Raw genomic sequence first — 72,089 nt, 5'->3', positions numbered from 1 at the left:
CTGTAAAAAAAAACCCGCCAACCCATACAATATGGTGAAAAAAACAAATAAGAATTCCATACCGCATCGGTCGTCGCACGGGTTAACAAAGGCCGCGGCGGATGTTGGGGTCCCTGGACATCCGTCGACAAGTGGGCTACAAGTGGACCAGCCAACAAAAAGACAAAAATATAGTGCAGATGAAAACCGTGCCATAATGGCCTGTTACTACAACTCAGAGCCAGAAAAAAGAGGCTATTTAAAGCGAATGTATGAATTATGGAAACAACAATATCTAGATTCAAATGTTAGTGAACAACGACTAGCAGATCAAAGGCGATTTATTATACGGAATAAAGTGTTTAGTGAAGTTGAACATGAGGAAATTCAGGCAAATTGCAAAACCCAAAAAACAATATCACAAGCGGAAATAACTGATATTCAAGACACAACTAAAGACATTATAGTAGAACTCCCAGAAGAAGCTCTCGGGGAGGAAATAACATCACCACCACTAGAACCAGTTATCACTGAACCAACTGATGAACTAACTCAAAAATAAAAAGAATTGAAGGATAAAATCATGGAGCATTTTCTGCTTAATGAGGAAAGGCAATGTTTACCATCACTAAAAACTGTGCCTAAGAAAATTTTGGCCCCTATCATGAAAATGGTTAATGCAGTGTTTTCAACAATTGAACCGGGATCCATCTTGGAAACAAACCAGTTAATGTACAGCGCAGCTGTAAAAGTCACTAATGAACTAGGCATTACAATTAAAGTACCTAGTCACACAACAGAAAAGGCATCAAAGCCAAAGTGGAAAATCCGTTTAGAACAAAAAATCAAAAAATTAAGGGCAGATGCTAGTAACTTAAAGAACATGCATGAGCAACGGATTAAAAACAACAAAACCATAGATCGGCTAATCAGAAGATATAGATTGGATACAAGAAACATCAATGAAGCTGTAGAGATTGTAAAACAGCAGATAACAGCAACAGCTAGAAAAATTGAAAGATATGAGGCACAAATCATCCAATATAAACAAAATCAGCAATTTCGATCAGACCAACGCCGTTTTTCTCAAAGTCTTAATGTGAATGGTGACACCAAAAGTGAAAAACCAGAAAAACAGGCCACAGTTGAATTCTGGAAAGAATTGTGGGAAAATGCAAAGGACTACAACAAGGAAGCAAAGTGGATACATGACTTTGAGAAAAGTATTGGCAACAAACAAATGCAAGTATTAGAAATAACAACTGAGATGGTCAAAAATCGAGTAAAAAAGGTAAAGAATTGGACATCACCTGGAAAGAACCAATTACATGGTTTCTGGCTCAAATATCTGACCAGTTTACATGCAATATTGGTCAGGCAACTGAATGAAATTTTACAAAAGGGCCAAATTGATGAATGGTTGACAACTGGAAAAACATACTTGATTCAGAAAGATGCAACTAAAGGAACAACACCTGAAAACTACAGCCCAATAACATGCTTGCCAACAACCTTCAAATTACTCACAGGCATTATTGCAGATAACATGATGGATTATTTGGAAACAAACAACATCTTGCCAGTAGAGCAAAAAGGCAACAAAAGAAGGAGCAGGGGCACAAAAGATCAGCTTCTAATTGATAAAATGATATTAGAAAATTGTAAGAACAGAAAAACGAACTTGAATATGGTCTGGATTGATTACAAAATGGCATTTGACTCACTGCCACATAATTGGATCATAAAATGCTTAGAAACAACTGGCATTAGCAAAAATATTACATCCTTTACTGAAAAGGCGATGAAACAATGGAGAACTGAGTTGGCAGTAGGGAATGAGATCTACGGAATGGTTAATATCAAGCGAGGAATTTTCCAGGGTGATTCACTTTCACCTCTTCTCTTCATCATCGCAATGATCCCACTATCAGTAATCTTTAAAAAAATGAAATTAGGCTACCAAACAGCCAAAGAAGCTGAAAAAATTTCTCATTTACTATATATGGATGATTTGAAACTCTATGGAAAGTCAGAAATAGAAATCCAATCATTGACAAACACAGTCCGAGTATTCAGCACCGATATTTCAATGCAGTTTGGCATGGAAAAATGTGCCACTGTATCCATAAAAAGGGGCAAAATCACTGCATGTGAGGGAATTGAAATGCCCAATGGCCAATTAATTAAATGCAAAGAAAATGAAGCCTACAAATACTTAGGCATTCTGCAGTTGGATAACATCAAGCATGGAGAAGTAAAAACTATTGTCAGGCGAGAGTACACCAACAGAGTTAGGAAAATTTTGAAATCTAAATTGAATGGTGGAAATACAATCAAGGCCATAAATACCTGGGCAATACTAGTTATAAGATACACAGTTGGTATAGTTAACTGGACACAAGCTGATTTGGACCTTTTGGACCGAAAAACCAGGAAACTAATGACAATGCACTACAGTTTACATCCACGTGGTGATACTGATAGACTGAACCTGCCACGAAAATCAGGTGGCAGAGGATTATTACAAGTGAAGCAAACAGTTGAAGAAGAAAAACATGCACTGGCTGATTATTTAAAAGAAAGTCAAGAATATCTATTAATCGAAGTAAAGAACAAAAATCTACTGAAGGCCCAACAGACGAAACAAGAATACAGAAAAGATGTGATAAAATCAAGAATGGAGAGTTGGCAGAACAAAGCACTGCATGGCCAATTTCTGGAAAAAATAAAAGATAAAGTGGACAGTGAACAAACTTGGTTATGGTTAAAAACAGGTACATTGAAGAAAGAAACAGAGTCACTAATCCTGGCTGTGCAAGAACAAGCTATCCGCACAAATGCCATCAAGGCCAAAATCAAAAAATCCTCTGATGATGCCAAATGCAGACTTTGCAAAGAAGCTGATGAAACTGTTGATCATATACTCAGCTGCTGTAAAAAAATCGCGCAGACTGATTATAAATTGTGGCACAATTCAGTAGCACAAATGATCCATTGGAATTTGTGCAAAAATTATAATATTAAAACAGCAACAAACTGGTGGGAACATCAGCCTGAAAAAGTCACCAAAAATCAGATGGTCAAGATCTTGTGGGATTTCCGTATACAAACCGACAAAATACTGGCGCATAATATACCAGACATCACACTGGTTGAGAAAAATAAGGTCACAATCATAGACATCGCAATACCAGGTGATAGCAGGGTCGCCGAGAAGGAACATGAAAAAATCACAAGATACCAGGACTTAAAAATCGAAATTCAACGACTATGGCACAAACCAGCAGTGATAATTCCAGTGGTAATTGGCACACTGGGTGCTATACCAAAAGCACTGGAATTACATTTAAAACAGTTAAAAATTGACAAAATCACCATCAGTCAAATGCAAAAAGCCGCACTGCTTGGATCTGCACGCATATTACGAAAATATGTTACGACGTCCTAGGCCCCTGGGTGGGGCCCGACTAGTAACCAATGCCAAATCCGGCGAAACAACTGGCCGCTGTGATACAATTGTATAATAATAATGAAATGATAAGAGTTTTAGTTAATGATATATATATGTACTGGCTTAATATAAGGAATTTGGATATAAATTGCAAACAATGATTCGGGAAAAAAAGGTTTAGAAATTTAAATAATTAATTCTTATTTTGAATATGTTCTAAAGATATAATGTTATTGGATATATGAAAGTAGATAACAAAAAAATTAACTAAGTTTTATAATTAGTAAGTAGTAACTTAGTAACTTATAGATGGTTGTGTTAAATAAATAATTGATAAGGGCAATAAGGTATGTTGGTTTGATGAGAAGAAAATAGATATAACAGTAAAGGATTTTTTGTTAACCGATATTAATTATAACAACTAACAATGGAATGATAAGGATAGGGGATACAGTTAATGATACATATATGTACCACAATAACAAAAGAAACATGGACACAAATTGTAAACAGTGATTTGAGGGGAGAAAAGGGCTTAGATTTTTTGTCAACTAATTTTTGTTTAGAATATGTTATAAAGGTTTAAGGCTATTGGATGACTCTATAATAATTAATGAAATGCCATTAGGTGGTTGTGTTTTTTAATTATGGATTATTCTAGGCAAAAGGATATTAAAACAATTTCAGTTAAATGAGAACTATGATATGTTGAAAGTAAGACTCATTAAGAACTTTGACATTTGATTTGAATGTAAGTAATGACTGTGGAAGAGATGGATGAAAGCTAATTGTAACCAATTGACACAAGATGTAATGTAAGATGATTATTTTTTTTGTGTGTTGTTTGTTTAGTAAAAATAAAACAAATGTTTAAAAAAACTGAAAAATTAATATGGGGAGCTTCAGATTTAAGAGTCTATGGACTGAGTCGAAAGCCACAGAAATTACCTGCCATGGCTGGACATTTAAGATCCTCTTTCCAAGCCTCATCATATTCGGTCGAACTCTGGAACCATACATTGCATGTAAAGCGTGTGCCAGAGCATAAACAGCATTGTAGATATTGTAACTTAGTCCTGTCATCCTCCTTTCAAAAGTGTAATTGGACAGATTCTGCACATTCTCCTTTCCTGTGCATTGTTTTTCCCCCTTTGGAGGGATCTTTCCTGATTTATGGATCTTGCAGCCAAAGACATTTTCCCACCATTGAAGGAGAAAGCGATCTCCTTTGGGATTCAAGGGGTCTAAAGACAGGAGGAAATGGTGGAATTCAGAGACATCCCCGGAGTGGCCTCTAAAATGCAAGACCCCATTATAAAACTTTATAATTTTCAATGTGTCTTCGGAATCACCCAAGCCAAGTTTCCAATGGGAAGTGAAGATACAAACTTTCTTAAATGATACTTTTCTGAATTTTTCAAAAAAATAAAATGCCCCTATTACAGTGCTAACAATAATTGTGTCTGCAAACAGAATAAACACTTCTGTTTTAAACAAAATAGGGAAATTGCGAGAAAACTTCTTCTGAGCGATAGACAAGTTATCTGATTTCAGCAGTAGAGTGAAGGCCGGGCAGATCTCCTTCTCCTGGAGCATCGGCGTCAGAGTTGACACAAAACGTTCTCCTCTGTCATCTTCAGGGGCCAAAAGCTCAACCCAGTTCCACTGGAAATGCAGGAGCAGCTGGACTAATCCCACATATTGAGGAGATTCCTTGGGATTAATCCGGAAGAAGGAAGGATAAACTTTTCTCTCTCCCTGAGAAAACTCAAAGCCAACGCCGACCTGGTGAAAAAGAGATTCTTTTTTTCAAAGACAAAGTAAAAGTTTTATGCAGACTTTAGTAGTAACCATTGTGTGGTTGATGGCCCTCGCAGTCAGGTTGATACTCTTTGACTGGCAAATTTTCTCTTCTTCCCTCCTTAGCCATTTTTATTGGTTGTCAGAAGACAAGAGAAGAAATCAACAGCCTGATACAAAGAATAAATGGCACTAAAATGATGGCTACCCTTTAATAAAGAATAAACTAAGAGTCAGAAGCTTCTTATATGCCCCTCCCCCAAAGAAACTTATTTTAGTTTCATCTTTGGCTTTTCTGGGTGCTTTTGATTTTTGTCTATTCCATACTGTATCCAAGAGATCTCTCTTACCTGTGGGATCTTAAAGATGCTGAAGATGGAGGCCATCAGCCTTGAGGACTTGGCACTGAGATCACCAATGACGGACAGCAGAGTGTCCTTACTGTCACATTTGTAACCTGGAACCTTTTGACCTTGTGAGGAGAGCATGGAGAGGCTGTTTAAGTAAATAATGTTCTCCTTCTGGAAATGGCCATAGATGTGGAAGCCAAGGGTGATGTTGGGGAGTAGAAGAAAATCCTTATTGACCTGGGAGACAGCAAACATCAATGCAAGGAACTGTTGGTAGTTACAGGTGGTGTATCTGTAGTGAGAAAAACATTGGGGAACATTACAGGAAAGCTTGTGCATGGCTGTACAATTTGCTTCACTGTTTGGGGGGGGGACTTTGGGGGGAAGAAAGTCCTAAATTTCATTGGGTTTGTCTTTTTTCAAAGGATTTCCCTTGGCTTAACTTGGGTGATTTTGCGAGAAAGGAGACAAGTCTTTCCATAGATATCGTGGATTGTTTTATAGTCTGTATTCTCCCTGCCATATTCACTTTGCTGCACTGGCTGCAATCCTTTCCAACTGCTCCCCTTTCACTGTAATTATTTAAGGTCTCTCTTGGAGCAGCTTCTACAGGTGGAGTAAAGATTGCTGAGCACAGGACTACAGTGGGAGTCACCTCATAGAGGCACTGAAGGACATTATACATGAGCAATGTGGATTCCAACACTGAGGGGGATTTCTTTAACTCCTGAACACTTGAAGAGTGTGGAGATTTTATTTGAATGTTCTACCAAAAGTTATTGGTCAGATTAATATTATAGTTTGACTTCTTCACTAGGCCAGCACAGCTTCCCTCTTCATTTTTGCTATTTATCATCTTCCTGTTGAAGTGATTGAGAATTCCAGCCTATTTTAACAGCTTGCTAATTTGTTGAGAAAAGCACAAAATGTGCACTACACCAAGACAGTACAAATACTAGAAGAAGTATTTCTGAAAGGAATCCCATAATTTAAAGCCAAATAAACAATTATCTGCATGTTTCCCATCCAGATGAAACTTACGCATTATATACAGGAAGATGTAATGTTTTAAAGTCAAAGAGAGGAGAGTTGTGAACGGTTCCCAAGGGCAAATTCCCACCAATAATGAGATCACCAGGCCTGTAGTATCTTCCATCTAAATGGATATAATCCCTGAACAAACAAATTGCTTGCAGCCTCTTCGCTGTAGTTGGAGCCAGGAGCCAGAAGAGCATCAGCATCAGAAGCAGCATGATTCCTGCCTGTCATTCTTGTCACCTTCCCTCCTAGAACAGAAATCAAGGTTTATGCAGAAACTGATTTGAAGGTTGCTCCTGAAATCTCACTGGAACGTTAGCAGATCAGACACCACCTGTGCCACCTGGATGGCACCAGGACAAATTTACAACAACCATGCTTCCTCTTACCTGTGTTTGTGCCATGACCATGGAGGAAATAAAGGCATGTGAGTCTCTTCAAACCCAGGAGTTATCTCTTTGCAATACAGGCTAAGATAACACGTTCTGTCCCACCCCCAGCTGGTGAACTCAGACATATTTTTAAAGCAGGTTTATCATGGAAGGTCTCTGTGTGTAGAAATCCACAGGGGATACGTAAAGAATTACTGTTCTTCTGATAATTGCAAGGAAAGGCCATTGTCCCATCCCCTTGGCAACAGCTTCTCTTCATACAGCAGAATGGAAAACATATTTGTATCTCTTTGTGTAATTCACAGAGCAGACGGAGTCCTGGGGAAGCTGTGCAGTTGACCTACATGAAAGTGACCCCTGCATACAAGATGGATTTTGGCTTGTTCCCTAGTCTGGTCAGATAATTTGAGTGCTACTTGGGAAGATTGGCACAAGGCAGAAATATAATTTGAGGAAGTATCTCAGAATATTAACTGCAATTTTTTGGCAAGAGTTGCAAATTTTTGTTGCTGTAGCCTGAGGGTAGCAGTTGTCATCCAGGTGTCTCTTTTGGTCTTTTGGGGTGCTGCTCCCCAAATTGCCAGGTCTGAAACTCTTTTCTTGAAGATTCATTCACAGGATCAGTTGGGATCAGGCATGTGTTGTGTACCAACCTCCCTGCTACACAGCAACCTCCATGTCTGAGCGTCTGGAGGGCATTTCACAGTTGACGGTGGGGTTCCCCAGACTTATGGTCTTGAGAGATGTCCATTTGATATCCCTGGGGCTGGCCTTAGAGGCATTTCAACATGGCCACCATTATTGTTGACTCAACTCAAAACAGACCACTTCCAAGGTGATCTGAGGAGGAGTTATCCTTGTCCCCTTTGTCCTGCCCAGATCATGGCCTGATGACTTTGAGATTCTTTTATGCTGCCCCTTTCTGCAGGGAGGCTGGATCTATTTGACCAGTTCACTCTTAGTGACTGATGGGGTTCCAAAGGGAATTTGGGATTATACCCCAGGCTCTGCTGCATGGTTTTTCTGAGGCCTTGGCCACTACCTGGAATAGGAAAGCTACGAGGCCTTGGATGGGATCACTCACATGCAACCTCTCTTGGTCCATGGTTCCCAACGTGCCCCATGATTCAATTGAGGGAGCAGAAAAGGATCAAGAGACATCCAGGGCTCTTCTGAAGGAACGTGAGGGAAGAATGTGATTGATCATGTGGTGGAGGCAGAGATGTCAAACTCCATTTCACTGAGCGTCAGATCTGGGTTCTTGTTGCCCTTGGGGTGCTGGGGTGTGCATTGCCAGAGTGGGCATGGCAAGCTTGACATCCCTTATATCGGGGGAAGGGGGCAATTTTAAATGTCTCATCCAATCTATTTAAACTCACTAGGAGTTTATCCATACCTCTTTGATTTATTTTATATCTTCAATAATAATCAATGATGTTCAGGGACTCTTTTAACTGAAGTCCTTAATTAATAATCAAATCCCTAGTGGTCTTAGAGTAGATCTTTTGTTAATCAACTCTTGTTCTTGTGGTCTTTTCCATGGCTTTTGATATGATTGACCATGTATACATTTCATTCAGTTCTAGGACTGAAGGGTAGAAGAGTAGAGCTTTGTGCTGGTTCATCTCCTTCCTGTGTGGCCAGTCCCAAATGATGTCAAAGGTGAATGAGGGGTCCACCCAGCAGCTACCAGTTTAAGGTGCCACAGGATTCTCTCTGTTCCTGTTTAACATCTACATGTTACCATAGAATGAGATATACATGCATGCAGATGTTTCTCTGTTGTACATCTGTACCCCAGGTGAACTAACAGGTACTATGGATGTTCCTTCACGGGGCCTGGATGCTGTGGGGATATGAATGGGGAACAAGAGGCTTAACTGAATCTTGGTAGGATGGAGTGGGTGGGTGTGGGCCCCTCTATCTGAGTGTTTATCAATTTTGGACTTTAAGGGGTTTTAATGCCTCAAACTGAATTGGTGTGTAATCTGAGGGTCCTTCTGGACTCTCAATGCTTCCTTGAGGAACAGGTGACAATTGTGACTAAGTGATTCCTTGCATAACTTCTTATAGTGTGCAAGTGGAACCTTTTCCTGGATCATGAGTCCCTTGCTCAGTCACTCATGCCTTGGGTATCTCTTGTTTGAATTAATGGAATGTGGTCTCCCTTTGAAGAGCATTTGGAAGCTACAGCTGGTGCTGAATGCAGACAGGGGCAAAATTAGCTACCTCTAGAATGGCACATATAATATCCCTGTTACACAAGCTGCATTGGTTTCTGGTTTGCATCCGTGTCCAATTCAAGATTTGGGTTATCACAGTAAAAGTTCTACATAGCATTGGACCAGGATAGCTAAATTGCCAGGTTGCCATGATAGGAAAAGATGCTGAGACCCTAGAAAGAGTCCAGAGAAGAGTCATAAAGATGATAAAAGGCCATTGATTCTTATGATGTATACTTAAGGGAAATAGTATGTCTGCAATAAAGGATTAGGGTTGAAATGATAGCAAAAAGGTAAAGGTTTCATTTCAGTTGTGTCTGGCTCTAGGGCATGATGTTCCTCTCTGGCTTTTGGCCAAGAGAACAAGTGTTGTCTGAAAACTATTTCCATAGTGACGTGGCCAGCATGGTCACATGCCAAAGATACATATTAGCAATCTTCCAACATTTGAGAGGCTGTCCCAGAGAAGCAGGGGTCAATTTATTTTCAAAGCATTGGAGGGAAAGAGAAGTAATGGTTGGAAACTTATCAATGAGATACCCAACCTAGAATGGGGGAGAAACTTCCTGATAGAGAGAATAATTAATCAACGGAATAGGTTGCCTTTAGAAGTTATGGGTGCTCCATCACTGGGGGTTTCTAAGAGATTGGACAGCCATGGGTTCAGAATGTATAAGGACTCCTGCCTTGGAAAGTGGTTGGAGTATGACACCTCCAAGGTCCCTTCCAGCCCTATGATTGCATCTGAGGAAGCATCTCACCCAATGTTTTTGGCCCATTCCTTTCAATTCGGCAGAAGGGCCATACTGCAGGCCCTTGTGGTCAGCGTTTCAGCTGGCAGGGTCTAGAAGGGCAATCTTTTCTATCATGGAATATCCCGCCACCAGAGATGAGATCTGTCCCCTCCCATTGTGATTCATGTGGCCTGTCCCTCTTTCCCTGGGCAGGAGGTGTCATTACTCCATAAGGCAGAATCAAGTTCAGATGCTTCCTCCAATCTCAGGTCAGCTGAGGACACCGATAGACAGTTGCCTTTCTCCAAGTAGTCCTTCTTAGGGATGCCCCCAATTGCCACCTTCTCCCCTTGTCCTCTTCTCTTGCTGTCCGCATCCCCCTAAAGGCAAAGAGCTTTGGTTTTCCATGATCCCAGCTCTTGATGCCTAGACCTCTACTTTCTGCACCTCAAATGCTATACAGGTAGTCCTCAACATTCGACCACAGTTGAGCCTGAAATTTATGTTGTTAAGTGAGACATGTGTTAAGTGACTTTGGCCCCATTTTACAACCTTTCTTGCTGTAGTTGTTAAATGAATCACTGCCATTGTTAATGACATGGTTGTTAATTGAATCTGGCTTCCCCATTGACTTGGCTTGTTGGAAGGTTGCAAAAGGGGATCATGTGACTCCAGGACACTAGAACCGTCATAAATATGAGTCAGTTGCCAAGTGCCCGAATTTTCATCTCCTGCCCATGGGAGTTCTACAGCAGTCATAAGTGGGGAAAACGGTCATAAGTCACATTTTTCAGGGCCTTTGTAACTTTGAACGAGGATGGCCTATATAATATAATCACATAACGGTTTTAAACTCCTTCTGTGTTTCATTTTTATATTTATTGTATAGTTTTTGATTTTTGTTTAATTAGATCAATAGACCAATTTTAAATAGCACATTTTCTCCTTTTGATGTAAGATGTTCTGGACTCAGAAAATAAAATAAATAAATGAAATCAGTGTTGTTGCCCCCCACCTGAAATCCCACCTTCCCTGGAGCTCCGGAGTTTTCTGCAATGCTGCACAAAGAGCAAGAGGGAAGCAGAACGAATCACTTTGTCACACGGCCACATGGTGCAATTTAATGAGATGCAGAGTTTTCACAAATCCAAAATGGCCTGCCATGCGTGAATCATGGGCCCGTTGTAGAACCAAAGTTCTAATGGCAGCAGGAACATACAATTTAGCTCCTATCCAAGGTAGACCATCTTTCATGGTACACTCATCGGAATGCTGTTTAAACTACTCATCGGAATCAAGGCCTCCTTAAGTTTGGGGACGAGATCCTTTGTGACCTCAAAATTAGAACTGCTCTGGCTTCTGGTGACCACCCGAGCAGCGAGATTCTTCGCTGGGATGACTGGGTGAACCATGCTAAGCTTTGAGTTGTTGTATTGAGGGAGTCTGGAAAGAGCATCTGCCATAAAGTTCTTCCCCCCTGGGATATACTTTAAAGTGAAATTGAATCTGTTAAAGTCTTGTGCCCATCTCATCTATTTGGGGGATAATTTTCAGGGAGTTTTTAATGCCTCCAAGTTATTATGATCAGTCCACACCTCAAAAGGGTGTTTAACCCCCTCCAAGAAATGTCGCCTGGTCATTAAAGCCCACCTGACTGCAAAAGCCTCTTTTTCCCATATAGCCCATCATCTCTCTGTCTCAGTTAGCTTCCGAGAGGTGTAAGCGCAAGGTTGTAGTTTTCCATCAGCATTTGCTTGAAGTTATACTGCCCCCACTGCAACTTCACTTGCATCTGCCTGGACCACAAACGGCGAATCCATGTCTGGGTGTTTCAAAACTGGTTCAGCTGCAAACAGTCGTTTTAGTTTTTCAAATGCGGCTTGACACTCCATAGTCCAATTTAAGGGCTTTCCTGGTCTAGGTTTGGACTCCCCCTTTGATTTCAGGAGGTTCGTAATAGGGAGGGCGATGCTGGCGAACGAGGGAATAAATTGACGATAACAATTCGCAAATTCCAAAAAACTTTGCGGGTGCGGGGAGGTGCCCATTCAGTGACAGCTTGGACCTTTGCTGGTCCATCTCAATGCCATCATGGGAGATGCGATACCCAAGGTAGTCAATTTTCTCTTGATGAAATTCACACTTAGACAATTTTGCATACAGTTCCGCTACCCTGAGTTTTTTAAGCACTGAGTGGACTAGTTTTACGTGTTCTTCACATGTTTCCATGTAAATAAGGATGTCATCAAGATAGACCATCACACCTTTGTAGAGGTGGTCATGCAAAACGTCATTAATTAATTGCATGAAAACATCTGGCTCCCCCTGTGGGCCAAATGGCAGTATACGGAATTGAAAACAACCAAGGGGGCAGTTGAATGCAGTTTTTCACTCATCACTCTCCTTAATTCTGACTCTGTAATAGGCCTCTTGCAGGTCTAATTTCGTGAAAAGTTTTCCTTTACCCAAGTGGGCCAGCATGTCCTTCATTAATGGCAACGGGTAGAGATTCTGAATACAGATAGCGTTCAGATTTTTATAATTCACCCCTAAGCGGAAGGAGCCATCTTTCTTTTCTCTGAACATAACTGGGGCAGCCACCTGGGGCCTAGCAGGCTCAATGAAACCTCTCTGCAAATTTTTGGCAATAAACTTTCTTAACTCATCCATTTCACAAGGGGGTCATTGAATAAATCTGAGGTTTCAGACGTTTTACTCCAGGAAGAATATCAATGCTGCAATCAGTGGCACAGTGTGAGGGTAATTTATCAGATGACTTTTCACTGAAAACATCTTTCAGGTCCCAATATTCTTTTGGGATTTTCTCCTCCCTCTCAATTTTTTCTTGTCCCCTGGCTGCTAGGTTGGGGTCAGCATTACTCCACTTGGGAGCCTCCCCCTCTCCTTCAGGGGGTGTAGCAGATCAGATGTGTATCCACCCTTTCCTCCAATTGATGTGTGGATTCCATTTGCGCAACCAGGGTAAGCCTAATATAAGAGGCCGGTCCATCTCTGGAGCCACAATCAAACTTATTGACTCTTGGTGAGTTCCCATCCACATGTCTATTGGCTCAGTCACAAAATGGGCCGGGCTCCCTCCAGCTATTGAGCCATTCAACTGGCAAAAAGCAATTGGGACCTTCAAAGTTTTTAGTCTTAGACCCAATTTTTCCACTACTTTGGGGCTAATGATGCAACGTGTGCAACCAGAATCTAAAAGAGCCAGCATCTTTTCTTGTGCTCCAGTAGAGGGTACCTTAAGTTCCACTGGGATAGTCATGGGCCCCGATCGGGAGCTTACTAGACGATCGTCATCAGTTTTGGTTTCACTTTTCTCCGATGAGGAGGGTGATTCCTCCTCCCCTGGGGCAGGGTGGATTTGTGGACGAGCCTCCAAAGCCTTCATGGTGGTCTCCCTCCTCCTCCCAGACAGTTTCTCTGGCCTCCTCTCCCCACTAATAGAGGGCCTTGGGCTCAGTTTGGGGATGAGAAATCTGGGCTTGCTTGCAGAGCCACTTTTCCTTCCATTTGGAGCTCCGGGGGGGGGGGGAGGTAGCCTTCTCTCTCCCACTATGTTCGCTATAATTGTCATGGACTAAATCACTTCGCCTCTCTGCAGCCAGTTCATAGCAGTGCTGCAATTTGGAGGGGGGGCTCCTGTTTACACAGCTCTTGTTTCCCTGGGTAAGGGTTTTAATTTAGCTTTTTAGCTTTTGTTAGTCGCTCTTTGAGTGAATCATCAAAGTATTTACTCAGAGCAGCCATAAATCTTTTATAGACTCTCAGTAGAGGGGGGGGGGTCAGCATCATGCAGGGCCTCCATCCAAATGGCTGCCTTATTTCCCAATGCCATAGTATTTTTTCTTACCTTGGCTTCTTCAATAAAAAATACATCTCGGAATTGTTGCATGTAATTCCACAGCTGCCTGAGGGAGAACTATAAATCTTTTGATTGTCTCCCGGACTTCACACTCTGGGGTGAGGCTTTAGCCATCAGCATCTGTGGGGGCCCCTCCTCCTCTTGGAATGTTTTTGGCTGTTGTCAGTGGGGTCACAGCTAAGTCATTTTGATCGGTTCCACCTTCAGTCTCCTCAGCTTCTCTCAGGCAGAGCAAACTCTCTACAGACCTCTCCTCTGTTTCATAGAGATCAGCTTCTTTTCCAGGGTCACGACTGGAATGTTTCCTTTTCCAAGCCTTTGCAAAATGTTTCATGAGGCTCTCCTCATCCTCCCCCTGGTCGCTGGCTTTTTGGGACATGTTCCAGAGGGGGTGTAGGAATTGGGTGCACTCTCCTCGGAAGTTATCAGCTCCGGGATGAGTGTCTGAGACCTTGCTTAATGTCAGGACTGCTTCACTCAGTAACCAAGAAAGAAACCACTCAACTCCATTTTGCAGAATTAAGAGTACTTTTACTGGTCATGAGTAGATAGTAGCTAGGCAAAGCAAGGTCTGAGGCAAAAGCATGCGTAATCATAGATATCAATATGTGACCCAACCCCCTCCCCTGGTAACCTCACCCCATAGTCCAATCAGTACACATCACAGGTGTCATGTAGGAGACATCTTCAAAAAGCATCATCAGGCTGGTATGCCGGACAGTTGGTCTGGGCGGCAAATCCTTTATCTGCAACATGCACGGTAGATGGTGAGAACGCCTCCCTTTTACAGTCACTCCTGTGCTGACAATTCCCCACCCACATACAATGCCCCCCTCCCAGTTTCAATGGCAGCCGACAGCAAGCAGCAAAACAGAGGCTGACAATACACACACACACACACACACACACATACACATACATACAATTATTATGATTATTAAACATTCATTGAGTATAGCTATTTTTACATTTTTTTATATGAAGCATACTAAATTTAAAATAAATTTATATTATGACGTTTCATTACATCATTCTGAAATCATCCAAGGATATTACATCTTTATATTCTATTCTATATAGAATTGTTTATCTTTTATAAAAAGCTTTTCAGAATCGTCTCCATAGTCCTCACTTACAATTTATATAAAATTTCATATTATCAATCTAGTATATATAAATTCATTATTATCAGTGTTAACCATTTATTTGACTATAACAATTATTACTTTGTCTTATACATAATATTCAAAGTTCAACTAAGTTTAACTTAATTTTATGGTGACATTTCATTTCATTATCCTATATTCTTCCAGTAGTAGTGCAGTTCAATATCTCTTGCCATTTGTAGAATCTGTATTCTAAGAGTTTTCTTGATAAGTCTTATCTGGACTTCTCTTGGCAACTTGTTGTTCATTGCAAGTCTTATAAAGACTCAAAACCCTCCATCTGTTCCTTCCATCAGCTTGCCTTTAGTTATCATTGGTGCTTCTGCCAAAATTACTCTCATTGTTTCTGCCAAATTTTCTCCCCTTTCTTCATCTTTGTTTTGAAGTCTGAGATAGAGTTCCAGTTCATCGATCTCTCCTTTCAATATTTCACACCTATCATTTCCCTCCACTCTCAGTTTGTTGTCTGTGTCAACAATTTTCTTGTCACTTTGTTCATATTTCTCTGCAGTTTTTTGTCCTCAGGTTTCATCATTGTTTTGTAAATATTCTCAACTCTTCCCTCCATTCTTTCTGTATTTTGTTCTATAAGCTCAAGTCTCTTGTAATTCTCTCTGTGATTATTAGAACTTTTTTGAATTTCTAGCATAATTTTATAATGTTAATTCCTTTTCTTCTTCATATTGCACCATTTTTCCAGGTTGTAAACAATGCCACTAAGACATCCAAGGCTTTTTGCTAGGTTTCAAACAAATTCAGTGTAATCTTTCAAGTCAAAGCTTTCTCTTTACTCCAAAAGAGCACCTGTATAAACAAAACATGCTTTCCCGCTGTCCCTTTCAGTAAACAAAGCCAATAGCCTTGTAATATCAGATGTTACCAAGCCTCCAGACTCTAGATGGCAGGGTTACTTCTTTTTCCTCTGCTTTTACCTCTCTCTTTAAGCTCCGAACTCAATAGGAGAAAAAAGCTTAAAAGTTACGATCCAGCCAAACCTTGAGAGGAAAGAGATTTTTAATCCACAATGGTGGGGGGAAAACAGTTTTCAGTTTAATGGGAGTAGGTAATATATAAATTGAGGCCAACAGAGCCAGCCTCTCAATCTTAATTCTTGTTCCAGCTCATCTTCCCCTGCAAATTTAGACTCCAACAGGGACATGACACATTGTTCTTTGCAGATAAAAGAAGAGTAGGGAACAATCTGTATTACATTATTACTTTTGAATATGTTTGCATGCATCATTTTCTCCTTTCTGAAATGGATAAATATCAGTACATCTCTTTGTCCTCTAAGGGGATGCAGTTCTCACAAAACATCATGTTTGCCTAGAAGCTATGAGATATGACATGGCATAAAGGATGGTTAAAACAAGGTGCATACTGAAATTATTTTCTATTCCCAACCACGAGACTCCACCCCATTGAGGAGAATCGGATAGGAAGTTGAGAATTTAATTTCTACCATAAAAGAAAGGAATAGAAGCTGGAAATTCCACAAAGTGTCAGAAGAATAGAGAAACAAATATATACACACAGGAACATTGAAATGGAACCTAAACTTTTAAAATACTAAAATATCCAATTAAAAAACAAAGTTAGAAAATATCCCTCTTGGAATAACAAAGTTATCTAACACAAGGTTTTATTTCTACATAGAGCACTGGGCCTCAATGTGGACAATGCGGACAATGGAAAGACATAAAATGGCTGCATGGTTGTTGCTAATAGTGTATTAGTTCAGTTTATGTAGCTGCCCACGTCAAACAAGCAACTCTTATTTGTAACCAATTATAGCACTTGATAAGCATTGTTCAATGGACATGTTCCTTTTTCTCTGTCATCATGTTTTAGAAGTGCTTACTTTTCTTGCATCATTTAGAGTATTTTGTTCCTTATCAAATTTTCCCTACAGTTAAGATGGGGCCTTAGTATGATAATGTAGCATTTGGGGGAAAAGATACAAGCCAAGAGACCAGCCCCAGAGGCCAAGATGGAGAAGATCTCCACAGCCACCATGGACTTCCCTTTGGTGCTCAGGTAGGTGGGGAGGAAGCTGATCCAAACACTGCAAAAGACCAGCATGCTAAAAGTAATGAACTTGGCTTCGTTAAAGTTGTCGGGCAATTTTCTAGCCAGAAATGCTATCATGAAACTGACAAGTGCCAGAAAACCCAGGTAGGTGAGGACAGTGTAAAACATTGAAGCTGAGCCTTCATTGCATTCCAAGATGATCTCTCCTACCAAGGAGTGGAAGTCCAAGTTGGGAAATGGGGGCAAGGTTCCCAGCCAGGTGGCACAAAGAACTGCTTGGACCAGGGGACAGGCTAAGACAATGGAGTTCGTCAGTGGTTTTCCTAAGAGTTTCCTTGTCTTGTTCCCTGGCTTAGTGGCCATGAAGGCCAGAACCACCATAACAGTTTTGGCTAATACAGAGGAAACTGCAAGGGAAAAGAGAATAGCAAAGGCAGTTTGTCGGATGAGACAGGTAAACTTCCTGGGTTGACCAATGAAAAGGAAGGAGCAGAGGAAGCAGAGCAGGAGGGAGACCAGGAGGATGTAGGTGAGATCTCGGTTGTTGGCCTTGACAATCGGTGTATCACGATGCTTATGAAAAATTGCTAGAACTGCCAATGTCATCAAAGAGAGAGAAAGAGTAAGAGATGCTAAAGTGTATCCCAGGGTGTCTTCATAGGAAAGGAAGTGGATCTTCTTGGCAATGCAGTGGTCCTTCTCCTTATTGGGATATTGGTCTTCTGGGCAGGGGTCACAGCGAGCTGCATCTGCAATCAAGAATCTTTGTCTAAGGATTTCATAGTGATTTGCCATAGGTATGATGACTGTCTCAGTGGTCCCATGGGTGTCCCATTTCTACTGAAATAGTGATGGAATAACCCTCATTGCACTTAAAGGGCATTCAGATGGGCAACATCTTCCTCATTCATGGTGACTCTGAGGATCGGTTTGCCAAACACAAGCACACGTTCAGCTCCAAATCACCATTTGCGGAGGAAAGACAGACCCTCTCCTTTTGCTGGACACTCCATGACTACTGTGGCTTTAAGCATGAGTGAAATTCCAACTGCCCCCCCCCTCATTTTTACTGGGATTCCCCAGAAGACTCATGTATCTGTCAGCCAGGAGTCCTGCTATTTTGTGTTTCTGTATATTATCTTGTGGTGAGTTGTGGGAAGATCACAAAGAGAGAGAGAGAGAGAGAGAGAGAGAGAGAGAGAGAGAGAGAGAGAGAGAGAGAGAGAGAGAGAGAGAGAGGGCACTGGATACTGAGTGTACTGAGTGTTATGAGAGGGAACAATCTCTTCTGATCAAAAATGATTGCCATAGAAGTTGATTCCAGAAGTGAGAATAGGAGAAATCTCCAGAGCTACAATAGGACTAAGAGCTCTGCTCAACTCTTCTGCTTTGAACTTCAGTTTCACTCATTCTGACTTTTTTCAGGGAGGGAGGACAGACGTGGATGGATGGACCTCCTCTTTCCTGAGAGGTTGAAAATTCTGACAGAAGCACATACTAAATAATAAAAAAATAAAGCCTGAATCTTACCCATACTTCTTTTTCAGGAAATGATTGCTAGTTGGTTTTGGCATATTGATGTCACAGTTGGAGTGGAAAGATTACTAGGGAACCCATAAATTGCGCTCTGAAACCTACCCTGCATTAAATTGCTGAGGAGAAGGAATGGTGGCCTTTGATCCATAAAGTGAAGTTTTCTCCTGAAAACTATAACCTTTTCAAGCATGTTAATCCTATTAAAATGTCTCAATCTCTCCGCCTCTGTCTCTGTCACTCTCTTTTTCTATTTAAATTTCTGCCTCTCTCTCCCCTCCTATTTTCCTCCCTCTCTTTGTGTCTCTCTTCTCCCTGTCCCTCTCCCGCATCTTTGTCTCTGACTCTCTATTTCTCTCTTTCTCCTCACTCTCCCTCTTTCTCTCTTCCTCCCCCTCTTTCTCTCTTCCTCCCCCTCTGTCTCTCTATCTCTGTCTCTCTCTCATTCTCTCTCTCTTCTCCCTCACCCTCTTCCTCCACTTCTCCTTCTCCCTCTGTCTCTCTCTGTCTCTATTTCTATCTGTTTCTCTCTATTTCTAGTGCTCTTCTCCCTCTTCCTCTCCCACATCTCTTACACACACACACACACGTGTGTGTGTGTGTGTGTGTGTGTGTGTGTATCCACCCTCTGCCCCTGTCTGTCTCTAAAATCTTGACCTACTGAATGACTCCCTTGATCCTGGAAGATCTGCATTTGAAATTTACTTTACCTGTCTGATTTGAGATGGTTCCTTCTGGACAAGTGTCACATTGGTAGCAGCAAACCTGCTTGCCCTCTGGAATTCTTCTCCTCTCTCCTGCCTGGCACCTCTTCATACCACACCTGGCAAATGGCACTTTCTACAAGAGAAGAAGAGAAATGCTTGAAGTAGTCTAAGCATTCTTTCTACTTCTCTATTTCCACCATCATCAGAGTGTCTTAAAAGAAACTGGTTCACCAGAGTCTACCAGAAACACATCCTGGAGGATTAAGCCAGTGGCCTTCCTGAGCCCCCAATAGATACTGGAGATTGGAACATGGACATTAGTATGCAAAGGAAATCTTGTGACACTGAGCTAAAGTTTTTATAAAATAAAGAATAATGAAGATCCAACTGAACAGGAATGGTCCATGCAAACCACTGCTGAGTACTCTAACTGCCTCCTGAGATTCAAGCAGAAGTTTTTTTCCAAATCTCAACACTTTGTGCCATAAACCAGTCTTCAGTTGTGTTATATACAATCACTTTTTTTTACCAAATGGGTGCCATGTTTTTTGATTCAATGGAACAGTTTTCCAGTTAGAAAAATATTCTGCATCCTCAATAGAGCTTTCCCTAAATTTACAACATTTCTTTCCAGTTTACCTTTGTAGCCCAGATGATTTTATCAGAATTAATGGTGAAATCCTGGCCTGGAGGAGCATCAGGATCTATACGCCCAACTTTCATGGGGACAAATGATTGATTGGGGAGGAAAACCCAGTTGAGAAGATCATAACGAGCAGATCCCAGTCCAGCTTCTGAGAAGGAGACTTCCTCTCCAGCACTGTTGTTGAACTGGACATTCCTCAGATAGGGAAGAAGCTGAAAGAAAAGAGACCTTCAGCAATTGGAGCTCTTGGCCAAAAGCCACAAATGAGACAGCTTGGTTTTTATCACTCTCTGATGGCCAACATACTAGGAGATATGTGTAAATCTTTAGCTAGAGGTTTCTTGAGATTTGAATCTCATGAGTAACACCAAATGTTTGACTCCTTCCCCACATTACAAACCTTTCTCTAGCATTGGGCATTTGTATCATGGCTTCTTCAATTCCATGTTATAAGAATGATACCCACATGCAAAAATTTTAATGCAGTCCATGTTTCATTATATGGTTTTGCTTCTGTAATAATTGGTCATACAGGTAGAACAATCAATCAATGGAACTGAGGCTGTGGAGGCTTCCCCGCTGGAAGAATTCAAGAAGAGACTGGACTGCCATCTATCAGAAATGGTGTAGGGTCCCCTGCTTGGATGGGAGGGGGATTTGGACTAGATAACCTACAAGGTTCCTTCCAACTCTCTTATTCTGTTGAGGATGCTGAACCATAGAAACATAAACCAAGGTTTAAATGGATTGAGTTGAGTGTCTTTTTAGAGATTGGATCAGGCTACATAGTGAAACTGAGGTGCTTCTGCAAATATGCTCACTATAACTTTTAAAGCATCTTATAAAAAGGCACTCAAATTGTCATTTTGTTCTGGGTTGACACCTCCTCCATGGAATGGCCACCCCTAAGCTCAGGAAACTTGTAGAAAAACTTTTCGTCTTATGAAAAACTGGTTTGGTTTACTTATCTTCTTGCCTCAAATATGACTTTCCCCCAAACTCCCAAACCATTAATTTCATGAATATGAGGTTTTTTTATAATTGATATTTCTAATTGTTGTTTCAATCTGTTTTGAGATTCACTGATATGGTACCATAAAGATTGTCAACATTCTGACTGATGAACCCAACCAAAAAAGGCACTGCTGGAAGGATCCAATCTCTTAATGCAAAACTTTATTGAGTACCATTTCAGCACTGATTAGGGCAAAACAAGATCTAGCTATTTCACGTGCAAAGCCACATAATTAAAGTATATGAGTCTCCCTCCCCCTATTAGTAGTGCAGATCACGTTGTCCAATTGAACATCATTGTATTGCTATGAGGAAAAGTCTTTGGTTTTGGTAAACACCTGCCAAAGTGTCCTTGGCTCTCACACCCGGGTTTCCTGATTTTACACATTCCATATCACCCTTACCTCCCCCCTGGGCTCATTGGCAAGCTGAGAAGCAATAATGTTTGCAGGAGCAAAAGCACAACCTTTACAAAGATATTTAATCAGTATTTCAAAAAATGCATATGGCATGTTTCCTCTCTAAGTATTTGTAGACTAGATAAAATATCACAGAGATTACCTGCCATGACTTGATTTTGGAGAGCCTCTTTCCGAATGTCATGCTGGTTGGCCTTACTCTGGATCCATGCATTGCATGTAAAGCATGTGCCACAGCATACATGGCACTGCAGATACTGTAACTTTCACCAGACATGCTTGTTTCAAACACATAAGATGGCAGATTCTGTAAATTCTCCTGTCCTGTACATGGTTTCCCCTCCTTTGGAGGGATCTCTCCTGGTCTATGGATCTTGCAGTCAAAGAGCCTTTCCCACCACGGAGGGAGAAAGGAATACCCTTGTGGGTTCAAAGGGTCTAAAGAAAGGAGGAAATGGCTGAATTCTGAGACATTGTCAGTGTGGTCCCTAAAATGCAAAGCTCCATGGAAGTGCCTTCTAAATTGACCTACATCTTGAGATCCCATCACACTAAGTTCCCAAGAGGAAGGTAGGATCCAGACTTTCTGAAGCGATGTCTTTGTGAAGTGTTCATAAACACACAAACACTGAAGTACAGTTGTAAAACTGTAGGTATCTCCAAACACAATAATTACTTCAAGTTTAAACCAGGTATGGAAAAGCAGAGCCAATCTGGACACTACATTAACAGAGTCTTCAGATTTCAACCTTTCAGTGAAGGCCAGGCAGATCTCCTTCTCCTTGAGCATTGGTACCAGAAATGAGATGAAACGTTCTCCGTTGTCATCTTCAGGGGCCAGAAGCCCAACCCAGTTCCACTGGAAATACAGGAGCAGCTGGACTAAACCCAGGTACTGGGGAAATTCACTTGCATTAATCCGGAAGAAGGAAGGATAAACTCTTCTGTCTCCCTGAGAGAACTCAAAGCCAACACCAAGCTGAAGAAAGGGAGGGTTTTTTTTCAAACTTTTTTGAATAATTTTAGGAGTCCTCAATGTCTGATTGATTGCCCCACCAGTCAGGCTGATTTCATTTTGTCTGGCAAGCTTTAACTTCTTCCCTTCTTGGGAAGAGCCACCAATTAACATATTTTGGCTGGTTGTGACAGGTCAGAAGCCAAGGGAAGAAACTATTTATCTTATATGAAGAGTAAACTGCACTGAAATGTTGACTATTTCTTTTAGGAAGAATAAGTTAGAAAGGAATTCCCGTTGACAAGTACAGCATTCAGAAATAGACATTATACATGTATTTGGGTTTATATAAAAATAATAGAATGGAATGGAATAGAATAGAATAGAATAGAATAGAATAATAACTTTATTGTCACTATTGTCACTAATTGGCCTACATTGAAATTTTGTTGCATACAGCTCTTAAAGGGTCACCACCTCCAATTTTACACTACATAAACATGACAACTTAAATAGATCAATCAATCAATACAAAATTATGCATATACAGTACCAACATATATTATATGACACAGAGAAACAAGATTACAAGAAACAACACAGTCTAGTTTATGGTGATGTTTATAGTGAGAAAAACTAACTTTGAGAGTTTACCAGAGGGATGGTGTATGGAAGAAAGCTGTTACAGGATCTGTTAGTCCTGCTAAAAACACTTCCAAATCTCCTTCCAGAGGGGAGCAACAGAAACAGACCATAAAGTGGGTATGTGGGGTCTCTAACAATTATTCGAGCTCTAAGCATGTAGCTCTTATAAGCAGTATCCTGAATTAAGGGAAGTGAGCTTCCTACAATCTTCCCGGTTGTCCTCACTACTCTCTGTAGGGACTTTCTATCTGAGGCACTGCTGCCACCAAACCAAATAGTGATGCAGTTTGTTAAAACACTCTCAGTTGTGCCTCTGTAGAAAGTAAACATTCTGTAAATATTCTTGACATATAAATTATAAAAATGCATTAAACTTTCACATGGATTCTCTATTTCACATATTCCGGATCTGTCCTCCAAACATATGCCTGCATGTTGGTGCCTGCTTGTGCTTGTGTTATTTGTCTAGTATAGACAGCATCCATTAAAGACCCCTTACCTGTGGGACCTTGAAGGTGCTGAAGATGGAGGCCATCTGCCTTGAGGATTTGGGGTTGTTACCTCCAACAACAGAGATCAGAGTGTCTTGCCTGTCACATTTATAACCCGGAGCCTCTTTGCCCCGTGTGGAGAGCAGGGAGAGGCTGGTTAAAGAGACCCTCTCCTCAATCTGATGATTGTCATAGATGTGTAATCCAAGTGTGATATTTGGAAGCAGAACCTGATCATTGTTTACCTCTCTGACGGCAAATACCAAGGCCAGAGAATGTTGGTAGTTCCTTGGTATGATGCTATAGTGAGAAAAACATTGAGGAAAATTACAAGAAAGCTTTTTGGATTGTGGTGGAGTTGTCCTTGGTCTTTCTTTGGATTTCTTTGGACAGCAACTTCCAAGTTTGGCTACAGTGGCTGTAATCCTTCCCAACTACCAGGTGACGAAAGGAGGAGGGATGGAAGTGATCTGTGATATGGACAGACAGGTTTTTCTCCTTTTTCACAAAGCCATCCAAGTTTAATCAAGGAACATCCTTTTAAAAAATGCAGACCCAATGAAAAGCCTAGAGATTTCAACTAAAGTAGGACATGGTTAGAATGCAGTATTGCAGGCTAACTCCCTGCCCACAGCAAGCAGTTCAATCCTGAGCTGCTCAAGGTTGACTTAGCCTTCCATCCTTCTGAGGTCGGTAAATGAGGACCGAGATGTTGGGGGGATGATAGGCTGACTCTGTAAACCACTTAGAGAGGGCTGTGAATCACTGTGAAGTGGTATATAAGCCTATTGCTATTGCAAACATCAGTAGAACATGAATTCCTGAGTCTTTGAATCCCACACAAAGCAAAAAAAAACAACAACAAACCCTATATACTGAATTTCTCCTTCATATGAAACTTACTAAACTCTGAAAGTACGCCATGGGCCCTTTTGGAAGTCTGGGATGTTGGAGTCAGCAATGGTGGCCAGGAGAAAATTCCCACCAATCATGAGATCACCAGGGCTATAGTATTCTTCCTGATAATGGAAATAATGCCTCAACAGATCTACGGTTTCCATCCTTGCTGCAGATGTTGGAGGCAGGAGCCAGAATTGCAACAGCAGGAGAAGCAGCCCTGGCATTCTTCTCACCTGCCCTCTCTGCACAAATCAAAGTTTGTGCAGAAGCTGAATTGCAGGTAGGAGTATTAGTGCCATAGAAACAGACTGTGCCACCTGCGTGCTTCGGGGCAAATTTAGATCAATCATATTTCTTCTTACCTGAGTTGCTGAGAGAAAACTAAGGCCAGCTGAGTCTCACAAAACCCAGGGGTTTCCTCTTTGCAAGACAAACTAAGGTGACGTGTCTTGCTCCCACCTGGAGAACTCAGAACATACAGTATTTTTAAAGCACTTTTTATCTTGGAAGAGTTTCTGGTAAAATCCACAAGGGTTAAATTAAGAATTACGGTTCTTCTGATAATTGCAAAGAAAAGAAATTGTCCTACCTAGGCAGGGGGTTGGACTAGAAGTCCTCCAAGGTCCCTTTCAACTCTGCTATTGTATTGTACCCACTTAGCTTCTCTTTGCATACCAGGAGGAGAAAAATATACTTGTGTCTCTTCTGGTTAATCCACAGAGAAGATGCACCTGAGAGTCAAAGTGAAGTTGGAAATTGGACCCACCTACCTGAAACTGAGCCCTTGCAAGATGATGGAGTTTGGCCCGTTCCTTCATTTTGGGGGGAAATATGGCTGCCTATGCAGCATGGTGGCACATAAGAATGTGAGCCATCATTCCGTTTTTTTGAAGGAATGACTGACTTACTTATTGACTGATTTATTTATATTGCAGGAGCTGAAGTTATAAACTAATTTTTCCAATAGACCTTAAAAGTAGACAGTTAGATCTGTACAGATGTTTGGCTAATTTGAACTCTACACCAGGGGTGTCAATCTCACGGCATAATCACATGACATATCGTGACTTCCCCCCCTTTGCTAAACCAGGGGTGGGCATGCCCAGCACATGACTATACATAGAGCCGCAGTGGTGCAGTAGTTAGAATGCAGTACTGCAGGCTACTTCTGCAGTTTGGCAGATCAAATCTAACCTGGCTCAAAATTGACTCAGTCTTCCACCCTTCCAAGGTCGGCAGAATGAGGACCCAGAATGTTGGGGGTAAGAGGCTGACTCTGTAAATCGCTTAGAGAGGGCTGTAAAGCACTATGACGCATTTTCTTTGGAGCTTCAGGGCTGCCACATTTAGTGCTCTGAGAAAACAGTAGTGGGATTGCCCAAAGTGGCATGTGGAGCCATGTTGCCTGGAACATGCAGTGTCACCCATTCCTATTTTGGGTTTCTGGCATACATACATGCATGGTGATCAGCTGACCTTCGTGTGTGCGGCAGTGCAGCTGATTAGTACGCATGCATGCATGCCAGAAACCATAAGAACAGCTGGCCGGTGTGTGCCAGAAATTGGAAGTTCATTTCCTGGTGCGCGCATGCCTTCTGGGCCACTCCTCTTCTGGGTTGTGACCCTGATGAGAGTGTGTGCGCCCATGTTCCCTTTTTGGTGCCGAAAAGGTTCACCACCACTGTGTCAGGCTAATTAAACTCTATAGCAGGGGTGTCAAACCCATGGAGTCATGTTATCCTCATGTGACATATCATGACTTTTTCCCCTTTGCTAAACTGAGGGAGGGTGTGACCAACACATGATGCATACGAGCCACAGATTGACACACCTCCTCTACAGGAAGGTTGTATAACAACTATCTGAGATCAGAAAAGTGTCTTTGCTGTCTTGGGAAGTATGTCTTCAGAATTGTCAATTGATGAAAGGAGGACTTCCGGGGCGGGACCTTGCCATTGGCGGCGGCTTAATTGAGCTGCCCCCAGATTTCTGGTTCGTATCTGCTTAAACAACTAGCAGATATCTCATATCTTCAGGCAAGAAGATTGAAGAGAGAGACCCAGCTGGTAAGAGCTTTCTTTGAAGTTTGCAGCTTTTTTTTTGCTGCGAACAGAAGGGAGGAGACAACCAAAGCTGAGTCATACCTCCGGCCAAAAATCTCGGCTGTTTCAACAGCACAAGGCAAGGGAACCCCTCTTAGGACAACTTTTGAGATATTTATTTGAAATTAATACAAGCAGAGCCCGTACCTGAGAACTTTATTTGCTTTTTTCTAGAAAAAATCCTAGCTTCAGTTTTATAAAACTTCCTTTGTGCAACTGCTTCCAAGATGGCGATTCTGTAGTTTCTGCATTTGTAATAATGGTACATTCCTATTTCCTTGGCAAAGAATCAAAGGAATAGCCTCTCACTAACTAATTAGTTCCACTTCTCTGAAGAATTTTTCTTATCAACCTCTAAAAGTTTACAAAGACTCTTTGCTAATATAGAGACATTCCAAACAGAGGCTTTTTTTGCCGAACTGTTTTGGTGTAATGCCAATCTTTTAAAACCTTCCGTAAACTCTCTGCAAAAAGGGAGGAATTTTTCCCTTTTTTTTTTTTTTTGTAAGCTGCACAGCGGGCCAGCAAAATTAGATTAATTGCTTGAAGCAAAGACATAATGGCATCAAAATTAAATCCTGCGAAATTACCTCCTAGGGCTATATCCCCCATACCTGGCACAAAGCTGCAGCCCCCACCCTCTATGCCCCCTAGTGGTGATGTAATAACGAAAGAATTCCTTTTGGAAACATTCAGAGAATTCAGAGATGAAATAAGGAATGAGGTGAAAGTCTTATATGATAAGTTTGATACTAGGATCACCAAAATGAATGATGATATGATGGGACTTGTAAATGTATTGACAGAACATGTTTCTGGGATGGAAGATAACTTAGAGGTTCTTAATGAAGCCAATACTAACTTGACATCTAAAACTGAAGTGGTGGAACAAAAAGTTGAAAATGCTGAAAAACAAATTAATATGATACAGTACAAACAGATGGAGCTTGCATTAAGAGTCAGGGGGCTGCATGAAGATAAACAGGAGAACTTAAAGCAGATGTTTTCAGAGGCTTTTGACTGCCTGATGGGAAGACCGGGATCCAATTTTGATTGGCAGATCGATAAAATTTATCGCATTAATTCCTGGGCGGCAAAACAGAGGCAACTCCCCCGAGATGTGGTAATATACTTTGTTACAAGAGAGTTCAGAAACTTGATACTACAAGAGTCCTATAATACCAGGCTTCAAATCGGAGGACAGGATTTGATTGTCTTGAAAGAAATACCACCTCAAATGCTAAGAGCCAGGAGGGATTATGCTTTTCTAGTGGAAGAGCTCAGAAAGCGTCAGATACAGTATAGATGGGATGTCCCATTTGGTATTATAATTACATTTGACAAGCAACGATATCGTCTCAACTCTGTATGGAAAGCTCGAGATTTCTATCACAACATCTTGAAGGTGGGACACCCTGAATCATCTGGATACGGAGAAAGACCACGAGAAGGACAAGATAAACAGCAAACCACACAACTACCAGACAAAACGTTCCATCACCTCCCGGAAGGGCAAGGGGCCAGAGAACAAAGACCTAACCGTACGACTACCAGACAAAAGGAAAAACAAGATACAACGCAACAACTTCAACAATCACCGGCCATTGATCAAGGAGTCACAACAACAAGCTCAGAAGCCGTGGGAGGAGCCAGGCCAAAGATTAGACAGGCCATGCAGGAGGCTCTAAAAAAGCTTCAGGCAACCAAAAATGGCAACTAAGATTTTGACATGGAATGTTAATGGACTGAATTCTCCACAGAAGAGAAAGAAAATATTTCATTATCTTAAACAGTTCAAGAATGATATAATTTGTCTGCAAGAAACTCATATCAGATCAACTGATCAAAAATATTTGTTTAACCCCAAACTTGGTCAACATTTTGTGACCTCTGCTATGGAAAAGGAAAATGGTATAGTTGTATACTTAAGAAAAGACATTAAAGCTGAACTAATTGAAGCAGATCCCTTTGGAAGATAGATTGCACTAGACTTAATCTTAGAAGGGAAAAAGACACTACTTTTGGGAATATATGTTCCTAATCAACAGCAAGACGGATTTTATAGAACTCTTCATGCCAAATTAGTACAGTGGGACTTTAAGTCTTGTATACTATTGGGTGACTGGAATGGCGTGATTGACACTAAAAGAGATAAGAAGACATCTCGCCCAAATACTAAAATCCGAGCTAAGTTACCCAAATCTTTTTTTGACATGATGGACGATTTCGAACTGTGAGATGTTTGGCGAGAAAGGAATGCAGAGGAATTTGACTTCACCTTTTTTTCTGATAGACATCAATCTCTTTCAAGGATTGATTTTATACTAATTACTAATGATTTACTTTCTAGGGTGAAGAAGACAAAGATTGCGGTGAGAGTTCTTTCGGATCATAACCCAGTTTGGATGGAATTGGGAAGGGTAGTGCAGGCAAGAAGGTCTTGGAGGTTGAATGAAAATTTATTGAGATATGAAAAGTACATTAATGATTGTAAAAAATTGTTATCTGAATACTTTGTTCTCAACATGAATAAGGGTACATCTATGGAATTTGTATGGGATGCAAGCAAAGCGTATATGAGAGGAGTACTGATGAATATAAACAAAATACATAGACATAAACAAGGGCAAAACAAAAAGAAGTGGAAGAGGAAATTAAAGGGAAAGAGTTGGAATTAACACAGAATCCAGGTGATATAAAGGCTAAGGAAGCAATTTCCATATTAAAATCCAATTTGATATGCTGATCTCTGACCAGGTAGCACTAGCTTATTATATGCAAAACATAATACTTTCTGTAACGCAAACAAACCCGGCAGGTGGTTGGCTTATCAGATTAGGAAAAAAGAAAAACTCGAAATGTATCCAACTGTGTTATAGAGGGAAGGAGGTGTTTCAGCAGGAGGAGATCCAAAAGGCATTTCGGGAATTTTTTACAGAACTGTACAAAGGGGACAAAATTAGGGGTTTAGACATAGATAAATACTTAGATAAAGAGAAAATTCCCTAGTTAGAGAAGAGTACAGGCAAAAGTTGAACCAACCAATAACCTCTGGGGAAATCCTGCAGGTAATCAAACAACTAAAGTTAGGAAAGCGCCAGGGACAGATGGCCTAACAGCGGTTTATTATAAAAACTTACAGTTAGAAATGGTTAGAACCTCTTAGAGAATTATTAATAAAATTCAATCAGAAGGTAAAGTGCCCCCATCATGGAAGACAGCGTTTATATCGTTGATACCCAAAGAAGATCAAGATATTACTCAGCCAAAAAATTATAGACCTATTTCACTACTTAATGTAGATTATAAAATTTTTACTAAAATACTAGCAAATAGGTTAATGGTGGTTATTCAACAACTGATACATACCGACCAAACAGGTTTTATACAGGGGAGACAGATGAAGAGCAATGTTAGATTAATCATTAATGCTTTAGAATATTTGGGAAAGAACAATCAAATCCCTGCTGCGTTCATATTTTTGGATGCTGAGAAGGCCTTTGATCGAGTTAATTGGCAATTTCTGTCGAAGATATTGCAAAAAATGCAGATAGGAGATAGCTTTTTACGGTCAATTAATGCAATATATCAACAGCAAACAGCCCAAATCATAGTCAATGGAAGTTTAACAGACTCCTTTCAAATCGAAAAAGGTACAAGACAGGGCTGTCCTTTATCCCCACTATTGTTCATTATAACTTTGGAAGTATTATTGAATAAAATACGGGGCTTGGATGGTTTAAAAGGGATTAAGATTAGACAGTAAGAATATAGAGTCCGCGCTTTTGCGGATGATTTGGTCATAATATTGGAACGACCGCAGGAATCCAGTACGGTCTTAATGAATACGATTAATCAATATGGTCAAATCTCTGGCTTTAAAATAAATTTAGGAAAAACTAAAATATTAGCCATAAATATGAATACTAAACAAAAGGAAGAATTAGGAGCGATGCTAGGATGTGAGGTAGTTAAAAAAGTCAAATATCTTGGAGTTAACATTTTAACTTCAAATGGGAAATTATATAAGCATAATTATGAACCACTTTGGCATAGTATACAGACGGAGATGAAAAAATGGGAGAAATTGCACTTGTCTTTGCTGGGTAGGATAGCGGCAGTGAAAATGAACATCTTACCAAAAATTTTATTTCTTTTCCAAATGTTACCTATACTTAAAAAAGATGCGAATCTTTTAGAATGGCAGAAGGGTATCAACAAATTTGTATGGGCAGGAAAGAAGCCGAGGGTAAAGATGAAAATAATGCAAGATGTACGTGAGAGAGGAGGATTGAAACTACCTAATTTAAAACTATATTATGATGCAGTGGCATTATCTGCAATTAGTGATTGGACTCATTTAACTAATGATAGAATTTTGAATATCGAGGGACATGATTTGGTATATGGTTGGCATGCTTACTTGTTATTTAACAAAAAATTGGATAAGAATTTTAAAAATCATATTTTATGAAATGCTTTATTGCGGGTCTGGAAAAAATATCAACATAAACTAAATGATAAGTTGCCCATGTGGGCAATTCCTAGACATGCAATTGAAAATATGAATATAGAACAAAAACACGATAGAACCACTTACAGACAACTTCTTATTTCAGAAAGGGGGGTGTTACAATTAAAATCTTTAGAGGTACTAAAAGAGAAGGTAGTTCAAACATGGTTCCAGTATGGCCAATTACAGGCCAGGTGGAAAATAGATCAAAAAACTGGTTTTGTTAAAGTTGAGGATAATCTGTTTAAACAAATAAGAGATCAAAGCTTAATGCATATAAAGAGGATATATAATGTACTAATACAGATGGATTCCGAAACGGAACTGGTTAAAGACTGTATGATAAAGTGGGCTCAGAATATTGAGGAACCAATAATGTTGGACATGTGGGAAAGAATATGGGTAAGAAATGTGAAATTTACACAAGCACAAAATTTGAGAGAAATTTTTTATAAGATGTTTTATAGATGGCATTTAGATCCCAAAAAGCTCGCTTCTATGTATCCGAATGTACAGCCTAAATGTTGGAGATGTGGTTCTCTTGATGCTACATATTTTCATATATGGTGGACATGTCGAAAAGTTAAGGCATTTTGGATAAAACTGTGGTGGATTATGCAAAATATCTTCAAAAGAAGGATAAAATTCACCCCTCAGTTATTTTTACTAGGTATATGTACTGACTTTACAGTGGTAGAGACTAATTTCTTAACAACTACCGTCCAGTCTCCAACCTCCCCTTTGTGGGGAAGGTTGTTGAGAAGGTGGTGGCCTTCCAGCTTCAGCGTACCTTCGAGGAAGCTAACTATCTTGACCCTTCCAGTCTGGCTTCAGGCCCGCTTACAGCACAGAAAACCGCTTTGGTCGCATTGACCGATGATCTCTGGAGAGCCAGAGATGGAGGCCATGCGTCCATCCTGGTTCTCCTTGACCTCTCAGCGGCTTTCGATACCATCGACCATGGTATCCTTCTGCGACGACTGCGGGAGGTGGGGGTGGGCGGCACTGTTTTGCAGTGGTTCTCCTCCTACCTCTCGGACAGGTCGCAGTCGGTGTTGGTGGGGGGGCAGAGATCGTCCCCGAGGCCCCTTACTTGTGGGGTGCCGCAGGGTTCGGTCTTATCCCCCCTACTATTTAACATATACATGAAACCGCTGGGCGAGATCATTCGGAGGCACGGGATAAAATACCATCAGTATGCGGACGATACACAGTTGTATCTGTCCGCCCCATGCCAACTCAATGAAGCGGTGGAAGTGATGAACCGGGGCCTTGAGGCTGTCAAAGACTGGATGAGAGCTAACAAACTGGTGCTCAACCCGGAAAAGACCGAGTGGCTGTTGTGTTTTCCTCCCAATAATTTGGCTAATGTTCCATCAATCAGGCTGGGGGGACAAAATTTATACCCCTCAGATAGGGTCCGCAACTTGGGAGTCCTCCTGGACCCACAGCTGAGTTTTGACCATCATTTGTCAGCTGTGACCAGGGGGGCATTTGCTCAGGTTCGCCTGATGCTCCAGTTGCGGCCCTACCTGAACCGGAAGGCCCTCACAACAGTCACTCGAGCCCTTGTGATCTCCAGGCTGGAATACTGCAACGTGCTCTACATGGGGCTGCCCTTGAAGAGCATCCGGCGACTTCAGCTAGTCCAGAATGCGGCCGCGCGAGTGATCGTGGGCGCACCACGGTTCGCCCACATAACACCGATCCTCCGTGAGCTGCGCTGGCTACCTGTTGATCTCCGGGTGCACTTCAAGGTCCTACTTACCACTCACAAAGCGCTCCATGGTAGTGGATCTGGCTATTTGAGAGACCGCCTTCTGCCAATTACCTCCCTGCGTCCCATCAGATCGCACAGGGTAGGCCTCCTCCAAATTCCATCTGCCAGTCAGTGCCGACTGGCGACTACGCGGAGGAGAGCCTTCTCAGTTGCAGCTCCGACGCTATGGAACAATCTCCCCGTGGAGATCCGCACCCTCACCACCGCCCAGGCCTTCCGCACGGCCCTTAAGATCTGGCTATCCCGTCAGGCCTGGGGATAAAAAAATTTTAGTTCGTCCCCTCCCGAATGATGAATGAATGTTGTGCTCTATTTTTAATATTATGTATTGTCTTATGTTTTTTTTGTCTTTGTACCCCCTTCCCGGTGTTTTGTAAGCCGCCCTGAGTCCCCTCAGGGAAAAGAGCGGCCTATAAATTATAATAAACATTCTAAACATTCTAAACATTCTAATTTGGTTCTGTACTTAATAACTGCAGCAAGACTGTTGGTGGCGCAATACTGGAAGAAGGAAGACGTGCCTACAACTCAAGAATGGACTTTGAAAGTTATAAACTTAGCCGAGATGGCCAAAGACCACTCAAACAAGAGATATAAACGAGACTGGAAAAAATGGATTGACTATACACAAAGCAAATATGGGACTAAGAAACTCCAGATAGCCTATGCTTAAGATTAACAACAAGTTAAACTGTTTAAAGTTTGGGTAACAGTAAGAAGCTGAGTCCAACGTAGATATCCTTTTTTTTTCTTTTTTTTAAAATTTTCTTTGTTTTAGGATATTTTAGACTGTGTTTGTTAAAAAGTTATACCGTGTACGGACTCTGGGAAGTCACGGGGAGGGAAGGGAGATGGGGTTTTAGGGGGAGGGTGGAGGGTGGAAAATAATATGTGTTAGATCTTAAAGCACATGATTGTACTCGTATACTGTGGCTCTTTAACGTCAGGGTAAAAATAGGACAAGCTGAACATATCGATAGATAATAGAAATACACCGAAGGGAGGAGTAGAGTGAAAGAAGAAAGAGGGTAGAGAGGGTGGGGAGAGAGGATTGGAGGTAGGAGGAGAAGGAAGGGAGGGAATGTAGTGGGGAGAGAGGAGTGTTAGAGGGGGAGGGGAAGTAGGAAGTAGAGGGGAATGTTGGAAGGAAGAATGAAATTTGGAGGGGGGTGAAAGAGGGTGTATGGTGGGTCAAGGTGGTATATTGGGTTTGTATTTTGTGGGGTATTGTTTACAAAAGGGAAGGCTATGTTTATTACTCAATGTTATACGCCCCGGTTATGCACAGTATACATGTGATTGTATGGAATGAAATGGAAATAAACATATTTAAAAAAAAAAAAAGAATTGTCAATTGATGAGGAAAGGATACTGCTACCTCTGAACAAGCTGAGCTAATAGGAATTGTTAGGTAAGCTCCCAGTTGGGAGAGCGAGTACGTTCAGCGAAGCGTTGTGAGAGTTGTGTTGGAGAACACACAAATCAGCATACAGAGACACTGCAGTTTAAATAGGCTTTTACCTTCGTGGAAATAGAGGTATCAGAGTCCATCAAACAGTCCAAGTCATACATGGATAAGTCAGTCAGTCATCAACGTCTTTAAGTTAAGGGATAATCCAAATAACATAGTCCATTATCATATAATCAGTTCAGTACTCAAAGTTTGCTAGCAGTTGCAAAACTTACAATAGCTCACGGCACTCAGATCAGATCAGCCCAGCATCCAACGAACAGAGAGCTAACAATCATTCTGGCTCCCTCTTATGGCCGATTGAGGGAAATAGCAACCAATCACATTTTACAGTATGATTTAAAGAAACAGGCACAGCATTGCTATATGACTTATATATTGCCAAACCAACCGTTAGAATTATATTCCTAACAGGAATGACTGCACGGTACTGGTTGATCTTTCACTGAAGCTGGTTCCCATTGGTTGGGAAGGTTAAATAAGGCCAACACCTGTTTCTCAGGTTGTCACAGTGAGGCCTTCTCAGCTCAAGGTCAAGCATCATCCATATTCTGATGAGGTTTAATTATTCTACTATTGTTTGACCAAGCAATGCGGTCAAGGATTTCTCCCAGTGCCCGAAGACCATTGACAGGAGAGGAATGGTCTCAGTTTCAACCCCAACAAAGCCAAGTAGCTGTGGATGATTTGTCTTCTCAGTACTGGGGACTTTCCATCTTTGGTCCTGCATGACATTGCACTACCATTCTTGGGACTGCTGTGCACTATGAGGGTCTCACTGGACTGTCAGCTCTTGCTGAAGGAGCAAATGCATATCTGGAAGTTTTAGATCACCACCTGTCTGGGGAGGTTCCATTGTTGAGCTCCATTGTTGAGACATCTAGGAAGGGTTTTGCAACTGCAGTCAGAGCTGCCTCCTAGAACTTAAGTCAGTAACTCCATCTCCTACTTTCTAGAACAACAGAAAACAAGTCATGGCCTTCTCTGTGTTAGCCTTTCAGGTCTTGGAAAAGAGGCATCATCACCCCACTTCCATGTTTGCTCATTGATATTGAATATTCCCAATTCTAGGAGTCTGCCCCAAATTTAAAAAAAATTTAGAAGAAGATGGCCATATCTCCTGGAACCATAGCTGAAGAAGCTTCTTGGATGAGAAGTGAAATGTCTTCAAAGAAAAGTCCAGTTGCCCCTTGAAAAAGCACCTTTGACACTCAAGTAGATACTTTATTGCTGATCATCCATATTACAAGAAACTGGCCAAACTGTCTGCCTTCCTTTGGGAAGAAACAGTTATAGAACTAAGGGTCTGAATGAAGATCTTTCTCCTTCAAACTGACTCCACATTGCAATGTCTATTTATTCCCCTAGAGGTGCCCCTCCTCCTCCAGCCGATAATCCACAACATCAAGCTTGGCTATGTTCAAACTCTCCTGTGGTAGAGATGGTATTTATTGTGTGGAAATTGTGCCATTTCATACTTTCCAGCACATGGCTCAGGAAGCTGTTCAGCCATGGGAAATTTAAGTATATTTCTTGCACTTCCAGTTGTCCAAAACTGCATTTATCACAAGTAGAAGCAAGTGGACTGAAGTCAGTACCTCACCGAGGGCTCCCCTGTTGATAGTAGCTATGATCACCATGTTGGAGTAACAGAAAAATAGAAAAACAGAATGGGAAGAAATCTTCAAAATCCAGGCCCTTGCTCAGGCAGGAACCTGTGTCAACCCTGATGTGAATAGCAATAGTACTTAGACTTATATCCCACTTCATAATGCTTTCACAACCCTCTCTAAGTGGTTTACAGAGTCCACCTCTTGCCCCCAACAATCTGAGCCCTCATTTTACCCATCTCGGAAGGATGGAAGGCTGAGTCAACATTGAGCCAGTGAGATTTGAAGTGCCAAACTGCAGCTAGCAGTCAGCTGAAGTGGCCTGCATAACTGCACTCTAAGCACTGCACCGCCTCGGCTCTAGTGAGCATGGCAGAAGCCATCTTGGAGGCTTCAGAGTTGCCACACAATGGAGGGAGGGGGGAAATAGTTTGATGGGGTTTTGTAGCTTTCCTGTGGGAACCAAGGACGTTCTCACAGGTGGCTGGCCAGAAGAGGAGCCAAGTAACCAAGTGACCAGCCAGCACCTGGATTGGACAACGTGACCGGTGACTTGGGGGAAATAGGAAACCTGTACTTTTAAATAGGTGAAAGCCCTGGGAACTTTTAGAGTCAGCTTTCACCAGTTGTGCCAATATGATATATCCAATAAAACTGTTCTGTGAGGAATTTGCCTGCCTCGGACTTTCACTTTCTATGGGTGCATTACTTGGAACCCTGACACATTGTACAATATCAGACAAGTGGTTGTCTAATCTCTTCTTTAAAACTCTTAGTGTTGGAAACTTTAAAATATCAGAGATATTTATGGGCTTACTATTTCCATAATTGGTGCACCATAATTTTTATGCCTTCCAGGCAGTCGCTTTCACAACAAACTACTTTGTGTTACATTTTTGCTGATAAAGAAATGAAGGAAGACTAGTATAGATCTATTTCAAGCTGTTTAGCTTTCATCACCTAGCCATACCCTTGCTGGGATTTGAACTTGGGCTGCTAACATATTAGGCAGTTGTATTAACCTCCAAGCCACAAGTTCTCCTCCCTTTATCAGCTGAACCAGGGGAGAAATTATTTGGGTAGACCGGGTACTTTGACAGAAGAAAAAAAAAACATTTAATCTCTCCACTGGTTCAGCTGATGAAGGGAGGAGAACTTGCGGCTTAGAGGTTAATACAACTGCCTAATATGTTAGCAGTCCAAGCTCGAATCCCAGCAAGGGTATGGCTAGCTGGTGAGAGCCAAGAAAAGCAATCTTGCAAAACTAATGGAGTCATTGACTTATTTTAAAAGGGCCACAGCTATGGGGAATTTGACCTCTGAGACATTAAATGAAACAAAAAGATGGTCTGGAAAATTAGTTTTTAGTTTAATAGGAATAGATAATATACAAATTAAGAAATTAAAAAAAATGTGTTCTTGCATCTCCCAGAGGCCCATTGCAGTTTTTTTCAGAACATTCCTCCTGCAGCCTCTGAATCCCTAGATGCCAGTGTTTGTTCTAATTAAGTCCACTGTTCTCTGTAAATAAGAGAAGGGCAGGGAATAACCCAAGATTCATTATAATATTACTTTTGAATATGTTTGTATTTTGTATTTTGTATTTGTATTTTATTGTCACTTATAGGCCACCCTTTTCCCTGAGGGGACTCAGGGCGGCTTACAACTCATGGGAAGGGGGTGCAAGACAAAACGTAAAATAATATGTGAGTACAAATAAAAATAGCAATAAAACACAACATTCATTCAACATTCGGGTGGGGTGTATGAAGATCTTATCCCCAGGCCTGGCGGGATAGCCAGATCTTAAGGGCTGTGCGGAAGCTCTGGACTGTGGTGAGGGTGCGAATCTCTACGGGGAGATCGTTCCAAAGGGTCGGAGCTGCTACTGAGAAGGCTCTCCTCCGCGTAGTCGCCAGTCGGCACTGACTGGTGGATGGAACTCGGAGGAGGCCCACTCTGTGCGATCTGATGGGACGAAGGGAGGTAATCGGCAGAAGGCGGTCTCTCAAGTACTCAGATCCACTACCATGAAGGGCTTTATGGGTGGTAAGTAGCACCTTGAAGCGCACCCGGAGATCAACAGGTAGGCAGCGCAGCTCGCGGAGGATGGGTGTTATGTGGGCGTACCGAGGTGCGCCCACTATCACTCGCGCGGCCACATTCTGGACTAGCTGAAGTCGCCGGATGCTCTTCAAGGGCAGCCCCATGTAGAGCACATTGCAGTATTCCAGCCTAGAGATCACAAGGGCTCGAGTGACTGTTGTGAGAGCCTCCCGGTTCAGGTAGGGTCGCAACTGGCGTACCAGGCGAACCTGGGCAAATGCCCCCCTGGTCACAGCCAACAGATGGTGGTCAAAAGTCAGCTGTGGGTCCAGGAGGACTCCCAAGTTGCGAACCCTATCTGAGGGGTGTAGAATTTGACCCCCCAGCCTGAGCGATGGAACACTGGCCAAATTATTGGGAGGGAAACACAACAGCCACTTGGTCTTGTCCGGGTTGAGTACCAGTTTGTTAGCTCTCATCCAGTTCTTAACGGCCTCAAGACCCTGGTTCATCACGTCCACCGCTTCATTGAGTTGGCACGGGGCGGACAGATACAACTGCATATCATCCGCGTATTGATGGTATTTTATGCAAGCATCATTTCCCCTTCCTTTCTTACACCATTTTCTCCTTTCTGAAATGTATAAATGTCAGTGCATTTCTTTGTCCTCTGAGGGGACATAATTATCATAAAACATCATGTTTAACTAGAAGCAATGAGATATGATATGTCACAAGGGATTGTTAAAATAAGGTGTACATAGTGATATTATTTTCTAATCCTGACCACAAATTCCCACCACATGCATGAGGCCACACAGCAGAATTGGGTAGGAAATTCTACAGTGTTGGAAGGCTATGGAAAACAAATATATAAGACAGAAATGCTAATAGGGAACCAACCTTTCAAAACACGAAAATAGTACAATATCTAATAAAAAGGAATAAAATTGGAAATTAAAATTAACAGTGATCAATAATTTATTTTGTTTTGTTCAGGCCAGGCTGGCTTCCTGGAAAAGCCAACTTTTTAGGGCGTGTTTGAAGGACCCGAGGTCAGGGATTATACAAAGCTCCAGGGGCAGCTCATTCCAGATTGAAGGCACTCCCACAGAGAAGGCTCTCCCCCTGGGGGTCACTAGCTGACACTGTCTGGCTGATGGTACCCTGAGGAGGCCAACTCTGTGGGATCACACTGGACAATGGGAGGCTACCGGTGGCAGTAGGTGGTCTCGCAGGTACCCTGGGCCTAAGCCATGGAGCGCTTTAAAGGTCATAATTAGTACCTTGAATTGCACCCGGAAGACAACCGGCAACCAGTGCAGGCCTCCTAAAAGGGGTGTAACCTAGGTGCCCCCATGATAACCTGCACAGCCACATTCTGGACCAGTTGAAGCTTCCGGGTGCTCTACAAGGGCAGCCCCATGTAGAGAGTGTTACAATAGTCCAGGCGAGAAAGGACGAGGCCAAGAGTGACTGTGCACAAAGCATCCCGATCCAGGAAGGGGCGCAACTGACGTACCAGGAGAACCTGGTAAAAGGCCCCCCTGGTCACGGCCGTCAGGTGTTCTTCTAAACTAAGCCACGTATCCAGAAGGTCTCCCAGATTGCGGGCCCTCTCTGAGAGGGCTAAAATTTTTCCCCCTATCATCAAAGATGGAACAAGATGCACAAATCGGGATGACGGAAACCACAGCCACTGCATCTTGGAGGGATTGAGCTTGAGCCTGTTCGTCCCCATCCAGATCCACACAGCCTCCAGGCATCGGGACATCACATTGAGGGCATCGTTTGGGTTTGGGGTAGAGATGAAAAGTTGGCTATCATCAGCATATTGATGATACCGTACCCCAAAACCAAGAATGATCTCACCAAGTGGTTACATATATATGTTGAACAGGAGGGGTGAGAGAATCGACCCCAGGGCACCCCACAAGTGACGTGCCTCGGGGTCGATCACTGCCCTCCAGCCAACACAAAGTGCGACCAATCTGACAGGTAGGAGGAGAACCACCGTAAAACGATGTCCCCCACTCCCAACCCCTCGAGTCATCGCAGTAAGATACCATGGTCGATGGTATCGAAAGCCGCTGAGAGGTCTAATAGGACCAGGACAGAGGAGCAGCCCCTGTCCCGGGCCCGCCAGAGATCATCGACCAATGCGACCAATGCCGTCTCCGTACTGTATCCGGGCTTGAAACCCGACTGAAATGGATCCAGGTAGACAGCTTCATTCAGGGACTGGGGAAGCTGACATGCTACCACATTCTTAACAACCTTCGCTACAAAGCGAAGGTTGGAGACCGGACAATAGTTGGCTGAAGAAGCTCAGTCCAGGGAAGACTTCTTAAGGAGGGGCCTCACCATCGCCACCTTCAAGGTGGTGGGAAAGAACCCCTCTCTCAATGAAGCATTAGTAATCACCTGGAGCCAGCCTCGTATCACCTCCCGGGAAGCCGAGACTAAACAAGAGGGACACGGGTCCAGCACACAAGTGGCAGCACTGAGTCTCCCCATAATCCTGTCCATGCCCTCAGGAGTCACAGAATCAAACTCATCCCAGATGGTCTCCACAAGATTCATCCCCGTTGACTCGCCCGAATGTACCCAGTCAGAGTCCAAGCCTGTCCGGATCTGAGCGATTTTATCCTGCAGATACTGAACAAATTCTTCAGCCCTACCCTGCAAAGGGTCTTTCCCAGTTCCTTGGTTAAGTAAGGAAAGGGTCACCCTAAACAGGGCGGCTGGACATTTATTTGCAGAAGGGATAAGAGCGGGAAAATGTTGCCATTTTGCCACTTTTATTGCCACTAAGTAGGATTTAATATGAATTCTAACTAATGTTCGATCAGATTCGGACCGGCTGGCACTCCAACCACTCTCTAGGCGTCTTTTCCGGCGTTTCATCTCCCGGAGCTCCTCGGTAAACCAGGGAACTATTCGAGATTGACACCAGGTCAGAGGCCACAAAGGAAAGGCACAATGCGATCCAAGGCCCCAGTGGCCGCCCTATCCCAGGCTTCCACTAGGGCTTCGGTTGAGTTGAGAGCAAGGGATTCAGGAAAAGTCCCAAGCTCCATCAGGAACCTTTCAGGGTCCACAGGGGCCTGGGGTGGAACTATCTAGTCAGTTCCGCCTCCCTGCGGTGAGGGGTAGCAGTATGAAAGTCAAGCCTGAAGAGGAAATGATCAGACCATGACAAGAGTTGCATAGAAATATCCCCTAAATCTAGATCATTCATCCACTGCCCAGAGACAAAAATCAGGTCAAACGGGTGTCCCCCATTATGGGTGGGGTCTTGAATTAACTGAGTTAGGTCCATAGCCATCATGGAAGCCATGAACTCCTGAGCTGACTCAGATGTCTCGCCAATGGAAGGCAGATTGAAATCCCCCAGGATCATAAACTTGGGGAAATCAACCGCCAATCCAGCTAACAAATCCAGCAGATCCGGCAGGGCCGATGAAATGTAGCAGGGAGACAGGTACATAACAAAAAGGCCCACCTGAACTCCAAGGCTCCATTTCACAAAAAGGGACTCACATCCGCCTATCTGAGGCACAGTGACCTCCTGAGGTCCGAGACTTTCCCTCATAATCACCGCCCCCCCCCCCACCCCTGCTCTGGGCTCTTGGCTGGTGAAATGCCATGAAGCCTGGTGGGCATAATTCACTAAGGGGAACACCCCCCTCATGGCCCAACCAGGTCTCCGTAATGCACGCCAGGTCCGCTCTACCCTCTTGTATGAGATCGTAAATGAGGGGAGCCTTATGTACCATGGACCTGGTGTTAAGCGACACCAGCTGGAGACCAGGGTCCTGTAATCCTGAGCATCCAGGGGTATGAGAAGGGTGATGAGGGTCGGAATGCACAATCACTCTTAAACAGCGGACCCGCGTCCTCCAAACATAATTTGGCCCACGGCCCCCACCATATCTGCCTCTCCCACAAACAGTAGAGATGGTGAACCCCTCCATGGAATGGCTTAATGTCTCCCCCGGAATCCCAATCTTTCCCAGAATTGCCGGCCTGTGCCCATTAGTTAGCTCTGGCCTGTGCCCTGGCAGACTCCCCCCCCAAGCCTGTCTGAGCAATCTGAATCAACCCCCCACCCCCCTTAAAAATTGATTTAAAACCCCCTGTAAAAAAAACCTAAGAAATCTCTTCTTCGCATGCCACCTCTCGGGATCCCAAGATCCGTCATTAAGGAAGCGTCTTGATAGGCAAGAGGGCCATCATCGGGAAAGGGGGAGTTCCCGAAGGGAATAAAGTTCTGTCACAGTATAAAATAGAGGAGAGTGTGGCGTCAACCAAACGGGATGACATCACGGGGAGATAGAACAAGGAGATGACATGTCCCCGGGTGTGTGTGTGTGAGTACATCATTTCAGCACAGCATGAAAGCAAAACCAGCTCTTACTTGTATTTGCATTTGTATTTATTTGTCTTGTATGCCACCCACTCCCGAAGGACTCTAATTCCCATGTATTCTGTAGAGTTAAACAATAGAATCTTCCCTCTCCCCACCATTAGTGTAGGTCACATTGTCCAATCAGGTGTTAAAGTATTGTTGTGAGAAAATCTAGGGTGGACGTTGTATTGAGAGTTTACCATGAGGCTACCTTTGTAAGGAACCTGATCGTGTATTCAGAATATCTGAAGAAGTGTCTCACTACAATGGGATTGCCTCATCCCATGCATCCTGGCAGAAGAAGTTTACTACAGATCCCACCATCCAATGAATTTCAGTTGGTGGGGTCTAGAAGAAGAGTCATTTTTGCTGTGCCCTCCACACTTTGGAATATCCTGCCACCAGAGGTGAAGTCCACCCCCATCCTTCTACTCTTCTGAAAGGGCCTTAAGAATTGTCAGTTGCTGTAGGGCCATGATGGAGATACTTCAGGCTGGAAGTAGTTGGTGCAATGACAGAAGAAGGACATGGACATCCCCTTTGCTCTTTTTCTTTATTTAGATCTTCAAAGTTTATGGAAATCTGAGTTAGCAGCAGTTCGTTGAACTTCAGAGTTAGAGAGTTCCATAAGTCAAGTGCTACCATGGGAAAGCTGTGCATATTATATGAACTCTACCCCAGTTCTTATGAAAAAGTAACATTTAGGGGAAGGGACTAGGAGCTTGTTAACCCTATCTGACCTGGTAAGATGGCTAGATGTCCTCAGGGCAAGGCAGTCCCACAAATAACCTAGTCCTGTGGCATGCAGGGTTTGTTAAATGATGAACAGCAATTAAGAAATCCCTGAAGACAGGGTGAGGACCATGAGCCAGAATTTTGGGTTGATATCTGCCTTTTTAGAGGTGTACCCTAAATGACAGCTGGAGAAAGTAAAAAACGAGCACCAGAATGGAATGTTGAATGTTGAATGTTTATTTCATTTATATGCCACCCTTTTCCCCCGAAAAGAGAAGTACTTAATTGATCTTACTGGAAATCCATTTGATCAACTTTGTAGTCTTTACTAGCTTTGTATTGCAGACCCCATGCTGGGTCTTGTGTACTAATCTTCTGGAACTTCTAATCCAAATGTCATTTGTGCTTGTAATCACTGAAAGCTTCAGCTCAGAATTCTCACTCGAGGCACAAATGAGTAGGCACAAATAACACATTATTATAAAAATGCTGACTTTATTCATTATTAAAAAATTAAGTACAAACTAACATAAAAGCAAAAAGAAGAAGGGGGTAAAGTTTAAAAATTGATACAAAGAAAAATTGCATAAGATAAATATAAACAAAGCAGACTTCCAATTTTCTCCAATTCATATGGCAATGCAGTACAACAACTTCTCTCTAAGGGTACCACTGATGAGGTTTCCTAGTTGGGTAATAAAACGTCTCCTCAGAAACTACCAACCACAGAGGGCACCCAAGGACCCCACAGTTCAACCCTGAGCTACTCTGTGGAGAACCACATAGAAGATGGTCCTTCATTACATGTCAGCATGCTTTAGAAATATCATCACATATTAGCATAACTAACAAAGAGATATAACTAAGGCCTATCAATGATTGAGTTAGATATTTTTGTTTCTTATCATATTTTCCCTACAGTTAAGATGGGGCCTCAGTAGAATAATGTAGCATTTGGGGAAAAAGATACAAGCCAAGAGAGCAGCCCCAGAGGCCAAGATAGAGAAGATCTCCACAACTACCATGAACTTCCCTTTGGTGCTTAAATAGGTGGGGAGGAAAGTGATCCAAACACTGCAAAAGACCAGCATGCTAAAAGTAATGAATTTGGCTTCGTTAAAGCTGTCAGGCAATTTCCTAGCCAGAAAGGCTACAGTGAAACTGATGAGGGCCAAAAAACCCAGATAGCCAAGGACAGTGTAAAACATTAAAGCTGAGCCTTCTTTACATTCTAAGATGATTTCTCCAAACAAGGAGTGGAAGTCCAAGTTGAGAAATGGGGGAGACGTTCCCAGCCAAATGGCACAAATAAGTGCTTGGACCAAGGGACAGCCTAAGACAATGGAGTTGGTGAGTGATTTTCCTAAGAATTTCCTTGTCCTGTTTCCAGGCTTGGTGGCCATGAAGGCCAAAACCACCATGACGGTTTTTGCCAAGACAGAGGAAACTGCAAGGGAAAAGAGAATGGCAAAGACAGCTTGTCGAAAGAGACAGGTGAGCTTCCCAGGTCGACCAATGAAAAGGAAGGAAGACAGGAAGCAGAGCAGAAGGGAGACCAGGAGGATGTAGGTGAGATTTCGGTTGTTTGCCTTGACTATTGGTGTGTCATGATGTTTATGGAAAATCACCAGTACTGCAGATGTGATCAGAGAAAGGAAAAGAGCTAGAGAAGCCAAAGTGGATCCCAGGGTCTCTTGATAGGCAAGGAAGTGGATCTTCTTGGCAATGCATTGGTCCTTGTCCTTGTTGGGATACTGGTCTTCTGGGCAGGGTTCACAGTGAGCTGCATCTGAAATTAAGAGTTTTTGTCAAAGGATTTCAGGAGCGATCCACATTCCACACTATCCCATTTCTGTTGTGGCCAATCCACATGATAATGATGGATGAATAGATGGATGGACGAACAGATGATCCACTTTGTTATTTATGGTTCATCAAAAAGGGCACATCATCCTTCATTCATGAATATATTGGGATTAGTTAAGCTAAAGTTCACTACCAGTTCAGCCAGCCACCATGACTGCTGGAACAGACACTGGCTCCCTGCTTGCAGGCCACTTCCCCTGCTATCCAAGTGCGACCACAACTGATGGGGCGGCTCAGCTGAAGTTTTCCCATACATGTGGCAAGCCGCCAGAAGCCACAAAAACCCCAACCAACCGAGCTCACCGGAAATGAATCCCAAAGAGCAGGAAGTTGAATGTTGACCTGCCACTTTTCCCATTAGCCAGACATGTGACCATGGGTCAAGCATTAGCTACAGGGGTCTCAGCTCTGCAGACCCCTGCACAGCAATGCAGACATGTTGTTAAAGGAACCCGTTGAGGCCATAATTCTTCCCCACGATGGATGCCAGCAGGGTCGACGATTCCTTGCCAAAGGCAGCATAAGAGGAAGTGCAGAAGAGAATCCTCCTCTGCATAACCCAGCAACCAGACAGCCCTGCAAATCTTCCTGATACCCTTGTGAGGGGCACTAAATAGTAGACTCCTGATCCAACCAGAAGCCAGAAGAAGCCCCACCCCAGAGGGGTCTGAGTCCAGAAGGGAGGGGTCCCCACCGCAACTGAGCTCTTGTCCCCCCCCCCCAGTGGCAGGAGTTGAACTCCCAGAGAGTGGGGGGTGGGACATAGTCATTTGGAAAGTGATTGACTTATTTTCCCAGCAAGCATACTTCATTGCTTCCTCCAGACTGCCACCTTTGAAGAAGCTGGCCAAGCTATTCATCAAGCACATTTATCAACTGGAATTCTCTGCTGAGTCATCGCAGATTGAGGAGTCCAATTCATGGCTAAGTTTGGAGGGAGTTGTTGAGATCTATCGGATCCACCCAAGGGCTTAGCTCGGCTTTACATCTGAGTACTAACAGAGCAGCAGAGAGGACTAATGCCATGGTGTAACAATATGTACAATGCTCTCTGGATTACCAACAGGAGAACACGGTGGACTTATTGCCATTTGTAGAAGTGGCTTACAACCATGCCATGTGTAACAGTACCGGGCTGACCCACTTCCAAATTACCAAAGGCCTGGAGTTCGTCCCCATGCCAGAATTAACCTGGGGGGCTCCCTTCTCAATGACTTTGACAGAGTGAATTAAATCTTTGAGGAGGGGCTGGGAGAATATGAAAAACCTACTAGCAGACACCGCTGCTAGACAAGCATCATTCTCTTCAGTCCCCTTTTTGAGTGTGAGACAAAGTTTTCCTATCCATCAAATATATATGGCTAAAATTACCTAGCAAAATATTGGGACCTAAGTTCTTAGGCCCATTCCCAATAGTGAAAGTAATCAATCTGGTGGCAGTTCAGCTAAATCTCCCCAGCATTCTAGGGGAGATACATCCTGTGTTTCATTGTAGTTGACGAGAATCCACCCTGGAATCAAGGTTAAGACCACAGACCAGGGTCCCACCTCCTCCGACAGTAGTGCAAGAGGAAACCCATTGTGAAGTGAAAAAAATTCTAGACTCCAAATTACATAGGGGTTAATTACAATACTTAGTTTACTGGAGAGGGTGCCCTTTGTCAGAAGCTATGTAGATAAAAAGCTGGAATGTAAAAGCAGATAAGCTAATTAAACAATTCCATGACAAATACCCTGATAAGCCAAAGGGAGAGGGTGAGGTGGTAAGGTATCTTATTAATCCCCTGTGTTACTTTTGTTACAGGACACACTCTTCTGTTGAGGGGGAGCAGCATGTCAGGCTTGGAAGCCTTCTTTGTATAGGGCCTCAAGCCTGTCACATATTCAAACCTATTCTACTGTGGGAAGGGGGGTTGTATGGAGTATGGGAGAGATGTAGCCATAATAACATTCCTTCTCAGAAAGTCAAGGTTGTCCCTGCACCTGGACAGATGTGGATGGGAGGAATCTTCCTTTGTGGCAATGACTGATTGGACCATGTGATGGACTTGTGGGTGTTGAGACAAAGTCTTGAACTTTTAACTGAGTGGGGAAAACCTGGAAGCTTTCAGATTTAGGTTTTCCCAGATGTGCCAGTATGACATCTCTAATAAATTGTAGCTTTGAGAAAATCCAGGCCTCAGAGTTTCTTTTCATTGGGGTTGTTACTTGGAACCCTGACACTATCAATTTCCTAGAAGATCAATAGGGCTGCCAAAAAAGCATGTGGGTTAAAGAATGGATAACATTAAGGAACACTAGACTACTGACTGTTGAAGGACATGATCTATTTTTGGGATGGCATGCCTTTTTATGGCACAAGGGAGCTGAAGCCCAGTGATATTTTAGAAGTCACTACCTACGGGAGGCTTTGCTACTAAACTGGGAGACGATCAAAAGACAATATTACTTAAAAAATCCAGTCTGGCTATCAACTATTGAAGCCTTTTCATAGTCAGTAATATACAAAAAGGAACAAACAGTTAGATATGGTGAAATTCTGAATGCAGAGGGTGAACTTAAATCTATGCAAGAACTGGAACAAGAAGGAATAAAGATGAACTGGTTTTCATATGTACAAATACAATCCAGATACGATAAAAACCATAAAGAGGGAAGAAGGCGGGGCTTAGCAGTGAGAAGACGGAGTTTCAGGCTATTCCTGAAATTCCCCTATTCCGAAGGATTTTTGGATGTGTCATTGGACCCTAGCTGACCTGGAGATGACAGTGAAAGGTGAGGGGAGACCCAGTGACCTCAGAGACGTTCGCAAAGTCTCTGGGGGGGCTTGGTATTAACCCCTCCTGCCAATTCCTTTTTGGATTAGCTGTATGCTAACTGAAACTGCAGGTTGCCCCTAAGAATGGTAGAAGTGATGTCATCTGGTAAGCTGATTTTATTATTCAAAGAGAGACGGTCCGCACTAAAAATTTAAGCTAATCGAAACCAAAGAATAGAAGAACTTAGCAGCGAATTGGTCTTTTTTTATGGATTTATGGCCGGTGGTTACTTTATTTCTTAAATGCTTCAAGGAATCCTTTGACATTCCCCCCCTTGACTCTTTCTAAGTGGGTTGTAAAGCTAACCTTCTACTAATTAGCCCTTCACGATCTGACACTTTTATTGCTTGGCTGTGTTTAAGATCAGATAAGATCGCACAGCTTCCAGCGTGTTTTTACTTGCAAATTCTAACTACGACACAACATGGCGTCGAAATATATTCCTAAGGGCTCACTTCAAATTCTTCTTTCCGCATTTCGAAAGCTGTTTGATTCATTTCAAAAAATTGAAAAAAAATTGGATTACTTGACTTTAAAATATGAAGGAAAAGGTGAGAACGTTGAATGTTTGAATGTTCCTGAAATACAAATGGAAAATGTGAGAAATGATGTCTGGTCTATCTCAGAGGAAGAAAGGAATGCCATGCTGGAAAGGGGGGGAGCTATAAAGAAGATTCATTTTAAGAGACAGAGCGCAGGAGAAATGAAACCTCCACCTTTGAGAATTAAAGTCAATTTGAAAAGTTTTACAAGCCTGGGACAACATTATTATCTCATCAGTGACATTTTGAGCAAAAAGGTGCGAAGATATCCCTGTTTGGACTTGCTTATAAAAACATTTGGTAAATCTATTCAACGAAGGGCAATAGGATTAAAAAGACTTTGCTATTGGAGAGACATAGGCTGACAGATGGAAGAATACAACTTAAAATTAGCTAAATCTGATTACTCTTATTTGTAATAGATATAGCTGAATAATAATTGATATTGATAGTAATGTATACAATGTGGAGTTGATATGATAAATAATAATTGGATATGAGAAAGGAAGGTTGGAAATACTTTTGGGCTACACATAAATAGCAATAGCAGTAGACTTATATACCGCTTCATAGGCCTTTCAGGCCTCTCTAAGCGGTTTACAGAGAGTCAGCATATTGCCCCCAACAATCTGGGTCCTCAACAATCTGGGTCCTCATTTTACCCACCTCGGAAGGATGGAAGGCTGAGTCAACCCTGAGCCGGTGAGATTTGAACCGCTGACCTGCTGATCTAGCAGTAGCCTGCAGTGCTGCATTTAACCACTGCGCCACCTTTATATTACAATATTGTGATAATCACAATAATTATCATCATTACTAAAAAATAAAATATATACAGTTAAATGTTAATTAATATGGGGAAAATGTTATGATATATGATACAACTACAAAGAAGGGAGAATTTCAAGCTGGAGTCGTTCTCTGTAGCTCAAATGGTTAACTCCCTGCCTGGGAGGCAATAGAGCACAGGTTCGAATCCCAGTAAGGATATGGCTAGCTGATGAGAGCTAAATAGCTTGAAATAGATCTATACTAGTCTTCCTTTATTTATTTATCAGCACAAATAAAAACACAAATATAACAAAGGCAACAGTAAAAATATTGGGTTTCTGTCTGGATGGACTCTTGTGACGAGCCTAATGACAGAGAGTGGAAGTGTGACCTTCCTCCCACACTTGGGCATACCAGGGGTTGTGACTTTAAGTATATACCTCCCACCCTGGCTGGCTGATAAAAGGAGTCGTTCTCTGTAGCTCAAATGGTTAACTCCCTGCCTGGGAGGCAATAGAGCACAGGTTCGATTCCCAGTAAGGATATGGCTAGCTGATGAGAGCTAAATAGCTTGAAATAGATCTATACTAGTCTTCCTTTATTTATTTATCAGCACAAATAAAAACATATATATATATATATATATATATATATATATATATATATATATATATATATATATATATATATATATATATATCTGTGTTTTTTTTTTCTTTTTTTCTTTTTTGTTTTTTCCTCCCTGCCTTGTCTTTTGTTCTTTTTGTCTTTTTTGTTTTTGTTTTTGTTTTTTGTTTTGATTTTTTCTTTTCCCACTGGTGTGGGCATGTATTGTTTAAGATTATTATTATCATCAATATTTTCAAATAATAATTACAGTCAAATGAAAATGGATATATGACGATGGTGATATATATGAATATCTGAGTTAAAATACTTGAGTTAATATGAGTTATGTTTGTTGACTGTGGAGGAGATGTACCAAAGTTTATTTGTGACTGACTGATACATTTTCTATAACATGTAAAGAAAGATACTGTACTTGTTTTAAATTGAAATAATAATAATAATAATAATAATAATAATAATAATAATAATAATAATAATAAAAAGATATAAAAAGAAAAAAAAGACCATAAAGAGGAAGGTTTTTAAGATAAAATGACTGAATTAGATAAAATATTTATGGGTACTGATGAAAAAGTGATTTAAAAACTTTATGGACACTTACTAGAGATTAAGTTAGAAGAAGAACAAGTCAAAAGATCTATGATAGCATGGGGGAGGATTTTGGGCATGGGATTGAATTAGAGAAATGGCAGAAATTGTGGTCTCAAAATTATAAAATTACAATGTCAGCAGCATATAAAGAAAATTTATATGCTCGTATTACCATATGTGGTGGACTTGCGCAGAAGCTAAAAGATATTGGACTAAGATTCACACGTGGTTGGAAAAAATGAAACAAAAACATATAGACTTTAAGTCAGAGATTTTTTTATTGAGAATTATACCAGAAATATATAATAGTGATTTAAAATACTTGATTGTAAATGTCTTAACAGCAGCTAGAATTGCATTTGCAAAAAACTGGAAAAATGAGAAAATACCAATGCAGGAGGAAACTATTCAAAAAAATCATGGAATGTGCCAAAATGAGCAAATTGACATTTGAAATTAGAGAACAAGAAGATGAACAATTTTACATGGTTCGATATTTGTTTTGTCAATGGTTAGACAAAAAATTATGGTAATGGAAAACATTGGAGAACTTTTTATATATTAAAAACAATAAAATGATATATGTAATACTATAATGGTTTTGCATTGTTAAATAGAGTAGAATGATGTAATGGAACAATGTTTGTATGTGTGATTTCAATATATAGAATAATTTGTTGAAAAAGAAGGAATAATAATTGGTGTTGAACTATTGATGCATAATGAGGTTGTATATATGAACGCAATACTTAGAATGTCTTGTTTTAATTTGATGTATAACAATCACAGTTGAATAATTGATATATCATGATAAGAAGGTACTTATGTTTATTTAATTGATAATTTGTTATTTAATATTTAAGTAAATGGTGATTATGGAAAGAATGCACAAAAACCTGTAGCCAAACGACACACCATATGAAATGAAAGAAGATTGTATCTGTTTTATGTATTATTTGTTTTTGTTTGTTTAAAAATTATATATATATATATATATATATATATATATATATATATATATATATATATATATATATATATATATATATATATATATATATATATATATATATACTTAAAGTCACAACCCCTGGTATGCCCAAGTATGGGAGGAAGGTCACACTTCCACTCTCTGTCATTAGGCTCGTCACAAGAGAGTGGAAGTGTGACCTTCCTCCCATACTTGGGCATACCAGGGGTTGTGACTTTAAGTATATACCTCCCACCCTGGCTGGCTGATAAGGAGTCGTTCTCTGTAGCTCAAATGGTTAACTCCCTGCCTGGGAGGCAATAGAGCACAGGTTCGATTCCCAAACTTGGGTATGGCTAGCTGATGAGAGCTAAATAGCTTGAAATAGATCTATACTAGTCTCCCTTTATTTATTTATCAGCATAAATATTATATATATATATATATATATATATATATATATATATATATATATATATATATATATATATATATATATATATATATATATATATATATATATATATACATACATACATACATACATACATACTTAAAGTCACAACCCCTGGTATGCCCAAGTATGGGAGGAAGGTCACACTTCCACTCTCTGTCATTAGGCTCGTCACAAGAGACCATCCAGACAGAAACCCAATATTTTTTACTGTTGCCTTTTTTGTTACATTTGTTATATTTATGCTGATAAATAAATAAAGGGAGACTAGTATAGATCTATTTCAAGCTATTTAGCTCTCATCAGCTAGCCATACCCAAGTTTTGCACAGGTTCGATTCCCAAAAACTTGGGTATGGCTAGCTGATGAGAGCTAAATAGCTTGAAATAGATCTATACTAGTCTCCCTTTATTTATTTATCAGTATAAATATAACATTATATATATATATATATATATATATATATATATATATATATATATATATATATATATATATATATATTTAAAGTCATATATATATAATGTATGTATGTGTATGTATGTATGTATGTGTGTATATATATATATATATATATATATATATATATATATATATATATATATATATATATATATATATGGCTGACAAAGAAAGCATTCATAAATAGCTTGAAGCACAAACCTTCCTTCTTCACGAAAGAAATAAAAGTTGGTTTTCTCCATTGGATGTGACAATAGAAGTGAAAAAGCTAATAGGGAAGCTGTAAAATTTACCCTAAAACTATCCTGCATTAAGTAGAAAAAATGGAATGGGGGCGGGGGCGGGAAAGGGCAGTTGAGATCCATAGACTAGGCTGCAGGATAGAAGTGTTCCAATATTTGAAGAGCTCCTACAAAGATGAGAGGGTCAAACTATTTTTCGTTTTATCTTTCACATTTTTTACTTGTTTAACAAAGAAAAAAATAAAAATTAAACTATTTTAAAACACCAGAAGGCAAGAGGAGAAACAATGGATGGAAACTACCCAAGGAGAGAAGCAACTTACAACTAAGGAGATATTTCCTAATGGAATAGGCTGCCTTCAGGACTTGTGGGTGCTCCATTAATGAAAGTTTACAAAAAGGGACTGGACAACCATTTGTGTGAGATGATATAGGGTCTTCTGCTAGAGCAGGGAATTGGATTAGAAGACCTCCAAGGTCCCTTTCAACTCTATTATTTTATATTCTATGACTGAAAGGTGCTGCAGAAACCTGGATATTTTAAAGTAAAACCAAAAACCAAAACAACAACAAATATTGTGATCTACTGAATGGATATCTTAATCCTGGAAGATTTATATTTGAATGGTGCTCTACCTGTCTGATTAGAAATGGCTCCTTCTGGACAAGGGACACATTGGTAGCAGCAAACCGGCTCTCCCTCTGGAACTCTTCTCCTCTCTCCTGCCTGGCACCTCTTCAGGCCACACCTGGAAAAGGGCACCTTCTGAAAGAGAAAAAAGAAATGCTTGTGTTGGGCTAAGAAATGAACATGCTTCTCTCCTGACCCACCAATGGATTCAGGAAATTGCAACTCCAGCCTTATATCATTGAGCTACAGTGTTTCCCTAAAATAGAATCATGTGGGGCCTAATGAGCAGGAATGATCCATGGAAATCACTGTTACTTGCTCTAATTGCATCCTGGGTTTCAAGCAGGAGTCCTTCACAATTCCAGATCTTCATGGGACTACTACAATTTACACTTTGAATATATTATTCAAAAAAGCAGGTTTTTCACCAAATAACTGCCCTATTGTCAGACTTCATAGACTAATTTACCAATTAAAAAGTGTTCTCCATCTTCAGGTGAGATTGACTCTTTCCCCAAATTCACATTTCCTTCTAACTCACCTTTGCGGCCCAGACAATTGCATCAGAATTCATACGCAAATCCTGGCCTAGAGGAGTTTCGTGGTCTATCTGCCCAATTTTCACAGGGACAAGTGATTCATTGGGGAGGAGAACCCAATTGAGAAGATCATAACGGGCAGATCCCAATCCATCTTCTGAGAGCTGGATGTTGTCTCCAGCACTGTTGTTGAACTGGACCTTCCTCAAATAGGGAAGAATCTGAAAGAAAAGGGATCTTCAGAAATTGAAGCAAATGAGACCTCATAGCCTCTGTCATTCTGTGACGGCCATCATCTTAGTAGATAGTTGCATCTCTGAGAAGCTAGAGGGTTTCCTTAGGTGGAGACTTGAGCAAACTAAAGTAACACTAAATAAAAGTGAATATTTGTGGTTCAGGGTTGACCTGAGGAGTCCTTGGTGCTTTTTGAGTTGGCTTGTTTTCTTGCAGATGTTTCCTTTTCCAAACTAGCACTGATGATGTTACCTAGTTTGGGTAATGAAACGTCTGAAAGAAAACAAGCAACCTCAAAGAGCACCAAGGACTCCTCGTAACATCTTAGTGCAGATCTGAACTATCGAGAGTTACACCAAATATTTGATTCATTTACCAACGATACAATACATTTTGTTTTATCACTAGGCATTTCTATGATGTGTGTGTACAGACACACACACACACACACACACACACACACACACACACACACACACAGAATGGACAGCTCTTGAAACTCAGGCAACCTTTCAGTATCTTACATGAAGATCGTCTTTCGGTTTTATGGTCAATTGATCTCAGCTACTCCCCCCCCCATTTCAAACTTAAATTATACTCCATTCATAACATTTCTTTTTAATAATTCCTGTTTTTATTTATTGAGATATCTTGATATGGTAACATATGCATATTTAACCAATAATCAAGAAATCCATGTGGAAAGCTATAAGAGTCTGTGGACCCAATAAGAAGTCAGAGAAATTACCTGCCATGACTGGACATTTGAGATCTTCTTTCTATGCCTCACCATGGCTGGTCGCCTTCCTGATCCATACATGGCATGTAGTGCATGGGCCACAGCATAAACAGCATTGTAGATATTGTAACTTTCACCTGCCATGCTCATTTCAAAAGAGTAAACTGGCAGATTCTGTAAATTCTCCTTTCCTGTACATTGTTTTTTCCCTTTTGGAGGGACCTTGCCTGGTTTGGGGATATGGCAGCCAAAGACCCTTTCCCACCATTCTGGAAGAAAAGTATCTAGTTGTGAGTTCAAAGGGTCTAAAGACAGGAGGAACTGATTGAATTCTCTGACATTACCAGTGTGGTCTCTAAAATGCAAAGCCCCATGCATGGTCTTTATGCCTTTCAGCACCACAGTAAATTTCCAATGAGAAGATAGGATCCAAACATTCCGTAGTGATATTAAGCCATGTTCTTTGTAAATAGACAGAAATAACAATAAATTTGCAATAATAGTAGAATCTACAAATAAAATAATCACTTCAGCTTTAAGCCACGTTTTATAATATAAATTAAGTTTGTGTACTATAATCATAAGGGCATCAGATGCCAACATTTCTGCATAGGCCAGGCAGATCTCCTTCTCCTTGAGCATCGGCATCAGAGATGAGATGAAAGATTCTCCATAGAGACTTTCAGAGGCTAAAAATCCAACCCAGTTCCACTGGAAATACAGGAGCAGCTGGATTAAGCCCACGTACTGAGGAAATTCATTGTGATTAATCCGGAAGAAGGAAGGATAAACTCTTCTGTCTCCCTGAGTGAATTCAAAGCCAACACCAAGCTGGAGAATGAGACAAAGTAAAGTTTTGTGGTGACTTTTGGTGGGGGGGGGGGTCATAACTGTATGACTGCTTGTTAAAGCCTTGCTCACTGTGAATTAAAGGAATTCACAGAGGTGTAAATAAGAGTCCAAGACTTTGCTTCTTGCTATCTAAGGAATCCTGGGTCAGAATAAAAGTAAAGTCTTGTGGTGAATTTGGGGCTCATCACTGTGTGATTGTTGGCCCTACCAGTCAAGCTGACTCATTTTGAGTGGCAGGTTCAACCGCTTTCACTTCTTAGGAAGAGCTGCCAGTAACATAGTTTGCCTGGTGGTGACATATCAATAGCCAATATATATCAACCTGTCAGAGACAATAAACTGCACTGAAAGGTTGATTATACTTTTATGAAAATTGGAAAGAAAACCAGAAACCATTCCAGAACTTTCTTATGCTCTTTTTGGGATTATATAAAAATATATCTTGAAACAAATTTTAAAATGAATTCAATTATAGCATGGATTCTCTAAATCACAAACTCATGATGTGTTTGCTTTCTTTATGGATTTCTGAGTGTTTTTTTAAATTGTCTTCTCCACACTGCACCCAATGGAGCCCCCTCACCTGTGGGACCTTCAGGATGCTGAAGATGGAGGCCATCATACTTGAGGATTTGGCATTATCACCTCCAATGACAGATAACAGAGTGTCTTGCCGGTCACATTTATAACCTGGAACCATGCGGCCTCGTGTAGAGAGAAGGGAAAGGCTATAAAATGAAATCTTTTTTTGAATCTTACTATTTTCATGGATTTGGAAGCCAAGTGTGATGTTGGGGAGGAGAACCAGGTCCTTGTTGACCTCTGTAACTGCAAACATCAAGGCTAAGAACTGCTGGTAGTTCTTTTTTATAGGTCTATATTTAGAAAAAAAACCATTGAGAAATATTACAGAGGGTTATATCTGGTGTTGGAGTTTGTCTTGCCATATTTTACTGTTGTTTGGAACAGCGAGAACCACGTTTCCCTGAGTTTCTTAATAAATGTTCCTTAATTAAACATAAATGGCTTAGATATACATACATTCATCCAGTCATTCATTCATTCGTACGTACGTACGTACGTACGTACGTACATACATACATACATACATACATACATACATACATACATACATACATTCAGGCAGGCAGGCAGGCAGGCAGGCAGGCAGGCAGGCAGGCAGGCAGGCAGGCATAATGGATCATATTAGTTTAGTTTAGTTTAGTTAGTTGGATCATATGGATCATATGATATTCCTTTATCATCCATTCCTTCTAAACTTTGTTCCTGTGGCTGTAGCCCTTTTCAAAATGCCTAGTCAAATGTGGGTCTCTCTTTGAGCAGCTTTTTGAGGTCTGGTAACTATTTCTGAGCAAAGAACTCCAGAGTGGATCATAGCATGGATTTACTGAAAGCCATTATTCATGTGATCTGCTGATCCCAAAACTTTTTTTTTGAACAATATAACATTCTGGAAAAGGCTTGAGATTTTCTAAGGTTGACTCAGCTTTCCATCCTTCTGAGGCTGGTAAAATGAGGACCCAAATTGTTTGGGGCAATATGTTCACTCTGTAAACTGCTTAGAGAGGGCTGTCAATTACTGTAATGCAGAATATAAGCTATAGTGCTATTGCTATTCTTTGAGTTTTCTCCATTGATTTTATGTCAAAATTAATATCATAAGTCAACTTCTTCACTAGGTTGGCCAAGTTTTGAATTGCTTGTCCTGCCTCACTTTTGATGTTGTTTGTCATCTTTCTGATGAAGAGTTCTGGAAAGACTAAGAATTCTATCCTATTTTTATTTTGTGTTTGGCTCTTTATTGGACAAAGATATGAACTACACACTAGGACATGGCAAACATCACAAATAGAACAAATCAAAGCAAATAATGAACTGCATCCTTTCCCCTCCAAGTGAAACTTACAAAGTTGTAAAAGGAAGTGAAAGTGGGTTTTTTCGAAAGTTTGGGACCCTGGAATCCATAACAGTAACCAGGAATAAATTCCCACCAATAATAAAATCACCATGCCTGTAAAATTCCCAGTTTTCGTCCATCTGGAAAGACAGTTTCAACAAACATATTCTTTGCATCCCTTTAGCATTCACTGGAGGTTGGAAGCAAAACAGAAGCAGCAGCAGGAGAGACAGCCCAGCCATTGTTTCCCTCTGAGATCAGAAATTAAGGCTTATGAAGAAGCTGAATTGCAGGCAGCACTTGGAAATCTCACCAGAGTTTTACAAAATAAAGACAGTCCATTCTGCCTGATGGATCTTGGGGCCAATTTATATCATCATTCATGCTTTCTTTTACCAGCGTTTGGATTTTGACTAAAGATAAAACTAAGGCCAGCTGAGTCTCACCAAACCAGGAATTAGTTCATTGCAAGACAAGGGAAGATGACAGATCCTGCCCTACCTGGAGAACCCTGAGTGTATATTTTAAATTAGTTTTTATCTTGGAAGATTTTTGTAGGTAGAAATCCACAGGGGATACATTAATAATGACTGTTCTTAATTTGTAATTGCAAGGAAAAGTAATTCTCCTACCCACTGGGCACTAAGACTGTGTTTCCCGGCCAGATAGGGAAAAACATATTTACTGTACGTCTTTTGTTGTTAATCCACAGAGAGGATGGACTTTGAAGTTGAGTTTTTTACTTCCATGAACCTGAACCTATGCAAACAAGATGGAGTTTGGCCTGAGCACAGTTTGTTTAAGTAGTATAAATGCTAATGGGCCATGAGGGCCCATGGCAATCATTTGTACCCTAGTAAGCGTGAGCAATCATACTAAAGTTTAAATCGAACTTTAACTGTGTCAGGATCTCCATTGTCAGCCTGGCTCCTTGCTGGTGTCCTGCCATCGAAAGGAAAGAGAGGGGGAGGCATTTGTGGATATCCACACCGGGGTGTCTAATAGTGGGAAATGGGGAGTGGGAGTTGACATGTGAAGAAGACCAGCATTGTTCATACTGATTACACCAGGCAACTTCAAGGCTGCTTGCCCTGGGTGTGAAATTGCAGCAGCCTCAACAACCCAGAGTTTTCCACATCACTGTAATCCTGAATTGGGTGGTAGCGGACTGGACATTGGGGGGCAGGAAAGGGAATGATGGGTTTGGCTCTTTATATCAGTGATGGGGACTTCAGAGTCCACCTCACTTTCCTGCAACCAACAACTTTAATAAAAGTTATTTATCACAGGCTTTTGCCCAACCGAGGGGTGTGGCCCAACAAAGGGGCTTACCATCCCAAGCAGCAGACCAACATGCTGCCCCAGTTCAACCATCAGCGCCCCCTCCTCCCACACCCCCATGGTTTCGTGCAACATTCGACGGGACCCCAGATAAGCTGGCTTATTTCCTGAATCAAGTATGGGCATACGTTGTTCAAGTAGGCCCACAATACCCGTCTGATCGAGAGTTAATCCAAGAAATAGCAGAGGGGATGAATGAAAAGGAGGCTGCTCAATGGATAGCGGAGCTCCATGAGGAAGCAGCTCCTGAGCTAGATGATGTGACTGGGTTCATCCAACTGATGTGCACCCGATTTAGCGATGTAGCCCAAAATGTAGATGCTTAAGACCAGATCCAGGCACTGCGACAGGCTGGTTGTCCCATGAAGGAATTAATTTGGGAGTTCCGAAGAATAGCTGGGAGACTACGATACTGGCCAGAAAGACTCTTGGTCTACACATTCAAAAAAGCCTTAGATCCCAAACTGAAAGAAGCTTGTGCCGTAAGGGGGGTCCCAGAACGCTTCCAAGATTGGTACACCACTGCAATCATATTGGATCATGAGATTAACACCTATCGAAAGCCTGGTACCTGAACCCCTTCCCAAAAACCTTTGACTCACCGTATGCAGAGGCGGCAGGCTGAAAAGCCTCCACCAACCTCTCGTTCCTCGGGGCCCTTTATAAAGTGCTACCGATGCGGTCAGCTGGGCCACAGAGCAACAGAATACCTAGCTCCAGCCCCTGTTCCACAACTGCACCAACCACCTGCCAGCGCAATGAAGAAAAACCCCAGAAAACCAACAGAAAAGAGTCGTTTGGTACAACAGCCAATGGAGGTGGAGAGCCCTGCCATTGAAGAAGCCTCTGCCACCTCGCAGGAGGAGGAGGAAGAAAATACCAAAGACAACCCAATGGTGAGTGCACCTATCCACCACTTTACGATAAAATCCAAACTCCAAGTGCCAGAAACAGGGGTGGAAGGGGAAGTTGGGGTGATCATAGACACCGGCTGCATCCGATGCTTTATCAGCATGTCAATAGTGGAGCAGCTAGGTATACGCACAAGACCCCTAAACCACCCTATTTGGTTTGAGCAAGTAGATGGAATCCTAATTGGGGGCACTCCAGCCATGAAGATCACTGAATTAGTAAAGTTGATGATAGGCCACCACTATGAGTTCCTCAGATTCATCATGGCCCCTAGAATGCAGGAGTCAATTATCTTGGGACTTTAATGGCTGGACAAGTGGGCACCTACTATAAAGTAGAAGGATGGTGTTAGAAAATTGATTATTTATTTTGGGCCGTTACCACCCGTGGAGCCTAAAGGCCACCCAGGAACAATGAGAACCAACAGCCCAAACCATCCGGAACCTGCAGCCCCCGCAGCAGACACCAAACCTCTGGGGATCCAACAAGTCCCAAAGATCTACTGGGACTTGGCGGAGGTCTTCAGTGAGGAAGACGGAAACTACCTTCCACCTCACCGCCCCACAGATTGTGCCATAGACTTCAAACCTGGGGTAACCTTACCAAAGCCAAAAATTACTCTATGACTCCCAAGGAGATGATTCAATTGAGGAAGTACATTGACACCAATTTGAAAAGGGGTTTTATTGAACCAGCGAGGTCAAAAGTAGCAGTTCCAGTGCTCTTCAGAGAAAAGAAAGATGGCAGAGATCGCCTCTGTGTAGATCTGCGAACCTTGAATGCAGTATGTGAAAAAAACACCTATCTCCTCTCCCTTATGAAAGATATGTTGAACCACTTGGCTAAAGGCAAGATCTTCACCAAGCTAGACTTGAGAGAGGCGTATTATCACATACGAATCCGAAAAGAGGATGAGTGGAAGACTGCTTTTAACACTCCCCTGGGCAGCTTCCAGTACAAAGTCATACCTTTTGGACTACAAGGAGCACCAGCAGTCTTCATGCAGTACATTAATATAAGTGCTACATGACCACCTGTACCGCGGAGTACTCATTTATTTAGATGACATCTTGATCTTCTCTGAGACCCTGGAAGAACATGTGAAACTGGTATGGCAAGTCCTGAAAAAACTTCTAGCTGCCAAGCTGTATGCAAAATTGTCAAAGTGGTGAGTTCCATAAGACTCGCTAGATTACCTGTGGTATCGTATCTCCAATGAAGGGGTAGAAATGGATCCAGGAAAAGTGAAAGCGGTGTTGGATTGGAAACCTCCAAGTACTCGCAAACAACTACAAAGCTTCCTTGGATTTGCAAATTTTTATAAGCAGTTCATTCTGAGTTTTGCTGAAATTGCCCTACTGTTAACTGAGGTACTAAAGACGGGCCCTTCCCCAACAAAGCCAAAAGCAAACCAACCACTAAAGTGGACAATGGACTGTCAAAAAGCCTTTGAGAAATTAAAACGGCTCTTTGCCCAAGAGCCCATATTGCAACACTCTGACCCAAAGCGACCATTTATAATCCAGACGGATGCCAGTGATGTAGCGATAGCCGTGGTACTATTGCAAAGAGTAAAGAAGGCCACCTTTTGCCATGTGCTTACATCTCCAAGAAACTCACACCTACTGAAAGCAGGTGGGTTATTTGGGAGAAAGAGGCATTTGCGATCAGGTGGAGCATGCTTACCTGGAGACATCTCCTAGAAGGGGGGGACATACCATTCGAGGTCTGGACTGATCATAAAAAACCTCGAAGCTCTCCTAGACCATCGGAGGTTATCCCCCAAACAAGTTTGCTGGGCACAATATTTCCAAAGGTTCAAATTCGAAATTAAACACATCCCCACAGGAAAGAACTTGTTAGCAGATGCTCTGTCAAGAAAAGCGCAATATGACAATAAGAAGGAAGAAGCCATCCACCCCATCATATCTCCCTCTAACCAAAAGGCAGCTCAAGTCACCACTCAAAGCCAAGATAAGCTGACGATCAAGCTGAAAGTGGCACTCCGGACAGACCCGTGGTTCAACAACAACAAAGACATCCTAGGTGAATGATGGCTTAGCCTGGAAGGGGTCCAAACTGTACGTCCCTGCAGGGATGAGGCTGCAAGTGCTACCAGTGGAGTCACGATACAAAAGTAGGAGGCCACTTCCGATTCCTAAAAATGCTCCACCTCACCAGGTGTCAATTTTGGTGACCAAAGATGAAATCGGAGGTGGAAGATTATGTAAAAAGCTGTGCTACTTGCACCACGATGAAGACCCAGGCGGGAAAGCCCCCTGGACTACTACAATGAGTGGCCAACCCCAGCCGACCATGGGAAGAGATTGCCATGGACTTGATCATTGAGCTTCTAGACAACAGCGGTAATAGAGTAATCTGGACGGTTATTGATTTGTTTTCCAAGCAAGCACATTTCATCGCTTGCTCAGGGCTGCCATCCACAAAGAAATTAGCGAAAATGTAAAACACATTAATCGCCTGCACGGGGTACCAAAAAGGATCATTTCAGATTGCGGAGTTCAGTTCACCACCAAGTTCTGGAGAGAGTTCCTCAGATCAAAGTGGGTCCACACAGGGACTCAGCTCAGCATTTCATTCTAGCACAAATGGTGCAGCGGAGAGGGCCAATGCGATGGTGGAACAATAACTGGTATTGTGTGGACTATCAGCAAGACAACTGTCGGACTTGCTACCCTTCACCGAAGGGGCATACAACAATGCGGTCCACAGCAGTACTGGATTAACTCCTTTCCAGATTACTAGTGGCATGGAATTCGTTCCCATGCCTGAGCTGCCTAAAGAACCTCCCTCCTCCATATCTCTGAATGAATGGATGGACACACTAAAGAAGGGATGGGAAAATACGAAGAAGGCTCTAACAGATGTGGCAAAAGCCTACAAGAAGCAAGCTGATAAACATCGCTTCCTCCAACCCCCCTTTTGGGTGGAGGACAAAGTTTTTGTATCTACCAAATACATAAGATTAAGCATGTCTACTAAGAAATTGGGTCCAAAATTTCTAGGTCCTTTCTCAATAAAAAAAAGATATTTAATCCAGTTACAGTTCGACTCAGCCTACCCAGAATTCTAGGGAAAAATTACCTGGTATTCCATTGTAGCTTGTTGAAAAGAGTAATGGGGTCTAGCATAAGGCCATCCACCCAAGCTCCCCCTCCTCCTGTAGTGGTAGAAGGGAAAACACATTATGAGGTGAAAAAAAATCTTAGATTCCAGGCTGTATAGAGGTCGCTTACAATATTTGGTCCATTGGAAGGGGTACCCTTTGTCTGAAGCTACATGAGTGAAAGGTTGGGATCTAAAAGCGGATAAATTAGTGAAACAATTCCATGAGAAGTTTTCTTTTCCAGAAACTGTTTCCCTTTTGAAGAGAGGCCGCCGGTCAGGCCTGCAGTGGTTCCGTTAAGAATCTTTGGCCTGCCACACTCTCGTTAAGGGGGGGAATGAGAGAGTAGAATGTGTTGTTTTCAAAATAAAAAATTCCTTTCTAGAAGTTCAAGGTTATTCTTTGTCTCCGCATCTTTGCACCTGACTAGAACCAGCTGGGTGGAGATGCCAGTGAGGAAGTTTCAAGTTTATTAGGATTTGTATGCCGCCCACTCCCATAGGGACTCTGGGAGGCTCACAACAGACAAGAAACATTTAAAATTTAAAAAATAGAATAAAAAATAAAAATACAGTAAAAATACAGGAAGAAGAGGATTGTACCATGTGATGGATTTGTGGGTGTGGGGACAAGATCATGAACTTTCAACTTGGTGGAATCCTAGGAAGTTTCAGAATTGGGATTCCATAGCACGATGCCAACATGTCTGTTTTATTAAATTGGAATTTTAAGGATAGCTCTGCCTTGGATTCCCGTGATGCTTGGCAACTGGCATGTACTTATGACGGTTTCAGTGTCCAGGGGTCATGCGGTTCCCTTTTGCGACCGTCTGACAAGCCAAGTCAATGGGGAAGCCAGATTCACTTAACAGTCACAAGACTAGCTTAACATAATGGTAGAGATTCACTTAACAACTGTGACAAGAAAGATCATAAAGTGGGGCAAAACCCACTTAACAGCCTTCAAAGAAAAAACCCCACAAAGTCCAGTTGCCTCTTGCAAAAAAAAAAAGGCACTTTTGGGACTTAGCAACATAAATTTTGGGTTCAGTTTTGGTTTTCAGTTTTTAAGGCGAGGATGGTCGATATTAGTGAGTTATGCTTAATTAGATTGTTACCTTTTGTGCATGTTATTTGGATTGTACACAAACAACTCACTCATATTACTGCAGTGAAATAATATTACTCAGACTGCCACTTTGCATATTACCTGGATTGCAATGAAAGAATTCTCTCGCATTCGTGAATATATTGGCGAATTATTGCGGTGAAATAACTCACAAATTATTTAGTTCAGGATTGTCATGAAATAATATTGCAGATGCTTTGGTTTTTTTGAAGTGTATCCCTAATTTTTGCACTATATTGTATAAATGGTCTTCATTGGGGAGCCCCTTTTTTTGGGGGGGGGTGTTTCTCTCAGGCCAGGCTGCCCACCTCGCAGGGTTATTGTTGCTGGGAAATTAAGATTAGGAGAATGTGCTACCTCGAGTTATCCCAAATATATAAAAGGCATGATAAAAATCTCATATAGAGCGAGATAAAAATTAATAAATGAGTAAAAACGTCCCTCATGGCCGCGCGCCAAACCGCAGATTCCTCTCAAAGCCACTGAGGGAGGCACCCGAGCTGGCCCAGAAAGATGTGAACACGGACCCGGGTACTCTTCGCCCCACCACCGGTCTCCCTAGGCCTCGGACACCCACTCCCATCATCCCCAGCCCACACATTCCCCTACTCACTGATCGCCACCGATGCCGCCACACGGCAACCAAAATGGCGCCCTTCAGGTTACCTTAGCATGTGAGAAGTTCCCTGCATGCGCCACAACGCATGGAGGGGGGAAGACGTGCACCTGCGCAAAGAGGGAGGGCCACCTATTTTTTCCTATTGGCCAGAGCTGCTGTGGGCACGATTCACCCTGCCTCCATCATGTGTCTTTAGAAGACTGGCTTATGAAAAATAAACAAGGTTTGGTTCCTCCTTAACCATTAAATGTGGTTTAATGTGACTCAGTTTTTACCCCATGGTTCAGCTGGATTTAAAGCTTTTGTTTGGGATTGCTTATAGTGCGGTGATGGCTTTCATCGATATTTTTTTATTTTTTTGCAATCTAAAGGCTGTTGCCATTCCACTTTCTGTAAAGGTAAAAGGAAGCAGCTCTCTTGCAACACGGAACAATGGGGAAAGGCTCTGGTTTTCCAGCATGTCTGCAAACTGCAAAAAATATAGATGTTTCTGTCAATGGAAGGAATCAGAAAGTTTAAAAAATTGCTTTTTAATTTATCATAGAAAATAAAATACAAAATTTTCTATTCTATTCCATTCTATTTCATATCTCCTGTCCTGTCCTGTCCTGTTCAGTTTCATCTACTCTATTCTATTCCATTCCATTCCATTCCATTTCATATCTCCTGTCCTGTCCTGTTCTGTTCCGTATCATCTATTCTATTCTATTCCTATTCCTATTCCTATTCCATTTTCTATTCTATTCCTATTCCTTTCTATTCTATTCCATTCCATTCCATTTTATATCTTCTATTCCTATTCCATTCCATTCCATTTCATATCTCCTGTCCTGTCCTGTTCTGTTCCGTTCCATATCTTTTATTCCATTTCATATCTCCTGTCCTGTCCTGTTATGTTCCGTTTCATCTATTCTATTCTATTCTATTCCTATTCTTATTCCTATTCCTATTCCATTTTCTATTCTATTCCTATTCCTTTCTATTCTATTCCATTCCATTCCATTTTATATCTTCTATTCCTATTCCATTCTATTCTATTCCATTCCATTCAATTCCATTTCATATTTTCTATGCTATTTTATTCTATTCCAATATTCTAATTAGTCTAGTCTAGTTAGTCCAGTCCATTCTATTCTTTATTCCATTCCATATTCCATTCCACTTGACTTCACTCCCTTGTAACAGAGGCATAGAATCAAAATCATATGAAGTATTAGTTCATATGAAGGCCTTAGTAAGGCCACACCTGGAATACTGCATCCATTTTTAATCACCGTATTACAGAAAAGAAGTTGAGACTTTGTAAAAAGTGCAGAGAAGAGCAACTAAGATGATCAAAGGCCTGGAGACAAAAACATGAAGAATGGCTGCAGGATTGGAGTATGGGTGGTCTAGAAAAAAGAAGGACCCAGGGGGACATGATTTGAGTATTTGAGGGGTTGCCACAAAAAGGAAGGGTTCAAATTATTCTCTAAAGCACCTGAAGGCAGAAGAAGAAGCAATGGGTGGAAACTAATCAAGGCGAGAAGCAACCTAGAACTAAGGAGAAATTTCCGACAGTGAGGACAATTAACCAGTGGAACAGCTTGCCACCGGAGGTTGTGGGGGCTCCATCACTGGAGGCTTTCAAGAAGAGACTGCTCAGCCATTAGTTCTGAAATGGTATAGGGCTGTGATGGCAAACATACGGCACATGAGCCATAAGAAGGTGGTTTGCCACCACTGATATAGGGTCTCCTGCTTGAGCCTGGGGCTGGACTAGAAGACCTCCAAGCTCCCTTCCAGCTCTATTCTGATTGACTGATATTCTAAGGTTCTAAACTCCAGATGATAAAAACCTAAAGACCTGCGTGGAGCACGGTGAATTCTAGCAAGGAGATAATGCCATGTTCTAGGTGCAAATGGTAGAAAAGGCCTGGCAATGTCCAGGAAGAGGGTCATCAGAGACTTTTGTGAGATGGGTTTGGCATGGTGCTGCAGGAGGCCTTTATGATGCGCCCAGAAGACATCATATTAAAGCCCTGTTCATGTTTGAAAGCAGCCTGAGCTATTCGGGTTTTCTCCCAAGATGGAGCTGTCAGCTCCATGTCTTGGGTTTTTGGCTCTTGAGAAGTATTTTCTACTTCTCAGCAAAAATTCCCCCTTGATCTTAGTCTTCTTCATTATCTGGAAGATCCTGAAAATATTCACAGTGTTGCAGGTGACTTTCAGATGGCTACAAAGAAGCTTGAGTTACCTCTTCAACCCCTTTCAATGGTTCTCCAAGACAGAACCGGTAAGTTTTTGAGACTCCTATCCCAGAGGGAACAAATCATAGGGAGGAAAAATGTGGCTTTTCTTTCTTTTTTTTAACAAAAGGTTTTTATTAGGTAGACATTAAAAACATTGGACATAGTGCAACATTTCTGGCACAGTCATTTCCATAGAGTTATTTGATCTTACAACAATAAGATCATAGAGTTTTTTGATCTTACATTGTAGCCAAGTATCTTTAAGAAGATACTTGGCTACAATGTAAAGTAGTGAGTATACAGAAAGAGTTCCGGTTTATATTCTATTTGTTCTTCTATAATTGGTTGAATCCATTTCCAAATTTTAATCCAATACTTTGGCTTGGTTGTTTTCTCACACACATTTCATGACCCATCTAGGTAACATCACCAATGCTAGAAGGAGGAGGAGGAGGTCTAATGTTAGAATGATTCTTCTCCTCTGCAGGGACCACAGAAGTTGCTGCCCACCGGACGCACTACCAGCGTCTTCGTCAAGTGCTCTGCCAGGTGTGCAGGCGGGTCGCCCAGGAAGCTCGGCAGCTGGCATATTGGCAGTGCACAGACAGTAGTCGCTACGCCAAGCCCAGGTCTCTGCTTTCCTCACGGTCCTGCCAGGAAACCCAAGTCTCCACCACCACATCAATCGAAGAAGAAGAGGAGTCCTCCCTCTGGACCTCCAGTGTGACTTCGGCCAGCGTGGGATCCCTTTGCTTCAGCCCAGAGGGCACCGTGTCCACCTTTACCAGCCAGTATGGGGCGAATGTCTCTGTGGGGCAGAAGGCCTCGAAACGCACCCCCCAGGACCGAAAGACACGGGACAGTTTCTCTGGGGATCTGGATGATTATATGGAGGACGTCTCAAGTTGGTCATCCAGCACGTATGAGACCTCTTCCATCAGTTCCTGGACAGACTCTTCTGGCCACTCCACCTTCGTCTCCAGCAGCTTGAAGAGCCACCGGTCCAGGAAATACCACAAAAGTGTCCATCTGAAGCCGAAGAGCCACAGAGGCTCATCCGAGCGAGCTTCTCTTCGGGCTGCCAAGGTAGAGGAGAAGCGCTTTCTACCTGTGCCCGTCCCCTTCATGGAAGAAGCCATGATTCAGGGGTTAGAGTCTCACTGGGTAGCCAAGAGGCTCCAGCATCTTGTGGAGATGTCCAGTGTTCTTCTCGGGTCCCTCAGGAGCTTCATGCCCTCTGCTCCCGCTTCCTCCTCGGAGAGGCCCCAGGAGGTCACGCTTGTAGTGACGAGGCCTCTAGTCCTCGCCTTTGTGGCCGCCGAGACCAAAAAGGAGCTGAAGCTTCACCTGGCAAAGAAGTGTCTCGAAATACAAGCAGGGGCATTTCCAAAGGTGGTCCTCCGCTCATGGAGGTGCTCGGTCTGGTTGGCATCACCAATGCTAGAAGGAGGAGGAGGAGGTCTAATGTTAGAACGATTCTTCTCCTCTGCAGGGACCACAGAAGTTCCTGCCCGCCGGGCGCACTACCAGCGTCTTCGTCAAGTGCTCTGCAGAGAGCAGTCCTGCCAGGCGTGCAGGCGGGTCGCTCAGGAAGCTCGGCAGCTGGTTTATTGGCAATGCGCAGATGGCGGTCGCTACGCCAAGCCAGGGTCCCTGCTTTCCTCACGGTCCTGCCAGGAAACCGAAGTCTCCACTGCCACATCAATCGAAGAAGAAGAGGAGTCCTCCCTCTGGAGCACCAGTGTGACTTCGGCCAGCGTGAGATCCCTTTGCTTCAGCCCAGAGGGCATCCAGAATCTTCTGGAATTCCACATCCAGTGGAAAAGGATCCAGCACGCATGGGGTTTGCCGTCAATGGTGCTACGGTCATTGCAAGCTTTTGCCCCGCATCTCTTTAAAGTTGAGAAGTGCCCTAGAGGGACCATGGCCAAGGTTTCCCCATGGGATGGAGGAGAAGTGCAAATCATTAGTCAAGACCTTGATTTCCTTAGCGTTGAGGAAAAGGAACGCTTGGAGGCCCACCTCAGACATATTAGGTTAGAGCACCGATGGGACTTCTCGAAAGGGTTCAGCGATCTCTGAGGGCCTTCCTGCCACCCATATTGCTGCCTTCTGACTATGAGATGACTGGCTCCCTATACTCACCCTATTTACACATAGCCACCTATGTGCAGCCTTTGTGGACTTCTGAGGAGACGGAAGATCCTTGGATCCTGCAACCTTCCTCTCCTTCTTTATACACCACCAGGAATGACGTGTCCAATGTTGGTAAGCTTGAAAGGAGAGCCAGCTTCCAAAAAGTGACGTTTGTAAATGGAGGGACCACGCCGAGGGGGAAGAAGACGCCTCTTCCAGGCGTTAAGGCAAAGATGATCAGCTGGCAGATGGAAGACGGTTCTCCAAGGACAACCAAGCAGAGAGGTGCTCTAGAAGGACTGGATTCTCCTCCAAAACCTTCAGGGGCTACCAGGGAACTGGAAAGGTCTCCTAAGATGCCCATCAGTCTCTCCTACCCTTCATCAGCCCCAAAGAAAAGCTCCTTGGCCTCACCAAAATGGCCAGAGGAGAAGAAGAAAAAGAAGAAGAAGGAAGTCCGATGGAAGCTAGAGGAAGATCTGGTAGATGATTCCTCTCAGCTAGCAGAAGACAACGAAGCCCAGGATTCTTCTTGGTCCTCAGGAGACGACACGGAAGGGTCAGAAGGGTCCTCAGGAGATGTCACGAGCTGTTCTTCTCTCCAAGAGCCAGAAGCTGCCAAGATGTCTTGCAGGCTTTTGGAGGGCCAACCATGTTAAGCTTCCATCCCTCAACAAACCTCCTATTTCTTCCCACACCGTGTTCATGTTCCCAATTCCTCCTACGAGGATGTTGTAACCAGGCATTACGGGCAAGTCAAGGGGGAGCATCATGCAACATGGAGCAGCAGGCTACAAAGGAGAGAAAGGAGGCTTATGTGGAGAGAGTTCCTTGGTCACTCTCCAGGAGAAGCAACCAGGTGCCAAGCCTTTTGTAGAACCCAATTGCTGGAACAGTGGTCTTCTGAATGCAAGAGGTTCCTCTGCCTGCCACATCCTTCATCCTCTAGACGAAGCAGGTCCCCTACGGGAGGCCACGATGTTCAATCTCCCAAGGAGAGTAGAAAGGCCCCCCTTCCAAAGCAAGAGGCCATAAGGACAGATGTTGAATTTCAGGTCCATCATGAAAGTTGTACCTTGACCCTGAAGACGGACAGTGAGGAAGAGAGGAGAAAGGAGAGCGTCACCTTTTCCATCGCTAAGGAGCAGAGCCTTTTGTCCCTGGAGACCAAGTCCCAAGGCGGCCCAGAAGGCATGAGGGGAGAGGATTGGGACCAGGGGAGAAGGTTGGAGGTGAAGTGGGGAGACCAGAACAAGGGGGCAGGAGAGTCCCCCAGAGAAGAGATGGGCAGCTGCAGATGGGCTAACTCCTCAGCAACGAGAAAACCCCCAAATTTGGCTGAGGGTCCTGCCCTTTCCTTGGTGGCCCCCTTGGAAAAACCAAGTGATCCATTCTACAGCACAGTGGTGGGATCAATTGGAGGTCATGATATCCTAAAGCCAAGTGAGATTCCAGACCGTAAAGACATGGTCCTCTGGCTGAAAAAACAGACTCCAGTAGACCTCATGCAAGCAGGAGATATGGGGAAGGGTGGAGGGGCCCAATGCCCTCATCCTAGAGGGAGGAGGCCTATCGACCGTCCCCCAGGAAGGCCCCCAGAAGCTGGGACGAAGAAACAGGTGAAGGTCAGCAGGTCTTCCACGGAAACTTGCCAAGAACTCCTCGACCTCCTGAGCCTGGCCTTTGACTCGAAGCTCAGCCAGGATTTGGAGATTCCTAGACAGGGGTTCCACAGGACACCCCAGGAACAGAGGTCTCCAGAGAGCGAGAAGATAGCCATTTTAGGTAGCATCCTGGAGAAGAAATTGAACCTGCAACAGGGGCTGTTCATTTGGAAGCAGAGTCCGAGACCGAAGGAAAAAGAAGGAAGGGGGCAAAAGAGAGACAAAAGGGGAGGAGGAGGAGGAGGAAGAAGAGGAGGAGAGGCAGGGAGACTACCACAACCATCGTCCTCACCCATGGACAAGCAGAGCTCCGCCCTCTGCACCATCCTGCAGGGGAAGTTCCATCTCTGCAGGGAGATCCTGAAAGGAAAGCTTTGTTTCTGGAAGAAGAGCCAGGAAAAGCCAGCAGGGGGGATTCCCAAAACCAGGAGAACTGGGAAATCCGGTGGGGCAAATGGAATAAAATCAGGGGTGATGAAGTAGCAGATCTGTATTCTGCAGCACCTTTTCACCAATAAATCTTCGTTTTTGGCAGCATTGCGTCTAGGGTCTGCCTGAAAGAACATAGAATAGCAGGATTGAAAGGGACCTTGGAGGTCCTCTAGCCCAACCCCCTGCGTGAGGAGGAGATCTTATACCATTCTGGACAAACAGATGTCCAGTTTGTTTTTGAAAGATGCACCATTCCACTGATTAATTAACAGAACAGCAGAATTGGAAGGGACATTAGAGGTCCTCTAGTCCAGCCCCCTGCTCAAGCAAGAAACATGGGCTGGAGCATCCATGACTTCTGGAGGCAAGCTGTTCCCCTGATCAATTAACAGAATAGCGGAATTGGAAGGGCCCCTAGAGGTCCTCTAGTCCAACCCCCTGCCTGAGCAGGAGACCTTATACCAATGATGGTGAACCTTTTCAGTCAGTGAACGAATGCCTGTTTTTTGGCCATTTTCGAGCCTTTTCCAGGCCGTTTCTGGGCTGTTTGTGGGGCATTTTCAGGCAGTTTTTCGACTTGAAAACAGCCCCCAAAAGGCCCCCAAACGGCCTGTTTTTTTGAAAGCAGAAGAGCAGCTGGCGACAGCATACGTGCCCCCAGAGAGTGCCTGTGTGCCATAGGTTCCCCATCACAGCGTTATGCCACTCTGGAGGAAGGCCCGCCCAGCCTCCTCTTGAAAAACCCCCAGAGATGAGCAACTGGTCTGCTGCTCAAAAAAGGGAGGTCGGTTTTTTTACCGCTGGTTGGGGCTGGTTTAGGTAGTCCTCAACTTACGACCACAACTGGGTCCAGAGTTTAGTTGCTAAGCAAGGTAGTTCTTAAGGGAATCACACCCAATGTTGTAACCTTGTTTGCCAGAGGAGTTAAGCACTGTGGTTGTTAAGGGAATCATGGGGTCAAACACAATCCTGATGCAGCCCTCAATGAAATCGAGTTTGAGACTCCTGCACTAGATAGATTCAACCGAAACAGACCATCAACTCCAGGAGATCCAGAAACATCTCTTTATGGAGAGTAACTGAAATAGCTCAATCATGACCACTGGGCCAAAGTTTATGAAAACTGAGACGTCATCCAAGAAACCTCTATCAAAATGAAAATTTGGGAAGCCGAAAGGCATTGGAAAGACTCAGGCCATACTGACCCCGGGGGGGTGT

At 42.4% G+C, this 72,089-nt stretch overlaps 1 protein-coding gene across 1 annotated transcript; it reads right to left on the bottom strand.

Moving 5' to 3' along the window:
- Positions 1 to 43,905: 43,905 nt before the first annotated feature.
- Positions 43,906 to 56,063, bottom strand: LOC116506898 (vomeronasal type-2 receptor 26-like). The gene is made up of 5 exons (XM_032214793.1): positions 55,947 to 56,063; positions 55,085 to 55,342; positions 53,541 to 53,609; positions 53,005 to 53,062; positions 43,906 to 44,810 (listed from the first exon to the last, which is right to left on the bottom strand). Exons 1-5 carry the CDS (start codon positions 56,061 to 56,063, stop codon positions 43,906 to 43,908), a joined length of 1,407 nt encoding a protein of 468 aa, XP_032070684.1.
- Positions 56,064 to 72,089: the final 16,026 nt, after the last annotated feature.

This window comes from Thamnophis elegans, chromosome 1 (assembly GCF_009769535.1).
Source record: "Thamnophis elegans isolate rThaEle1 chromosome 1, rThaEle1.pri, whole genome shotgun sequence".
NCBI lineage: Eukaryota > Metazoa > Chordata > Lepidosauria > Squamata > Colubridae > Thamnophis > Thamnophis elegans.
Note: the sequence above shows the minus strand (reverse complement) of the source record. Positions and strands in the feature narration are given on the sequence as shown.

Bases quoted from the DNA above. Each gene is read 5' to 3' on its own strand.
- LOC116506898 (XM_032214793.1), bottom strand. From the start codon at position 56,063: ATGGTTCCAGGTTATAAATGTGACCGGCAAGACACTCTGTTATCTGTC. The intron at 53,610-55,084 runs GTACACAAACTT...AAAATTGGGCAG, and splicing joins CTGATGCCCTTATGATTATA to ATAGACCACGAAACTCCTCT. The intron at 53,063-53,540 runs GTGAGTTAGAAG...CCAGAGGGAGAG, and splicing joins CAATTGTCTGGGCCGCAAAG to CCGGTTTGCTGCTACCAATG.